The sequence below is a fragment of the Aquarana catesbeiana genome, linkage group LG07, assembly GCF_042186555.1.
Source record: "Aquarana catesbeiana isolate 2022-GZ linkage group LG07, ASM4218655v1, whole genome shotgun sequence".
NCBI classification, from domain to species: Eukaryota; Metazoa; Chordata; class Amphibia; order Anura; family Ranidae; genus Aquarana; species Aquarana catesbeiana.
This window is the reverse complement of record NC_133330.1, coordinates 316,718,426-316,779,875: the sequence shown is the minus strand read 5'-3', so window position 1 is coordinate 316,779,875 and position 61,450 is coordinate 316,718,426. Positions and strand designations below refer to the sequence as shown.

The following is a 61,450-nucleotide window of genomic DNA, read 5'->3' as shown; positions in this document are numbered from 1 at the left end:
GCATGCAGCTGCAGTAGAGAGCAGAGCCGATGCTTCCTGTCACAGGCAGAGTACAATTGGTATGACTCCGCCGGTGAAGGAGCTGGCGGTATACAGGAAGCATCGGCTCTGCTTCCTCTAGTGGCGGCTCCATTCTTCGCACTAATGCTCGAAGATGGCGGGTCGGGAACCTGCGATCTGGGCTTGCTGACCCGCCATCTCAGAGCAAGACATGGCGGGCCACATCGGAGGGCGCCGCGGGCCAGCGGTTGGGCACCCCTGATCTAGAGTTTAATAGACCCCAAAGTTTTCAGAAAAGAGTACCTGTCACTGCCTATTGCTATCACAGGGAATATTTACATTCCCTGTGATTACAATGAAAGTGAGAAAAAAATGAAAGGGACAGTGTAAAAATAAAATAAAAAAGCAAAATAAATAAAAATAAAAATTAAACCACTCCTGTCCCCCTGTGCTCGCATGCAAAGGTGAATGCAAGCATCAGTCTCGTGTCATATGTAAACAGCAATTGCATGTGAGGTATCACTGCAAACATCAGATCGAGGGCAGTAATTCTAGCACTGGACCTCCTGTGTAAACTTAAAGTGATAACCTGTAAAGACTTTTAAAAATGTACATAGTTTGTCGCCGCTGCAATTTTAAAGCATGTCATGTTTGGTATCTATTTACTCAGCGTAAGATCACCTTTTATATTTTACCAAACAATTGAGCAATATATTGTGTTTTGTGCATTAAAATGTTGTACATTAAAAGATTATAAAAAAAAAATTTGGGGAATTTTTCAAAAACTTTGACACAAAAAAATGTAATCTTCCATGGACTCAACATGACAAATTGGGGGGGGGGGAAGTTTGTATTGCCCTGACATTTTAGCACCTCAAGAAATGCGATAGGCAGTAAAAGCTGCGTAAAATCCAGTATATGTCCCATAGTTTGTAGACGCTGTAACTTTTGTGCAAACCAATCAATATTGGGAATTTTTTATCAAAGACATGTAGCTGAAAACATTTTGGCCCAAGATTCGTGATTTCAAATTTTTCGGTCTTTTATTGTTTATATCGCAAATAAAAATCCCAGTGGTGATCAAATACCACCAAAAGAAAACTCTATTTGTGTGAAAAAAAGGACATACGCTTTGGGTACAGTGTTGCATGATTGCGCAACTACCAGTTAAATTAGCGTAGTGCCAAATAGCAAAAAAAGGCTTTCTGGAGGTCAACTGGTTAAATAGCTAAGGGGTGTGGCCACCCGCCAACGTCACTGGGTGGCCCTGCCTTCTTGCGATGCCATCAACCTAGGCATGCTGGGTCGTTAATGTCACAAGGGGGCAGGGTCACCAAATGACATCATCAGGTGACTCCGGCCCTTACTTATTTAAGAAAACGTCAGACGGAGGAGAAGGCAGATGCTAGGAGCCTTCGGAGAGACCAGAGGTTTTTTCTTTGTTCGGGTCCTGCAGTGCGGCGGGCGGCATAATTAACGATGGATCTACATCGGGGACATTGTTTTTTATTTTTTAATGAAGGACTTGTCAAAAACTTATTTTGTGTCTTTACCCACTTTTTTGGTGAATGGGTAGGCCATACTCATTCACATGGGGGGGGGGGGAATCTGGGGGCCCCCCGCCTGCCAACACCCACAACCACCGCCCAGGGTTGCGGGAAAGAGGCCCTTGTCCCCATCAACATGGGGACAAGGCGCTTTGGGGTGGGGAGGAGCCCCCCTGCCCTAAAGCACCCCCCCCCCATGTTGAGGGCATGTGGCCTGGTATGGTTCAGGAGGGGCACTTTCTTTACTTTAAAATTGTAAACTTTTTTTTTCTTTTTATTTCTTCAGTAACTTGATTTTCGGGCCTAGGCAAGTTGTCATACATCCCAGGAGTCTTCAGCGTGGGGGGTTTTAAGCTAAGCACACCTCCTGCATGCACGCCTCAGCTAAGAGCAGATGGATTCCAGGAAGTAAATGCTACATGAATTAATCATCTGCCCTTACTCAATATGGCCACTGCTAGAAATCCTTGGGGTTTTTTTCAAAGTGATTTCTCAGCAAAATAAAGCATGGAGTCATGGATAAATGGGTGAGCTTGTTTTTAACATTAACCACTTGCCGATTGCGCTATAGCCAAATGACGGCTACAGCACGGCCGGCTAGTTCTGGGAGGGCGTCATATGACGGGCTCCTGTGATTGCGCCCTCCGGACACTGTTGATCACAGATTGAGGGAAACAGACAATACAGATACTACTGATCACAGGTTAAGGTAAAGAGCCAAACAGGGGCTCTTTACCATGTGATCAGCTGTGTCCAATCACAGCTGATCACGGATGTAAACAGAAGGCGGTTATTGGCACTCCTTTCCTCACGCTGACAGCATAAAGGAGAGGAGAAGAGAGCCGATAACCACCTTGTGTAAAAGGGACGTGTATACCGATAATCAGGGCACTGATTATCAGTGCAGTCCCAAGAGTGCCCACCAGTGCTTGCCAATCAGTGCTCACCAGTGCCTCCTCATCAGTGTCACCTATCAGTGCAGCCTCATCAGCGCACATCAATGAAGGAGAAAACGTATCCGTTTGCAAAATTTTAAAAAAGCATGAAAAAGTTTTTTTTTTTTGTCAAAATTTTTGGGATTAGTTTATTTAGCAAAAAATGAAAAACCCATTGGTGATTAAATACCGCCAAAAGAAATATCTGTGTGAAATAAAATGATAAACATTTCATACGGATGCAGTGTTGCATGACCGTGCAATTGTCATTCAAAGTTCAACAGCACCAAAAGCTGAATATTGGCCTAGGCAGGAAGGGGGTAAGAGTGCCTAGCAGGCAAGTGGTTAAAAATGAATGAGATAGTGTTTTTGGTTTGTGGTGCTCAGATGCAGTATAGTTCTTCTTTAAAAGATGGAACCTGATTGGCCGTGATGACTAGTTGTTCAGATTTTGGAAATCACCCCGATAGTTGGCTGGTGTCTGCCTCCTGGGCACAGCTCCTTGCAGTGTGATCTCTGCCGTGCCCGCAGTATCGACACTCCTCATACTGAGAACCCATATAATAAGCCACTTCGGTTTGAAGCAAAATTCCATTTAATTCTACCTTTTCAAGTGAACTAATAATCCCCAAAATGTTAAAAGTTTTCCAACAAGATTAACTTTAATACATAAGTGCTCATTGTTCTTATTTTAATACCGGTAAATCAGTTTACAAAATTATTGGTGTTCTTTGGTCTGAGGGTGAAAACTCCACTTAGATAACAAAGACCATCTTTCCGGTGGCTCCGCTGCTCTGTATGATGTCTTCATGAGCTTGGGGGGCTTTCTCCAGGGGGTATTCAGGACCGATGAGGGGCTTCACCCAACCAGCCTCCATTCCTCCAAAGAGCGCTGCACCAGCCTCCTTCCAGTCCTCCTAAATCCCCCCCAAAAATAAGAAAAATAAAATAAAAGGTTTTGTGGAACCAGTTTGGAAGCCTTCTAGGAAAAATGTCACTTTTTGGTTAAGAAAAATTATTAATAATTAATACACAATCTAACTGGAGGGACTTCTACTTAAAGCAGAACAATACTCACCTTCGCTCCAGTGATACAACATCCAATAATGACATCTTCTACCCACTTGACGGCTGGTCCATAGTAAAAATACGTCATTAGTTTGACGTTAAATACCGGTGTTGTGGCAGCAGCTAGCTGCCATAATCCCGGTATTTTTTATCTTTTTACTATGGCCAATTCTCTTTCACATAAAAGTGGTCCTGTGGGTGGATTCGCCGTGGGATCACTTTTAGAAGGTTCCCGGTCGTTCCAGGGCTTACCTGACGGATCGGTGAATCCCGGGAACGAGCCAATGTGGCCGTTAGCTGAGTATAGAGACAAGTGAGGGCAAGATGGCCCTAATGTCACTTCTGGGCCCCAGAGCATAGTAAATAATTAATTTTTTTTTTTTTTTAAATGAAAAGTTGGAAAAAAAATGTTTTTTTTGCTTTTAAATGAGAGAATTAGGGTCTTTTTGTCCCCATATCGCTCAATAACGAGGACCTGTCATCTTAATTTCTAATACAAGGGATGTTTAAATCCCTTTGCATAAATTATCGCATGCGGTAAATAAAGTCCAATTCATTAAAAAAATAAAGATTTTGCAGGAAACAAAAAAAAAAAAAAATGTAAATATTGTCGGTAAATTTTGAAAAAAAATGTGCGGAGATCTGTTAAATCCAATTCACAAACAAAACAGGAACTAAAAAAAAGGTGCGGTATTTAATATCACCCTTTTGGTGGCGGTAACCAGTGTGGTATCGGTACCTATTCAAACCCTCAGAAAGGGGCCTAAGCCCACCCACAGAACGCCCAAAGGAAGGGCACCCCAGACGACGTCATTATATGACGAAACGCGCGTCGGGAGGAGCTGACGTGCTGATGTCTCGCGTGTGCCGTTCGAGGGACGGGTGTTTGTACGAGCCGGCCGGCTAATCTGCTTTTAAATGACTACAATTCTGTAAGTGGCTTTCTTATTTCTTAATAAATATGTCATCAGTATTACGCTATGGTACCATTCTTTCATTTTGGGATACATCTGAATGGTATCTACATCTACCTACACTTGGTATCTGTGAACCACGAGTTTGGCGGTCCCTGCCTGGTATATAGATCAGCCTGAGGGTTCTTCCTGGTATCCATCTGTTTGGAACCTGACCGGATAAAGGCCCTGGCCGGGTATAGGTCGCAAGCTCTTACTGCTTGCTGTCTGGTAAGCGAGCATTTTGGGTGTTTTAGCACTGGTGGTGCGGTGGAGGATAAAATTGAACTTTCTGAACACACTACAAGTTTGGTTCTACTATAAACACTGAAATTAAGAAGATGGACTTTTTAGTTTAATTGAAATTCATTTTTTACACTGATTCCTTTTTATATTGGTCTTTACTGTACAATTTAAATTTTGGTGGGTTTAGCGCTGCTCTTTTTTTGGTTTATATACACCATTACAACAAGTTAAACGTGGATAGGAACATGAAAAATAAATAAAAATGTTAAAAAAAAAAAAAGAATAAAAAAAAAAAAAAAAAAGTTGTCAAGTTTTCTTTAGTTTCCACAATATAAACATAGGCAGCAGCACAGAATTGGTCCAAAAACATAGAACAATCTAGTAAAGACACTTTCAACAGCTCTAGTAGGCCATACATTTACAAAAAAAAACACTAAATTTTTATGAATGAATGGCATGATTGATATAGTGAAGGAGTGCAACACAGCTTAAATCCACAGCATTCTCCTTCAGCAACAACATTTGGAAAAAAATGTTTTTTTTTTTTACTCATTGTTGCTATGGGGTCCCTTCTATTCTGCCACTTCCTCTCCACGGCGATTGATGTCATTTCCCTCGGCGCCTGTGCTCGCCAGTGCCCCTTGGAGAAGTGTGTCACCCTATCCTAGGAGTCAGTGGGCAGCGCCGAGGGCTAGTGGTGCGTTTTTTAGAAACCGGAAATGGCGCCATGAAATCATAACAATGGGGCGGGCACCTCCTCCTTCGCCGACCGTTGTTATGGCAACACGATAATAATCCTTTCCTTGAGCCCAGTGTAAACGGAGCAGGCGCGAGAAGGGTAGGTGCATGCTGGTTATCCAGCATCACCATATCCAGGAAGAGAATGCCAGTGGGCCTCACATGCCCACACTAGAGAGGGAAGCGCTCTGCAGAGCACAAATAAAAAACTAAGTACTATAAAAAAAAAAAAAAAAACTGGAATTAAGTGGCGATTTCAGCAATAACATTGATTATTAGTGTTTAAATAGTTTAACCAATTCCGACCGCAGCACGCCAATGTACGTCGGCAGAATGGCACGGGTGAGCAAATGGACGTACCTGTAAGTACGCCCCCCCCACCGTGCCCATGGCAGTCGAGTTCGTTAGAGGACCAATGAGGCCTGATTCCTGCAAGCACTAACAGTTTTATTGGTAGCGTTTGAATCAGTCGCTGACAGTCAGGAGCTCTTTTTCCTGTTAGTCTCACTAGTGTACCACTAAATTTAGAGACCAAAATGTCAAATCGAAGGTACACTAGTGAAGAGGCCTACACGTTTCTGAGCATGATAGTGAAGAGGAAGTCACCCATCTGTCAGATTAAGGCTCAGAATACGAACCAGTAGACAGCAGTGGCACCCTGACAGATAGCTCTGACGACGGAGTAGTGGTCCCTGCCAAGGTCAGACGTACCAGACCCCGTTCTTCTGCTGTCGTTGAGGTGCAAGAACCGCAGGGCTCTCGTATGGAGCAGAGAGCCAGTACTAGTGCCACTCATCCTTCTGGTGAACTGGCAAGCACCAGCGGCCTAGTATATCCTGGTCGTAGTCAAACCAAGCACTGCAGTAACACTTGGTGGCGTGGCGAGTCCCATAAGTGCAGATCAAGCACAACTAGTGTCCCACAGCCACCAAGAAGACAAAGACAGGCTCATCGAGCACCATAGTGCCCTTCCTGCTGTATCTGCCAATCCTAATTGGGAGCCCACCACTTCTGCAGCACCCGTACTTTCCTCATTCACTGGCCAACCCGGAATTCAGGTGGAAACCGTTGATTTTACGTCACTTGATTTTTATTCGCTGTTTTTCACCAAAGGTCTCTATAGATCTATTGTGGAACAAAGCAATTTATATGCTGTTCAATTCATCTCCGCTAATCCCCAGCTGACCCTTGCCAGAGAATGGAAACCTATTACGATTTCCGAATTTAAGACCTTTCTGGGCCTATCCCTCCTCATGGGCATAACCAAAAAGTGAGTTCCACTGACCCAATTCACCATATGCCCGTGTTCTCTGCCTCCATGACCAGGGCACGATATGAGCAGATCTTGCGGTTCATGCACTTCAATGACAATGAACTTTGTCATCCTCAGGGTGACCCTGGCTCTACAAAATTCGGCCCCTCGTAAACCACTTAAACCAACATTTTGCAGCCTTGTTTACTCCCCATCAAGTTGTCTGCGTTGATGAGTCCCTGATTAAGTTTTCTGGCCGCTTGTCTTTCAAACAATACCTTCCCAGCAAGTGTGCCAGATACGGGGTCAAGATGTATAAGCTCTGTGACAGGGCCACAGGCTATACAGTTTTATGGTTTACGAGGGAAGAGATAGTCACGTAGAGCCGGAGAACTGCCCAGACTGCATAAGGAGTCTCTGTTAAGATTGTGTGGGACTTGGTGTCACCCTTATTCGGAAAGGGGTACCACTTGTACGTGGACAATTATTACACGAGCGTGCCACTTTTTAGTCACTTGTTTGATCATCAGATTGGAGCATGTGGCACCGTGCGATCTAATCGCCGGGGCTTTCCCCAGCGTCTTGTAGAGTCCCGTCTTAGGATGGGGGAGAGAGCCTGCTTCAAGTGTAATAATTTGCTCGCTGTGAAGTGAGGGAATATCGGAATGTTTTCGTTCTGTCCTCCCTTCACGCAGACACGACGGTCCAAATTACTACGGCATCTGGTGTTGTGGAGAAACCCCTCTGTGTCCACGAATATAACCTTAATATGAGAGGGGTGGACCTCAACGACCAGTTGTTGGCGCCATGCCTAATTACCCGTAAGGCCAAATGCTGGTACAAAAAAGTGTCTGTATACTTATTTCAATTGGCTCTGCTGAATGCTTAATGTGCTATACATATACATACGAACTGGATCCTTCCTTAAATTCCAGGAAGAGATCATCACAGCCCTTCTGTTTCCAGACGGTGCTGTGGCCCAACTTCCCAATCCAAATGCAGTAAGCCAGCTGCATGAGAGGCATTTTCCGTATGTCCTCCCGAGTACCCCTACCCAACGAGCCCCCCAAAAAATGTTGTGTCTGTAGAAAGCGTGGATATAGGCGTGACACCCGCTATTATTGTCCCTCCTGCAGTGGCGTAGCGTGGGGGGTGCAAGGGGGGCGTAGGCCCCGGGCGCAACATTTGGGGGGGCGAAATCCTGCTCCAGTATGTGTCACCCTCTCTCCATACATCTAAATTCTATGTTCTGTGACCCCGCGTTCCGGCCGCCATGTTAATTCTCAGGCCGGCCACTGGCGCCCTGTGATTGGGCGAAAGGGATCATGTGCGGCAGGGGGGCTGGCCTCTCCTCAATCGCGGGGGAGCGGGGCTGGCCTTCGTTGTGGCCGCCGTCTTCTCCTGCTCCTCCTCTCCGGCCCGGGTCACCAATCAAGTCCCCGTCGGCTGTCGCGGCAGGCAGTCTGTGGCCGCTGTCTTCTCCTCCTCTCCGGCCCGGGTCACTGATCATCATGTCCCCGCCGGGGCAGGCAGTGTGACAGTCGCCAGCGCAGAGGCAGAGCAGATGGAAGAAAAAAAAGGTAAGAGACTCACTCGGCCCGGGGGAGTAGATATGGTCTGGGGAGAGGGAGCAGCCAGAAAGGTAGTGTATAGTGTAATGTATAGTGTTGTGGGTAGTGTATAGTGTATTGTGTGTAGTGTATTGGTCTGTGGGTAGAGTGTTGTGTAGCAGTCAGTATGTAGTGTATTGAGTAGTAGTGGTCTGTGGGTAGTGTATTGTGTAGTGGTCAGTGTGTAGTGTAGTGGTCAGTGTGGTGTGTAGTGTAGTGTGGTCAGTGTGTAGTGTGGTCAATGTGTAGTGTAGTGGAGTGTAGTGGTCAGTGTGGTGTGTAGTGGTCAGTGTGGTGTGTAGTGGTTAGTGGTGTGTAGTGGTTAGTGGTGGTCAGTGTGTGGTGTAGTGTAGTGGTCAGTGTGTAGTGTAGTGGTCAGTGTGTAGTGTAGTAGTCAGTGTGTAGTGGTGTGTAGTGGTGGTCAGTGTGTAGTGATCAGTGTGTGGTGTAGTGGTCAGTGTGTGGTGTAGTGGTCAGTGTGTAGTGTAGTGGCCAGTGTGTAGTGTAGTGGTCAGTGTGTAGTGTAGTGGTCAGTGTGTGGGCAGTGTGGTGTGTAGTATAGTGGTCAGTGTGGTGTGTAGTGTGGTCAGTGTGTAGTGTAGTGTGGTCAATGTGTAGTGGTGTGTAGTGGTCAATGTGGTGTGTAGTGGTTAGTGGTGTGTAGTGGTTAGTGGTGTGTAGTGATTAGTGGTGTGTAGTGGTTAGTGGTGTGTAGTGGTCAGTGTGTAGTGGTTAGTGGTGTATAGTGGTCATAGTGTAGTGGTTCATGGTGTGTAGTGGTCAGTGTGTGGTGGTTATTGGTTAGTGGTGTGTGGTGTGTAGTGTAGTGGTCAGTGGATAGTGTAGTGTATTGTGTAGCAGTATAGTGTAGTGGTCAGTATAGGAATCAGGTAGGTTGGTGTGGTGTGTAGTGTAGTGGTCAGTGTATAGTGGATTGTGTAGTGGATTGTATAGTGGATTGTATAGTGTAGTGGTCAGTGTGTAGTGTAGTGGTCGATGTAGGAATCGGGTAGGTTGGTGGGGTGTGTAGTGGTCAGTATAGGAATCAGGTAGGTCAGTGTGTAGTGGTCGATGTAGGAATCGGGTAGGTCAGTGTAAGGGTCAATATAGGAATGAGATAGGTCAGTGTATTGTATAGTGTAATAGTATAGTGTAGTGGTCAGTATAGGAATCAGATTAGTGGTCAGGTAGGTCAGTATTATTGTAGGAAGGAAAGGGACTCAGGGAGTGCGAATTGTCCGCAGGTTAGGGGGCGCAAATTACTTGCCTTGCCCCGGGCGCTGACAACCCACGCTACGCCACTGCCCTCCTGTCCTGACCATCCTGGTCTTTGCATTAGTGAATGTTTTGAATGTTACCATATACTAGTGGAGTATTAGCGCAGGGTACAGCACTGCACAGACTAGGATACACTTTCACAGGGTCTCCAAAGATGCCATTGCATTTTGGGAGACCCAAACCTGAAACTGAACCATTACAGTTACAAATAAAAGTGTAAAAAAAAAAAAAAAAAAAAAAAAAAAAAAAGTACACCCCCGTTCCCCCCCAAAAAATATTTTTTTTAAATAGTTGTTTTATTGTTTGCTCTCTCTCTATTCTCTCTCTATTGTTCTGCTCTTTTTACTGTATTCTACAATGCAATGTTTTATTGTAACTATGTTTTATCATGTTTGCTTTTCACGTATGTAATTCTTTTATACGTTACAGTTTACCGTGTTTTATTGTTAACCATTTTTTTGTTTTCAGGTACGCTATTCAGCTGCAGCACCAATTTATTTATCTTGACAGCAACAGCGTTTGCTTCCACGATACGTAAATCAGCAACTCCAGCACTGTAGAAGGTGACTTCACCATCACAGTTAAAAAAAAAAAAAAAGAAGAGCATATATGCTGAAGCATGGGGGCAGGGGTGAAGGGGCGATTTGCCCCTAACATTAGGGGCGGATTGCCCCCATGCTTCGGCATGTATTTTTTAGGCACAGATTGCGTTAAAAATGTTTTATTTTTACTATATTTTATTGTATTTGCTTTGCAGGTATGGTAAGTCTTACTGTTATACTGTAATGTTACTTTGTTTTGTTAACCATCATTTTCTTAGCAGGTACGCCATTCAGCTGCAGCACGGGTTTATTTATCTTGACAGCAACAGCGTTTGTGCCCACGATATGTAAAGCCGTGACTCCAGCGCTGTCGGAGGTGATTTCACCACCACATTTAAAAAAAGAGCATATATGCCGAAGCATGGGGGCAGCAGGGGTGGAGGAGCGATTTGCTCCTAACATTAGGGGCGGATTGCCCCCATGCTTCGACATATATTTTTTAGACACAGATTGCGTTAAAAAATGTTTTATTTTTACAATGTTTTATTGTATTTGCTTTGCAGGTATGGTAAGTCTTATGCTGTGTACACACGACCGGACTTTTCAACCGAACAAATCCGTCGGACAATTCGATCATGTGTGGGCTACATCGGACCTTTTCTGTCAAAAAATCTGTCAGACTTTAGAAATAGAACATGTTTCAAATCTTTCTGACGGACTCGAGTCCGATCGAAAAATCCGTTCGTCTGTATGCTAGTCCGACGGACAAAAAAGGAGGCAAGGGCAGCTATTGGCTACTGGCTATGAACTTCCTTATTCTAGTCTAGTCGTACATCATCACGTTCAAAATGATCGGACTTTGGTGTGATCATGTGCAGGCAAGTCCGTTTCGTTGGAACTCCGTCGGAAAGTCCTTCGGAGTTCAGTCCGACGAAAAGTTCGGTCGTGTGTAAACGGCATGACTGTTATATTGTAATGTTACTTTGTTTTATTGTTAACCATCATTTGCTTAGCAGGTACGCCATTCAGCTGCAGCACGGATTTATTTATCTTGACAGCAACAGCGTTTGCTCCCACGATACGTAAATCAGTGACTCCAGCGAAGTAGGAGGTGCTAAAAAGTTAACACCTCCTACAAAAAAAATGGTGCATGTATGCCCATCATTAGAAGTGGGTGGATGAAGGGCGGTATTCTAATGGTGGGCATACCCACCGATCAATATCTTTTTCGTTCAGCCCACAGGCTGCATGAAAAAAAGAACATTACAATATATGCCCAACAAGGACCAGCAACGTACTGGTATGTTGCTGGATTTTGAGTGGTTATGCCAGAATGTATTGTTTCAGCAACGCACCAACACCTTTGCAGCCATTGTGCTATTTGCTGGCTGCTTGGTGTGCTCCTGTACCTTTAAGGGGTGGCTCTTCTTCTGTCCACCTGCCCTCATTTATCCATCAGAATGCATGTGACTCCACTGTGGGGACACTTATATTTTAGTGTTAGGACCACAGATACCAGGGTGCCGTGACGTGGCTCTGTGGCTTACACATGCGTTTGCAAATGCGTGCGGACTAAACTCCTGTTTTTAATGCATACTGTTAAACAGGTTAATTCAGTTGTCTGCGAGCTGGTTGGCAAGTAGGCTTGGGTTTTTTCCTGGGCATTCCCCAGGCTTTGTTGTTACTTGTTTATACCAGAATGATGCCTGCAGGTTTAGGTATCATCTTAGTATCATTCTTTTCAGCCAGTGGTCGGCTTTCATGTAAAAGTAATCCTAGCAGCTAGTTAGCCTCTAGACTGCTTTTACAAGCAGTGGGAGGGAACTCTCCCCCCCCTCCCACTGTCTTCCATGGTTTTCTCTGGCTCTCCTGTCCCAACAGGGAACCCGAGAATTCAGCCGGTGGTTCCACTAGCTGACCATAGAGCTGATCAGAGACCAGAACGGCTCCAATCATCTCTATGGCCTAAGAAACCGGAAGCAGAGATAACAATAAAAATGATTAAAAAAAAAAAAATGAAAGGCACAATTTAAAAATATAATAAAAAAGGAAAATAAATAATAAAACATTTTTTTTAAAAAAAAGCACCCCTGTCTCAGGGAGTCGGTCTGTTGTCATATGTAAACAGCAATTGCCCCATGCATGTGAGGTATCACCGCAAAGGTCAGATCGAGGGCAGTCATTTTAGCAGTAGACCTCCTCTGCAAATCTAAAATGGTAACCTGTAAAGGCTTTTAAAAATGAATGTAGTTTGTCGCCGCTTTTTAAATTTTTTAAATTTTAAATCATGTTGTGTTTGGTATCCATGTACTTGGCATAAGATCATCTTTTTTATTTCATCAAACATTTGGGCAATATAGTGTATTTTAGTGCATTAAAATTTAAAAAAGTGTGTTTTTTCCAAAAAAATTGTGTATGAAAAATCGCTGCGCAAATATTGTGTGAAAAAAAAAAATGCAACACCCACCATTTTAATCTGTAGGGCCTTTGCTTTAAAATATATATAAATATAATGTTTTGCGGTTCAAAGTTATTTTCTTGCAAAAAAATAATATTTTTTCATGTAAACAAAAAAAGTGTCAGAAAGGGCTTTGTCTTCAAGTGGTTAGAAGAGTGGGTGATGTGTGACATAAGCTTCTAAATGTTGTGCATAAAATGCCAGGACAGTTCAACCCCCCCCCCCAAATGACCCCATTTTGGAAAGTAGACACCCCAAGCTATTTGCTGCTACTGACCAACTGGTATGTTGAGTCCATGGAGTATTTTATATTTTGCAAAAAGTTGTGGGAATATTACACTTTTTTTATTTTTTGCACAAAGTTTGTCACTAAATGAGAAATTGCTCACATATGGCATGGTTATATGTGGAATTATACCCCAAAATACATTCTGCTGCTTCTCCTGAGTACGGGGATACCACATGTGTGGGACTATTTATTAAATGTATTTATTACATTTATTAAAAAAGAAAAACTGAAATATCTCATGGCCTAAGTATTCAGACCCTTTGCTGTGACACTTATATATTTAACTCAGGTGCTATCCATTTCTTCTGATCATCCTTGAGATGGTTCTACACCTTCATTTGAGTCCAGCTGTGTTTGATTAAACTGATTGGACTTGATTAGGAAAGCCACACACCTGTCTATATAAGACCTCACAGCTCACAGTGCATGTCAGAGCAAATGAGAATCATGAGGTCAAAAGGAACTGCCTGAAGAGCTCAGAGACAGAATTGTGGCAAGGCACAGATCTGGCCAAGGTTACAAAAAAATTTCTGCTGCACTTAAAGTGGATGTAAACCCGAACATTTTTTTTTTTTATCATACTGTAGATTATACGATTTCCTATCATTTGAGCCCAGTCTTGCCTCACAGAGTTAATCCATCTCTGAGCAATCCTCTTTTATTGTTCAGTGAGAAAAATCTTGACAAACCGAGAAAAACTTTGTCAAATCCTCCCCCTTGCTGTGAGTGACAGGTGATTTACATATCTCGTGCACTAGCCTAAGACATGCATGATTTTTTAATTCCCTCCCCCACTCCTTTCTTCAGCAGCTCTGCAAGGATTGGCTGTTCCACACCTCAGCATGATTTGGCATGCTGAAGTCATGTGGTTACTTTCCTGTCTTTTCATTGGATGTTAGAGATCATAGCAGAAAGTTCAGTGTAAGAAATACACAGGAGAAAATGCGTATTGACAAGGGGAGTGTAGAGGTGGGCGGGGAGTCTACTGACATCACAACTCCACCCACCGAGCTCCAGACAACAGACCCGCCCACAGAATCTGCAGTTTTTCGGGTCTCATAAAAGACAGAGGGGAGACATTTGACAGGTAAAGATACATGCAGGAGGCGTGTATATCCTTATAGATAACCCCTATGGCAGTAGTTTAGAAAGGATGACATTGGGTTTACATCCACTTTAAGGTTCCTAAGAGCACATTGGCCTCCATAATCCTTAAATGGAAGACGTTTGGGACGACCAGAACCCTTCCTAGAGCTGGCTATTTTTTAGCCTAAAGAATAAAATGGTGGGTGTTGCATATTTTTTATGTCATATGATATTTGTGCAGCGGTTTATCAAATGCAAACTTTTGGGGGAAAAAATACACTTTAATGAATTGTAATGCACAAAAACACAATATAAAACTCAATTGCTTGGTTAGTGGCTAAAACAGCACCATCGTTTTTTCCTACTTACATTTGTGTATGACCTTTTTATCGCCCATTGCTTTAACATACTTCCCATTACTGCAACCTGGCTTTAAGATTCTGACTCTGCTTCTCCTGCTGCCTTCCCCCATAGGGGCCTGGACTGGATTCACTCACCCAGACCCAGTGGACAGAAAGGAGGTGGAGTTGGATTTCTTTTATGCCCACTAAACATCTTACAAGTCCTTCCTACCCCTCCCTCTCTATATCTCTCATCTTTTAAGACCCACTGTATTCCGCAGTTTTCTCTTAATTTCTCGGTGGATTGCAGTTTTTATCAGTCTCCTGGACCAGTATCATGTTTTTTTGATGACTTCTCTGCCTGGTTACCCTACTTTCTGTCCTCTAAAATACCCACTGCCATTCTTAGCGACTTCAGCATCTCTGTTAACATTAACAGCCTGGCTACTTCTCAACTTAACCTCATCTTTTGACCTAACACAATGGACACACACTTTCACTCACTCCGATGGCAATACCCTCGTCCTTGTATTCTCCCATCTCTGCACTCCCGGCAACCTCATCAACACCCTCTTTCCTCTCTTTGATCACAACCTCATCAGTTTCACAGTATCCCGGTCTTCAAACACCTATCCCTCCAAGCAGCAAATGATTACTTGTAGAAACCGTCGCCATATTAACCCTTCACTTCCCTATTGTGCTACTGACCACCTCTATGACAAAGTTTCTCCCCTCCCCTGTCCTGTCCTAACCTGGCCAGCTTTGCCTACAACAAATTCACTCCCATCCTCACTGGAAGAATTTGCTCCTCTAGCTACAGGCAGAGTCGGTTCACATCTGTGCAGGTGGTGCTACTGCGGGACCAGCACTTGGTTGTCTTCAAACCTTGCTTTGAATATTAAAAATTAATTGAATAGCGTTTTCGTTCATTTAAGACAGTTATCAATTTTAGGCTCCAATGCCATCCCCCAGTACCCACTTCCAAGTCTCATAATTAGGTGTTCCCATGCAACTGAAATTTTTGTTGTGTGGCACGCTTAAATTTGCCAATGTCTTCTTAAAAACTCTTCTAGCTAGGTTCCACCTTACAGTCTCCTTTCATCCCTATGGATGCTGCTTTGTGGTAATGAATGGAGTTTGCAATGTGTTCTACATTCCCTTTGGATATATTTAGAATTGTGACCACCGTGTCGTGTCCATTCTTAATCAGTTACCTTAGTGGAGCTGAAGAGTGACACTCCGATGATGCTGGACTCCTTGACCATGGTGTCTCTGGGGTTTATTTCAATAGGTCCTCTGCAGCCGATAATCTGGTGTGAAAGAACATAGTACAGCAGAAGTCTCATTTATGTATATATATATACTGAATATTGTTGTATTATTCCATTCTATTACTCTAATAGTAAAATCAACACTCCTAGTATTGTTCTTGAAACTAAAGCCAGCCATAGATGGATCAAATCTTGGATGGTTCAGCAGGGACTGGGATGAGATTTGATCCATCTATGGGCAGGCTGGTTGTACTAAAGTCGATTCATTGATTGACTTCAGTACAACCAGCCCGTCAGATTTTTTTAAAATGTGATCACTGCTGGCAGCAGTGATCATTGCGTTCTGCCTGCAGGAAAGGCTCCCCGCCGGCAGAACACAATAGCACAGCAGGAGGGATTCCCCCATCAACACGGACTTCGTTCATGAGGGAATTGAGCAATCGCTTCATTTATGGCTTGCCTTAGCTCACCACAATGGTTACAATCCGATTGCACAATCTCCTTTGGACCTACCAACAAATCTGTAGTGCATGGGCCTACTTAATAGGAGAGAAATTTGTTGATTAGATTACATATTTTGGTAAATCTACAGTTAACTGTACAAAGATTGTATGGGCAGATTGTAACATGTATAATGACCCTTAGACTTGTTGCTTTAAAAAGGAGAAGTATGCCAAAGCTCTTTTGGGCATACTTTTCCTGTTGGTCACAGGAATGCACTTAGCTCTGCTCTCCCGTGACCCAGATTCAGCCGACAGCAGGCTAAAGTCCGCTGTTGGCTGACGTCACAGAGCTGCTCCAGGCTCTTGAATGGAACCCAACCATATTGTCGGGACCCACCCAGATGCCTGAAGCGGCAGCTGGCTCAACCTCTCAGCACCGCTGACAGCCCGAGCCAGCTGCTCCCGCCCCCTCCACAGACCGGAGTTCCAGTGAGCGCTGGAGGGGCCGAGCAGAGAGCGGGCGTAGAGCTGGCAGGGCACAAATGTAGCATTGGATTGATGCTGCATCCACATAAGTGAGTATGAGTGTTTGTTTGTTTTTTTTTGTAATCCCAAACTTCTCTTTTAAAGTGGCTCTACACAATCCTATTGGTCCATGAGGCAACGGATTATAGTGATGGACCAATAGAATTGTATAGGGATAGGAGGATGTGGGGGAGCTCAAACACCAAATATTTCCAATCAGGAAAAATGATCAAGTGCTGATAACTGCACCATCTCAGGATAAAAATAGAGCCACATTAAGGCACTTCTGAAAAGTAGAATCCTTAAGGATTCATTCACATAGGTGCAAAGGCCCATACAGTGTGCAAGAGCCATTTGTTTTGGCATCAGGAGCAGTGTGGCACTGCATGCAGGCAGCCTATGTTAGTCAAAGGACACACAGCAGGCCGTACGTCCTCCCCTGGACATCTGAGCTTGACAGGTGTGCAGAGACAGGTCCACAGCTTCGAACGTACACTGTCTGCATTCAGGGTCATATATATATATATATATATATATATATATATATATATATATATATATATATATATATATATATATATATATATATATATATATATATATATATATAGTGATGCATACATTCAGAACAGGCTCACCCGGAGGCAGAAATCTCATGTAGTTGGTATACTCAGAAATTTTGGAGTTTGTAAAACTGTATACACGGTATATATATATTTGGTTCAGATGGTGTCAAGCGTGTGTGGCGGCAACCAGGTGAGGAGTACATTGTTATAATATATTATATATATATATATATATATATAGAAAGGGGGCTCACACAATAAACTGACAATGCTGCTTCTGATTGAGAGGCAGTGGCTCAGCATTTTCAGCCTGCAACAGGAAGTGCTGTTACTGGCAGGATCTCCAGGTAAAAAACATTGTAAGACAGGGGTACCCAACCTTTTGAAGAGCGAGGGCCACTTAAGTGACTTGGTAGCCGGTCAAGGGCCACAATGAGCGAAACGGCAGATGACAGGTCCCTGTCAACTTTGCATATGCAGATCGGACACGGACACAGCCTGCTCTACACTATAAGCCCTCCGGTCCGCCCAGACGGATCCCCTTCTGTTTTTTTTTAGCGGATCGGATTGGAGGTAGGCGGGTGTAAACGGACACAAGTCCACCATAGAGGTGAATAGAGGATCCAGTTGGGTCCCCCTGACCCTATCAGATGGATCATGTGAAAGAGGCCTAAGGCTGCCTTCACGCTGATGTGCTGCGGTATACTCGCACTTTCCTGTGGGTTAGCTGCACTTTGCCATAAAATTCCATTATATCTTGCAGGTGTGATGCACTTTCTGAAAGCACACCAAACCCGCAGGTAGTAACAGAAGTCTATGGCTCAGTGCAAGTAACCAGCAGGGGCACTGCACCTGCAGATCAGTTTGAAAGCAGCCCAGAGTAACCAGTGCAGAACTAGAACAGATATGTCCAATGCTATGCGATTTTAATAAAAAACAAAAAACTGACCTTTAAACATAATCTTCAGGAATGCCCCTGCAGGTATCGCCAGCTCTTTCTGTCCCAGGCGGAGTACATTTGTTATCACTCCGCCTGTGACAGGAGTCGGCGTTATACAGGAAGCATCAGCTCTGCTCTCTATTGCAGCCGCTTGCTTCCTCTACCGCTGGCTCCTTTCTCAACACTGATGCTCTGGGATGGCTTGTCGGGAACCCGCGATCTGGGCTTGCCGACCCGCCATCCCAGACCAGGAAGTGACAGCCCACACCAGAGGGCTCCACGGGCCAGCGGTTGGGCACCCCTGTTGTAAGAGATTCACAAAGAATGATTTGCAGCATTGTTGTCAAAAATACTGAAAAAATTGATTTAAAGCTGAACTCGAGGTATGGATTGTATTACATAGTTACATTGGGCCAGCTTGGACCAATATAAGTATGTATATGCCATACCCGTAGGACCACCGTAGGTGGAAAAATCACTGTAGCAGCTGCCACTCCTACAGTGATCTCCACTGTCATCCAGGTGCCATTTACAGAACGGCTTGCATTTTTTTTCAATGAATGCAAGGCGTTCTCAGGTTGGACAAGGTGGAGAGGTGGGTTGGTGATGTCACAATCTCCACCTCGTCCAATCAGAGAATGCTTTGCATTCATTGAAAAAAAATTCAAGGTGTTCTGTGAATGGTGCCAGTGCCAAGCGAGCAACTCCTTGTGGTTACTATGCAGCATGACAGCTGCAGCAGCCATGACTGTATAACTACAACTACTGTAGGGATCCTCCGCTTCCAAAACAATCACACAGGTATGGCGTACGTATACTTATATTGGTCCAAACTTACCTTAGAACAACATTTATGAGTGTAGACGCTGGAAAGACGATTGTACTTACAATGACTCTGCCTCCAACAGACAGAAGTTTCAGGTCATTACTCAGGTTTACATTAGAGAGCATCTCCAGGATGACATTAATTCCTTCTCCTCCAGCTGCTTCCTATGTAACAAAACACAGAAAAAATAAAAAGGCGCCATCCCTCAATGAAGGTTTATTCCTTAAGTTATTGTAACTACGTTCAGTTTTTTCTATCATAGTGGACTCTGAAAATAAGACTAATGACCAAGTTTCTGATGCTATCATATGAACTCAAGAAATTCTAAAGCTTTCTGATACCAAAATACAAATGAAGACATTTCCAGCTAGCTGCAGTCTGCCGGAGACTTCCCTCCAAATGAACCTGTCTGTAAATCAGCGGAGGGTTTGTCGGACTGCTCCAGGCAGATCCCCGTTCTCACAGAGTACAGCAGTCCTTCTGTAAAGCCTACAGCCTGGGGGAGAGGAGCTACAACTGCCACTGGGGGAGAGGAGCTACGACTGCCACTGGGGGAGAGGAGCTACGACTGCCACTGGGGGAAGAGGAGCTACGACTGCCACTGGGGGAAGAGGAGCTACGACTGCCACTGGGGGAAGAGGAGCTACGACTGCCACTGGGGGAAGAGGAGCTACGACTGCCACTGGGGGAAGAGGAGCTACGACTGCCACTGGGGGAAGAGGAGCTACGACTGCCACTGGGGGAGAGGAGCTACGACTGCCACTGGGGGAGAGGAGCTACGACTGCCACTGGGGGAGAGGAGCTACGACTGCCACTGGGGGAGAGGAGCTACGACTGCCACTGGGGGAGAGGAGCTACGACTGCCACTGGGGGAGAGGAGCTACGACTGCCACTGGGGGAGAGGAGCTACGACTGCCACTGGGGGAAGAGGAGCTACGACTGCCACTGGGGGAAGAGGAGCTACGACTGCCACTGGGGGAAGAGGAGCTACGACTGCCACTGGGGGAAGAGGAGCTACGACTACCACTGGGGGAAGAGGAGCTACGACTACCACTGGGGGAAGAGGAGCTACGACTACCACTGGGGGAAGAGGAGCTACGACTACCACTGGGGGAAGAGGAGCTACGACTACCACTGGGGGAAGAGGAGCTACGACTACCACTGGGGGAAGAGGAGCTACGACTACCACTGGGGGAAGAGGAGCTACGACTACCACTGGGGGAAGAGGAGCTACGATTACCACTGGGGGAAGAGGAGCTACGACTGCCACTGGGGGAAGAGGAGCTACGACTGCCACTGGGGGAAGAGGAGCTACGACTGCCACTGGGGGAAGAGGAGCTACGACTGCCACTGGGGGAAGAGGAGCTACGACTGCCACTGGGGGAGAGGAGCTACGACTGCCACTGGGGGAGAGGAGCTACGACTGCCACTGGGGGAGAGGAGCTACGACTGCCACTGGGGGAGAGGAGCTACGACTGCCACTGGGGGAGAGGGAGATTTGGGGGAAAATTTTGGTCATGCCTGAATACTCTCAGTTTATTGCCCCATCCATGTAGACAATAAAGCAGAACTTCAGCCATTTTTTTAAAACTTTCTGCCCTTGTTGTTTTAACTATGGATAGTAAAAAATTTTTTTTCTGCCAGTAAATACCTTATACAAGTCCCGTTTCTTGTCTGGTAAAAAAGCCTAAGCTTATGACATCATGCACAGCTCTCCCTCTCACTCTTCTGAGAGCTTGATTGAAGAGGGGGGAGTCATAAGAGGGCCAATGAGAGCTGCAGAGCTGGAGGTATGCCTGTGTAAATCCAGGAAGTGAACAGGCAGCAGCTTCAGCTGCCCACAGTAAAAATGGTTGCCGCCAGAATCAGTGGAGGGAGATTTCTGCAGCATATTTGGCAAGTACAGAAACACAGTATACAGTGAAACCTTGGTTTACGAGTAACGCGGTTAACGAGCGTTTTGAAAGACGAGCAACTTTTTTTTTTTTTAATTCTGGCTCCGTTTGCGAGTGTTTGTCTCGCAAAACGAGCAGAATTCAAGCTAATGGGCGGTGCAGCACCGCATTTGGCCAGAGGTGCGGGGGCGCCGGGGACACGGAACGGTTCGGAAATACTCGGAAATACTCCGTTCCCGAGTGTTTCCGAGGCTCTCTCGTGCCCCCCCCCCCCCCAACCTCTGGCCACATGGGGTATTGCATGTAATAGAAGTCAATGTGGAACGAGTTATCTTCATTTCCATTAACTTATAGGGAAACTCGCTCTGATATGCGAGTGCTTTGGATTACAAGCATTCTCCTGGTACGGATTATGCTCATAATCCAAGATTCCACTGTATATAAAATAAGATGCAAAGTGGTTGGAGGGAAGCTTCAGAATGGCAAAGATGTTTTTATTACAAATTATGTGAGCAGACTGCAGTTCCTCTTTAACTTTGCTTTGGAGTGCAAACATAACAGGCAGGAATATCTTGAATTTTTTAATGTCCAATTTGTATGACCATCTTAATAAAAGTAGTACTCCATTCAAATGCTAACTAAGCTTAAACCTCCTCCCACCCCCATTCTAAGCCTTATACTACCTACCCTATAAAAGGAAAGGATGTGTATACAGTACTTACCCATTCTAAAGGCCACTTAGGTTCTGGTCAGATGATCGGCTTCCAGCGCTGGCTACAGGGGAGAGGAGGGACAACCGACAACGGATGCCCCATAGTAAGCCAATGGGTGTTGTCACAGCATAGACATTGCAGCCGTTGTCTGTGATTTCTCCTCTTTACCGAAGCCAGCCGCTGGGGAGATCATGTAAGTAGACCGGAATGCCCAGGGAATAGATAAGTATACACATCTTTCCTCTACAGGGTAGCTAGTATAAGGCTTAGAATTGGGGTGGGAGCAGGATTATTATTCATTATTTTTACCTACAGGTAAGCTTATAATAAAGCTTACCTGTAGGAAATATGAATGTCTCCTAAAACGTACACCGTTTAGGAGATATTCTAACCAGCAGCAGCGGTGAGGTCACCAGCGCATGCATTCTGAAGGAATGGCATACCCATGCCTTTCCTTTAGAGCTGTGAGCCACGGCCAAAAATCCCATGGCGCATGCACGGGAGTGATGTCATGGCGGCAAGGGCCAGTCAAGTGGCCGCAGCGGATGAACCCAGAGGGGAGACCGGGTGAAGATGGAAGCACCTACAGTGGTGACAGCACGCCACTGGAGGGTTTCGTTTTCAGGCAACTCCTTCCTAATGTGCTAGTATGTGATGCATGATGAAGTTTAGGCTGGGTTCACACCATTGCGAATTGGATGAGGGATCTCCACATCCAATTCGCAATAGCAGGAGATTTTGACCGGCTCTCTATGGAGCCGGTTCACATATCTCCGCAGCAGGTCCGGTGTGCTTTGCAGAAAAACGCTGTGCGTCTTTTGGTCTGTTTCAGGTCTGAATTCAGGCCAAAATTCAGGCTGAAATTGGACCTGAAACTGTGAACCAGCACGCACCGGACCCCTGCTGGGAGCCGCATGCGGCTCATATGTGAACCCAGCCTAAAGCTTAGATAGTATTTGACTGGGCTTCTACTTTAAACTGAATCGCTTTGGTGAAGCTGCACCCATGCAACAAGGAACCCCCAAATGAAGGGGAAATGCTGAAGGAAATATCTAGTAGCTAGCAAGGCACCCCATCAATGAGGATAGAGTCCAGAGTAGTTTTTTTATTACTGAAAATCAACAAGATAAGTACAGTGGAACCTTGGATTACGAGCATAATCCGTTCCAGGAGAATGCTTGTAAGCCAAAGCACTCGCATATCAAAGCGAGTTTCCCCATAGAAGTCAATGGAAACGTAGATAATTCGTTCCGCATTGACTTCTATTGCATGCAATACCGCATGTGGCCAGAGGTGGGGGGGGCGCCGGAGAGCCTGGGAAATAGTCGGGAATAGCTCGGCTGAACTCGGAAAGACTCAGGAATGGAGTAATTCCGAGCGTTTCCGGGCATTTCCGAACGGCTCCAAACCGTTCCGAGTGTCACAGGCGCCCCCACACCTCTGGCCAAATGCGGTACTGCACACCCCATTAGCTTGTATTCTGCTCGTTTTGCCAGACAATACTCGCAAACCGAGTCGGAATTAAAAAAAAAAAAAAAAAGTTGCTCGTCTTTCAAAATGCTCGTTAACCGTGTTACTGGTTAACTAAGGTTCCACTGTAGAACAATGCATTTCTGGGGTTCACAAACACCCCCTTCATCAGGGTTTGTATGTCATATCACATCAGGAATGCCTGTGCTCAGAAAGGGCGGAAAGAATTTGTAGATTTCACATCCAATATTAGCACCAGCAGGAAATGCAGTGTGAAGCATAATGTTGCATTACCAGGTGCTGCTAATATTGGATGTGAAGTCTACAAACACTTTCAAACCTTTTCGAGCCCAGGTATTCCTCGAGTGACAAAACATACAAGCCCTGATGAAGGGGGGGAGGGGGAACTATGTGAACCCCCGAAACGTGTTGGTTTGAGCATCTTGTTGTTCTTTCAGTGATAAGGATTTCTGGGTTCATCTCCAATAGTGTGGCATTGTATTTTGCTTTCATAGATAACAGACTGACAGATGGAAAGCCAATAACAGATCTGCACACGTTTCTAATCACTTGCTGCAGTGAGGACATAAAGAGACTACTCCTCCATATTAGTATACAGATTAAAGCGGGGTTCCACCCAAATTTTGAACATTATCTCTATGTATTCTCTCCTTGCCTAGATCCTGACATGCTGTGTAAAAAAATTTAAATTGCCGTAATTACCTTTTTTTTTCTAATCTTCTTAGCACTTCCTGGTTTTCCTCCCATGGGAGTAGGTGTGTTTCTAGCCTCTCCCAGACCTCCCACAGTCCCCTGGGAGCTAGTCTCAGGCTTCCCAGCATGCATTGTGCAACAGCGTCATCACAACATCTCGGTGAATGCTGGGAGCACAGCATTCACCGCATCCAGGAAATACATGCTTGTGGGCTTCAAATGCCCACAATGAAGATGGAAACCGCCTTCAGTGAATTTTATAAGTTATTCTTTACAATGAAATCGGACACAGACGGACTTATTACACAGAACATGTGAGTAGATAATCATGAGAAGAAAAGTTTGTGAATGAACTCCAAAAAAAAACAACGATAGATAGGTGGACCCCCGCTTTAAAGTGTAATAGGACCTTACTTGGATCTTCTCTATATAATCCTTGTCTCTGTGGTTGAAGACTTGGTGAGCACCGTTTTGTAGGACTAAATTTAATCCCTCAGGGCTGCCGGCTGTCCCAAATACCCGGAACCCGTAGGCTCTGGCAATCTGGCACGCAGCTATCCCCACCTGTCAGATAAAAAAAAAAAAAAACACAAGATGAGTCCAATATTTTTCTAAAGTTCAAATACTGATGGCCCAAAATAAATTCAGCCATATTGTTAGCTTAAACATTGCTTAAAGTAGGGCTTGACAGAATTTGCTTTGAATCTAGGAGCCAGCTAAAAAAAAAAGTTAGGAGCCATTTTTTTTAACTAACAAAAGCTTTTTTTGCCATGTGGCTCTGCACTTCTTTAACTGACAATTACGCAGTGATGCAACGCTGCACACAAATGGTGGTATTTGATCACCTCTGGGTTTGTATTTTTTTGTCACTATAAAAGAAAATAGACCCAAAATTTTGAAGAAAAATAAAAAACTTTTTTCTTCTTTTTGCTATAAAACATATACCATAAAAATGTCTTCATACATTTTGCCCAAAATGTATTCTGCCATGTGTCTTTGGTAAAAAAAAAAAAAAATCCCAATAAGTGTATATTGATTGGTTTGCGTGAAAATTATAGCATCTACAAATGACAAATTATATATATATATATATATATATATATATATATATATATATATATATATATATATATATATATATATATATATATATATATATATATATATATATATATATATATATATATATATACACACACACACATACATACATACATACACACACACACACATACACACAAACATACATATATGTATATATACATGTGTGTGTGTGTGTATATATGTATGTATAGGCCTACAAGCTCTTAAAACAGCATATTTGCCGTGGACTCCGCTCACTGGTAGGCTCAACACTAAGCTAAATATATATATATATATATATATATATATATATATATATATATATACACATACACACACACACACACACATATATATACACACACACACACACACACACTTGGAATTTTTTTTTTATTTCATTTTTTTTTATACTATTAATGGCAGTGATCAATGACTTATAGCAGGACTGTGATAGTACGGAGGGCACTCTGACACTGACATCACCAGTGACAGTGATCAGTGCTAATAAAATGCACTGTCGCTGTACTAATGACTCTGGGTAGGAAGGGTTTAACATCTGGCCAAAGGAATTAACTGTATGCATTGTGTACTGTTTTTATTAAGGGATGTGCCGGTTTTTGTCTCCCTGCTCTTGCAGGGAGACAAAAACAAAAAGGCACATCCCTGCTGCCAGTAGAGAGATCTCTCTTCTCTCACTCACTCTGACGATCGGCGGGTCCCAGCCGTGAATCATAGCCCAGGACCCAGTGATCGGCATGTGAGGGAGACAGTAAGACCACAACCAGTGAGGTAGCGCCCCCTACCCGGAAATGCAGAATCACAAATTGCTCACAGTAAAACGGCTGACAAAAGCCAAGGACGCAATTTCTAGTCGCCATGGCGACCTGGCTCCTAGGAATTGTCGAGCCCTGGCAAAGGCGGATATTTTTTTTTTGTTTAAAAATAACAAACATGTCATACTTACCTGCTCTGTGCAGTCATTTTGCACAGAGCAGCCCAGATCCTCCTCTTCTCTTCGTGTCCCCCACAGGCTCTCCTGGTCCCTCCCTCTTGCCTGGTGTCCCCATAGCAAGCAGCTTACAATGAGGGTGCCCACATGCTCGCTCCTGAACTGCTGCTCTATGTGTCTATTTACAGAGCGTGGCTTGGCTCCGCCCCCGCTCTCTCCTCATTGGATCACTTGCTGTGATTGAGAGTAGTGGGAGCCAATGGCTACTGCTGCTGTCTCAGCCATTGAGGGGGGAGAGACCCAGGAGAGCCGAGGGTCTCATTCACATCGCTGGATCGAGTCGAGGCTCAGCTAAGTAATTGGGGGGGGGGGGGGCTGCTGCACACAGAAAGTAAAAAACCTTGAGCCTTTACAACCACTTTAAACAATATATACATGCTCTTCAGAAATAAAGTAGTGCATACTATATATCAGACCATACGTTCATACTTAGATTTTAGTGTTAGGACCACAGATATCAGGGTGCCGTGACGTGCTCTGTGGCTTACGCATGCGTTTGCAAATGCGTGTGGACTAAACACCTGTTTTTAAACACATACTGTTAGACAGGTTCATTCGGTTGCCTGCAAGATGGTTGGTAAGTAGGCTTGGGTATTTTCCTGGGCATTCCGCAGGCTTTGTTGTCATACGTTCATACTGCCAAACCTGTTAAGGTAAACTCAAGCTCAAAACTTTTATAAAGTAGCAACAGTGCTGAAGCGCAGGAACCTTGAGGTATCTGTACATGCTTGTGATAGAATTCAAATCAATCCCTGTGTCCCATTAAAGCACCCGGGGTCCTAGGCCCGACTTTTGCCAAAGTCAAGATTAATCCCACCCCCTTCCCAACATGAATCCCACCCCTTTAATTGAAATGTAACATTCCAGATCATCGATAGCAGGAAAAGTTCAGACTTTGGGAATGTAAAAGGCCAAGGGTGGGTCTTAGCCCCAGAAGAGGCCAGGCTTAATCTTGACGTGGGCAGGAGCCAGGGGGGTCCCTACAATCTGGGCCAACTATCCAAGGGGGTTCCTTACAGAAAACTGGGAACAATTTGAATAATTACATTTGCAAAAACCACACGGTCCCTTACCCGTTACTACCTTATAAACTTTTTGGGCCATGAAGGGTTTACTTCATCCAATCCAGGATTGATCTTATTGTATGACTGCCCTGAGATATATATATTCACTACTTACCCCTCCACTTGCACCATGTACTAAGACCAGCTCTCCAGATCTTCCATGTGCTCTACAGGGGAAAAAAAAAAACATGACACAAAGAACACAGATGACTTTAGAAACTACTATAAAGTCAAAAAGCGTGACAGGTGAGCTCATCAGTCCGAAGCTTCTTCTTCACTGTCCAGTCCACAGGCTGGGAATGAATACAAGACCCGATTGTATTACCGAACGGCAAAGGTGAAAAGTCAAGTCAGAGGGGGACTACTGTCTGGCAGTGCTGTGGAAATCTTAGGATTGTATTGACAGATAAAACAGCTCTTGTATGTGTCTTTCTTTGGTGTATTCAGCTGTTTAGCTTTAAAGCGGAGTTCCACCCAAAAGTGGAACTTCCGCCCATTTGTCTCCTCTCCCCCTCCGGTGCCACAATTGGCACCTTTCGGGGGGACAGGATACCTGTCCTAGACAGGCATCCTGTTCCCACTTCCGGGAGTCCGGGCCGCGGCCACGTGACATCACCGCGGGGCTCCCTCCTTCTCCTCTCCCTGTGGCCGGGCCAGAAGGAGAGAGGAGCGGGGCCTCATACATGCGCAATAGGGTTTCCAGCATGAAGCTGTAAGGCTAAACTGCCGGGCACCCTTACCCGCAATGGCGGTGGCAGCACCCAAAAGCTGATGAAAACATTGCTGGACTCCAGGACAGGTAAGTGTCCTATTGTTAAAAGCCAGCAGCTGCAGTATGTGTAGCTGCTGGCTTTTAATTTTTTTTTTTTTTTTTGCCGGAGCACCGCTTTAACTTAAAGGGTTATTTCACCTTTCAAATTTCAAAAACTGAAACTAACGCTAACACATTTGTGCTCCCTACAGCTGCCTTAAAGGGGAACTAAAGTTCCGCTGTAACATACAGCAAAATAAAGAGAGAGACTTCCACCATGTCAAATGTGGAGTACGGTGGTCCCATCCCTAGCACAAGAACAACGAAAGGTAACCCCCTGAATGGGACTTTAACAGACCAACAACTCAATGATAAAAATATCTTTAATGATATAGAATAAAAAAACATGTGTTGTCTATACAAAGCCAAAATACATAAAGTACATCATATAGAAAACAAATAGAACATATACAGATATAAATCATCCTATATACTCTCCAAGGGATTGTATACCCTGATGCCCGACGCGTTTCCAGTATTCAATGTTCAGATACCTTCATCACGGGATGAGAGTTGGATAAATTTACAGAAATATTGATTCCAATGGAATGATTACATGTTAAAGAGGCACCAAAGGCAATTGGATCCAATCAAATGTTGCAAGGGCACCAGACTATAATAATGGACGCGTTTTTTTTTTTTTTAGGTACATTGCGTTTGCGACATCAGTAAATAATGAACAAGGTGCATGGGACGGGTTGTCCTTGGAGCCTAGAATATGGGCTCAGTGACAGGCGGAAAAGTATCCAAGTGTCCCTGGGTAGGTGTATCTTGAGGGTGTCCCGGTCCGGTATGTGGTGTGCTGCCTTCATTATAGTCTGGTGCCCTTGCAACATTCGATTGGATCCAATTGCCTTTGGTGCCTCTTTAACATGTAATCATTCCATTGGAATCAATATTTCTGTAAATTTATCCAACTCTCAGGCTCTAATGAAGTTATCTGAACATTGAATACTGGAAACGCGTCGGGCATCAGGGCATACAATCCCTTGGAGAGTATATAGGATGATTTATATCTGTATATGTTCTATTTTGTTTTCTATATGATATACTTTATGTATTTTGGCTTTGTATAGACGAAACATGTTTTTTATTCTATATCATTAAAGATATTTTTTATCATTGAGTTGGTGGTCTGTTAAAGTCCCATTCAGGGGGTTACCTTTCGTTGTTCCTGTAACATGCAGCGAGCAGGCAAGCTCTAATTGCACAAGACACATGCGATCTCTCTTCTGCCTGCTTGCTGTCTTCTCTGGTGCTGTGCATGCGCAGCACAGCTTACAGTGTTGTGCCAGTCTCTGAGTGCCAGGATTACCAGCTGCTGCGCATGCACAGGAGTGAGGTCATCCCACGCCGGCCAATGAAGAGGCTTGAAGACCGGCATTTAGAAGAAGATGCCAGTGTCGGCAAGGGACAATTGGACCCTTGCATTGACCCTTTAGTTCAGCTTTAATGGTAATTGTGCCATTATTTGATATTTCTCTGGCAGGATCCATTATATAAAAGATCAGGGGAAAAAAAGAAAGCATAAAAAAAAAAAAAAAAAAAAAAAAAAAAAAGAGAGGGTAAAGGAAATGGACAGCAGAGAAAAAGTAAGATAACTCGAAGGAAATAAAAACAAGCCATTTAATTGCTGGTACTCGATCAAAAGAATATTCTCCGTCACCAATGTAAGCACTTAGATAAGAAAAAAAATCACAGACCACATAATAAGTGCCCAAAGGCCACATGCGGACAGGTTTAAGGACAGGTTTCACTATTTTTAATTCCTATGCTGCTGTCATTAGTAAATAGATAGGAAAGTTTAATATATGTACCGGTTTTAAACTTTTTTTTTTTACATTTCTTACATTTGCTTCCTGGTTTCTGGCCTAGGCAAAGGATGTCATACATCCCAGGAGTCTTCAGGAGGGCCTTTCTCAGCTAAGCACACCCTGCTGCCGGCATGCCTGAGCTAAGGGCAGATGGATTACAGGAAGTAAATGCTACATGAATCATCTGTCCTTGCTCAAATGGCCGCAGCTAGAAATGCTAGGGAGGGTGTTTTTGAAAATGATTTCTCTGCTTTGAGCATCAGGGACTCAAACCCTTGCTGATTGAATTAGACTGTGCTTTTAATGTACTTACTTCTGGAAGAGTGCCCTGTAGGCAGTGAAGTAGGGGACAGATATGGCGGCTCCTTGCTTAAAGTTTAAGTTTTCCGGAAGGTGGTAAGCGGTGCATTCAGAGGCCAGTGCGTACTCCGCATAACCCCCTGTAATGGTCGATCTGGTAAACACACGATCACCTTTCTGAAATAAGTGATATAAGAATACATTTGTTTTAATATAAGAATGTCTCAGATTTGACATTTTTACCACTGACACTAATTTCTCTCTCCAGATTTAATTTTTATTCTGGGTGCAATGAAAAAAAATGTGGTTGGAATTGGAACTGTGAAAGCTGCGCCCCAAAAAAAGGCAAGCAGAGGGCAATGGGCAGTCATCAGGGCAAAGGACTGGCTTGGAATCTGTACTGCATCTGTGTGTGGAGGCAGCCATATTTGTAGAGGAGCAGGGCTTTGTTTCCCCATGTCAGAGCTGCAAGCACGGATCCACAGTTTAAAAAGAAGCACATGCAGGGGGATCCTAGCACTGTAGGTCCTCAGGTACAACTTCCTCTCCAGCAAGGAGAACAGTAAGAACAGTAAAGAACACAGTTATGTCTCTTTGAGGAAATTACCATACTGGTAGATTGAATTTAAGAGTATAGCCTCATATACATTTTTTTTTTCAAGAATTAGAAAAGTACCATCATCCGGATTTAATATGGAGCAAACAGTGGGACGAGAATGGGAAGATAGAGCAGTTGCTGAAGCTGACCATAAATCTAATCCCAGACTCAATAGATTGTAATTAATACCGAGACAGTCCATCACAAACAAGATAAGTAATATAAAAGACTATTTATTACATAAAAATGACATACAGGGTACATTAAAAACAACAATTAGGAAGAAATTGTATTTCAAAAAGCAAATACCCAGTGTGTTCCTGAAAAGTATCTGCTATTGCTATCCCCCCCCCCTTTCTTCTTCTTTTTTTGTCTTTCCACCTCCTGTTTTTCTTCCCTTGGGCTTCCCCCTCTTCCCCCCCTCCATCTTTTTTCCTCTCCCCCCCCCCCCCTTCCTTCCCCACCCTTGTCCTCCCCCTTCTCCATCTTTCCCCCCCCCCATTCTATTTTCTTCCCTCCCCCCCCACCCCCCTTTCCCCCTGACTATGCCTATGTTTTGATTTATTTTTCCCCCTTTCTTCACATCCCCCTTGTCTCTTTTTTTCTTCCCCTTCTTTCCCTTCCCTTTCCCACTTTTTGCCCCTTTTTTCCTCTTCTTTCCTTGCACCGAGTGGACTGTGACACTTTTTAAACTTTCTTTATTATTTTTTGTGTACGACTATTATTTATTACTTTTTCATTCAGACTCATACCCGCATTCCCCCTTGTCCACAGCGGTGGGGGAGCCTCTAGTTCGGGCTAGTGGTTTCACATATAGGCCATCTCTGGTATCATCCAATTACCTTGTATAAACCTGCTGAACCCTACTGTTTGCAATTTTGAATATGTTGTATTCAATCTATGCCTTACTCCATTATCTATTTTATAGATTAGTTCTCCTGAAGAAGCGATCACCCGCAAAACTAGTAGAGAACCAAATCAATTTCGAGAATTGCCTCAATAGCAGATACTTTTCTGGAGCACCCTGAGTATTTGCTTTTTGAAATACAATTTCTTCCTAATTGTTGTTTTAATGTACCCTGTATGTCATTTTTATGTAATAAATAGTCTTTTATATTACTTATCTTGTTTGTTATTAGTACTCAGACAGTCCATCACAATCTATTGGGTCTGGGATTAGATTTATGGTCAGCTTCAGCAACTGCTCTATCTTCCCATTCTCATCCCCCTTTTTGCACCATACTGGTAGAGAAGAAGGGCTTTGCTTCCTCATGTCAGAGCTGCTCCCTCATGCCTGGGTACCTTAATGACTGGCACAGACACAGGGGCACTTCACAGTAATAAACAGAGGATGATGTGAAAAATAAACAGTAACTTAAACAGCAGGACAGTAGGGGGCGGCGCGGACATGGAGCTGACAGCCAGAGAGGGGAGGGGGGAGGAGCACACAGGAGACAGAGAGCAGGGCTGCGGATGACGGAGGCACGTATGCTGACAACGGTGTCAGGGCTCAGCAGCCGTGACATACCGTGGTCAGCTTACAAAAGGGAGGGTAGAAACTGGCAGAATCAGCCAGGTATTTCCGGTGATACAGGGGCCCAAATGACACAGCCAGCACAAACACTGCTTTAAAAAGGGACAGGATCCAGTTTTTTATTTTTTTTATCATTTTTAGGTTAACAAACGCGATAACATCTGATAAAAGAATGTTAAAAAGGAGAATTTCTTTAGGGCATGACCCTCACCTTAAATAACCTTACGCTTGTTCCTACTTCTTCCACTATCCCAGAAACGTCTGAGCCTGGGGTGTACGGCAAATCTGGCCTCCGAGCGTAAGCACCAGCCCTGATATAAGTCTCCACTGGATTTATCCCACACGCATGAACTCGGATTAGAATCTGCAAAGAATAAGCAACAACAGTAAAAATTAAAATTAAAAAAAAAAAAAAAAAAAAAAGTTTCAAGCATTAGCAAAAGAATTAAATCTGGTTTATATATTTTAAAAGCTGGAAATTGTTTTTTTGGAACATTTAGTCAGTTTATAGTTTAGGATAGACACTTAGAATAAAGTTGAGCTTTAGCCCTTGTTCACGCCGCCACGACTTTGAATCCAACATCCCTGCGTGACTTCATCACGGCTTGTATACATCTTCTTTACCAGAAGTCAATGCAAATGGTGTTGAAGTTACATCAAAGTAGTGCAGGAAACTTTTTCTAAGTCGGAGCCACTTAAGTCGCACCGATTAGAACAGTTCCATTGCCGTTAATGGGATGCGACTTAGAACTCTCAAGTCACATGACAATTCGTGGCAGTGTGAACTCTAAACAACCAGCTAAATACACAAATGGTAGAAGTGGTTTACCTATAAATGATGTGTTATTCTGTCCAGCCAGTCTTGTGACCCAGACAGCACTGTCGGATCCTTGACCTCCACAACTTGGTCCACAACAGACACCAAGTCTACCGATTGGACAATAAAGAAGCAGAAGAGCACACTCATAAGTTCTTCTCTCTTCTTTTTTTTTCTTTTTTCTTTTTTTTACCATTTACACATGTGTTCTTCATGCTGGCTCTCGTGTTTCCAGACTAAGTGCTGCTGTACAGGGGATCATAAGAGGCCAATTCAAACACTGGCTAAAGTAAAAGATAATAAAGTGTCCATGTTTATTGCTGAATGCACAGCAATAAAGGCTGGATGAGGGTTTTAACCCCTTACATACACACACAAAAAAACATAGCTTTTCACTCACCCTGAGCTTAGTCATAGAATTGTGGTGAAATGCGTCAGCACCAGGGACACAGGCAGGAAGTGCTTTCCAGCTGTATATTAACCACTTGATCCCCAGGCCTTTATTTGACACTTTTATTTACATGTAACAATCAGTATTTTTTGCTAGAAAATTAGTTAGAACCCTCAAAACATTATATATATTTTTTTTAAAGCAGAGGCCCTAGAGAATAAAATGGTGCATTTTGCAACTTTTTATGTCACACGGTATTTGCGCAGCGGTTTTTGAAAAAAAAAAAAAATTTGCGGGAAAAAAAATAATTTTTTTTAAAATTTTAATGCAAGAAAAAAAAACACGTAAAACAATTTTTGGGAAAAATATAAAAGATGATGTTACACCGAGTAAATAGACACCAAACATGTCACGCTTTAAAATTGTGCACGCCCAACAACAAAGACATAAATTTTACTATCCATAGGTGACGCTTTAAAAATATTTACAGGTTACCACTTTAGATTTACAGAGGAGGTCTGGTGCTAGAATTACTGCCCATGATCTGACATTCGTGGTGATACACCTCATATGTGTGGGATGATCGCTGTTTGCGTGTATGTGTTCGCCTTTGTGCATGACCACGGAAGGGGTGGGGGGGAGCGCAATTTATTTTTTTGTATTATTATTTATTCAATTTTACATTGTCGCTTTACTTTTTTTTTTTTAATCACTTTCATTGCTGTCACAAGGAATGTAAAAGTCTCTTGTGACAGCAATAGACATGTGTCAGGTACTCTTTATAAAGAGATCTGAGGTCTAGAGGACCCCAAATCCCTCCTCTAACCTTATAAGCATTAAAAACACCAAGATCGATAAAATCAAATGCTTCCAACTTTTTAAAATGGCGCAGTTTAAATCCGGGTAAGTGATGTGACGTCATCAATACAGGAGATTGTACAAACAAGGTTGTCTACTTGGTCCTCGCCTGGTGATGATCGGAGCTCCTCTCTATACCTGGTGTGAGTAATGATCGGAGCTCCTTTATACCTGGTGTGTGGAATGATCGGAGCTCCTCTCTATACCTGGTGTGTGGAATGATCGGAGCTCCTTTATACCTGGTGTGTGGAATGATCGGAGCTCCTCTCTATACCTGGTGTGTGGAATGATCGGAGCTCCTCTCTATACCTGGTGTGTGGAATGATCGGAGCTCCTCTCTATACCTGGTGTGTGGAATGATCGGAGCTCCTCTCTATACCTGGTGTGTGGAATGATCGGAGCTCCTTTATACCTGGTGTGTGGAATGATCGGAGCTCCTTTATACCTGGTGTGTGGAATGATCGGAGCTCCTCTCTATACCTGGTGTGAGGAATGATCGGAGCTCCTCTATACCTGGTGTGTGGAATGATCGGAGCTCCTCTCTATACCTGGTGTGAGGAATGATCGGAGCTCCTCTATACCTGGTGTGTGGAATGATCGGAGCTCCTCTATACCTGGTGTGTGGAATGATCGGAGCTCCTCTCTATACCTGGTGTGTGGAATGATCGGAGCTCCTCTCTATACCTGGTGTGTGGAATGATCGGAGCTCCTCTCTATACCTGGTGTGTGGAATGATCGGAGCTCCTCTCTATACCTGGTGTGTGGAATGATAGGAGCTCCTCTCTATACCTGGTGTGTGGAATGATCGGAGCTCCTCTATACCCGGTGTGTGGAATGATCGGAGCTCCTCTATACCCGGTGTGTGGAATGATCGGAGCTCCTCTATACCTGGTGTGTGGAATGATCGGAGCTCCTCTATACCTGGTGTGTGGAATGATCGGAGCTCCTCTATAGCTGGTGTGTGGAATGATCGGAGCTCCTCTCTATACATGGTGTGTGGAATGATCGGAGCTCCTCTCTACCTGGTGTGAGGAATTTTCAGAGCTCCTCTCTATACCTGGTGTGTGGAATGATCGGAGCTCCTCTCTATACCCGGTGTGTGGAATGATCGGAGCTCCTCTATACCCGGTGTGTGGAATGATCGGAGCTCCTCTATACCCGGTGTGTGGAATGATCGGAGCTCCTCTATACCCAGTGTGTGGAATGATCGGAGCTCCTCTATACCCGGTGTGTGGAATGATCGGAGCTCCTCTATACCTGGTGTGTGGAATGATCGGAGCTCCTCTATAGCTGGTGTGTGGAATGATCGGAGCTCCTCTCTACCTGGTGTGAGGAATGATCAGAGCTCCTCTCTATACCTGGTGTGTGGAATGATCGGAGCTCCTCTCTCTACCTGGTGTGAGGAATTTTCAGAGCTCCTCTCAATACCTGGTGTGTGGAATGATCGGAGCTCCTCTCTATACCTGGTTTGTAGATGGAATTTTCGGAGCTCCTCTCTATACCTGGTATGTGGAATGCTCAGCATTTAGTACATATGACCTTTGTTCTGCCCCTGGGATGCCCACTTCTACCCACCTCCTCCTCTATGAGTCGGGTGAGCTCGCTGACCTAATACTGGCACTAAACTCTGCAGTCAGCTCCATGGTGTAAATAATTGCAGAAAAACCTCTATGGCTCAATAAACACCAGGAATGTAGAACTGTGAAGCACGCGCTTGTAGTGATTTAAATGCTGAATATAATTATAAAGTATGATAAATAATAATATAGAACAGAATACATTTAAGAGGCAGGATCTGCAGGGACTCCATAATCCCACAACCTGCACAGGCTGGGAAGCCATGCTGAGACTTGTAGTTCTATAACAGCTGGAATGACAGAAGCAGCACAGAATGTTCTCTGCCCTCTCCAGTAATGTCTGTAGAACATACTGCTCAGAGAACACACAGAACTCTATCTTACCTTCAGACTTTTTTTTTTTATCACTTTTATTGCTGTCACAAGGAATGTAAAAGTCCCTTGTGACAGGTACTCTTTATAAAGAGATCTGAGGTCTAGAGGACCCCAAATCCCTCCTCTAACCTTATAAGCATTAAAAACACCAAGATCGATAAAATCAAATGCTTCCAACTTTTTAAAATGGCGCAGTTTAAATCCGGGTAAGTGATGTGACGTCATCAATACAGGAGATTGTACAGTACAAACAAGGTTGTCTACCTGGTCCTCGCCTGGTGATGGTACAGCGACATCTGTTAGAAGTTTTAGTACTTCTGGCTTCCCGAATTCATGCACCCGAATAGCGCGCATTAGTCTCCCCACTGACGCCATGCTGGGCTCTCTCTGAAACACAAAAATAAATAATGTTCATTGATTGACATTAGATGTGTGTTTGAGGGCTCAAAGAAAGAGACACCACGGATGATCATGGAGATCTGGATGATGATGATGGAGATCTGGATGATGATGATGGAGATCTGGATGATGATGATGGAGATCTGGACGTATGAAAGGTGGAGAAGTCCTAAATGCCAGAACAAAAAGGTCATATCTGTAATAGGACCAGCTTGTGTCCCAGGTCCCATAGTGCAGTCTCCATAAGAGTATCAAAAATGCATTCAAGAGAAACACCAAAGGAAACTTAAAGTGTATCAACCCACAACGATAACTGATATGCAACACAGCATACTTGTCCTTAGATGTGGTGACTGTATTCGTTTTCCTTGTTTTAGCCTTCTTTTCACCTGGTAATTCCTGCTATAGGTTGGCAACGCTCATTCCTCCACTGTATCTATGGAGGATCAATGGAGCTGTATTAAGGCAGCAGCATTTTCAACCCATGCAGAGGGTAGTGCTGGATGGACTGGTAGATTTAGATGAACTTTACATAAGTAATTCACAAATTAAAGCCAAACTCGGGCTAACACTTTTTAAGCAGTTACAAAACATTTTTAATTTTTCCTTTCAGGATAAATGTTTTACATAAACGAGTAAGCGTCGACTATTGTAAGCACTCCAGTCAGTGTTAAATAGTTATACCTGGCATGCAGAATGATCGGAGCTCCTCTATACCTCGTGTGTGGAATGATCAGAGCTCCTCTCTATACCTGGTTTGTAGATAGAGTTTTCGGAGCTCCTTTCTATACCTGGTATGTGGAATGATCGGAGCTCCTCTCTATACCTGGTTTGTAGATGGAGTTTTCGGAGCTCCTCTCTATACCTGGTATGTGGAATGATCGGAGCTCCTCTCTATACCTGGTGTGAGGAATGATCAGAGCTCCTCTCTATACCTGGTGTGTGGAATGATCAGAGCTCCTCTCTATACCTGGTGTGTGGAATGATCGGAGCTCCTCTCTATACCTGGTGTGAGGAATGATCAGAGCTCCTCTCTATACCTGGTGTGAGGAATGATCGGAGCTCCTCTCTATACCTGGTGTGTGGAATGATCGGAGCTCCTCTCTATACCTGGTGTGTGGAATGATCGGAGCTCCTCTCTATACCTGGTGTGTGGAATGATCGGAGCTCCTCTCTATACCTGGTGTGAGGAATGATCGGAGCTCCTCTCTATACCTGGTGTGAGGAATGATCGGAGCTCCTCTCTATACCTGGTGTGTGGAATGATCGGAGCTCCTCTCTATACCTGGTGTGAGGAATGATCAGAGCTCCTCTCTATACCTGGTGTGTGGAATGATCAGAGCTCCTCTCTATACCTGGTGTGTGGAATGATCGGAGCTCCTCTCTATACCTGGTGTGAGGAATGATCAGAGCTCCTCTCTATACCTGGTGTGTGGAATGATCAGAGCTCCTCTCTATACCTGGTGTGTGGAATGATCAGAGCTCCTCTCTATACCTGGTATGTGGAATGATCGGAGCTCCTCTCTATACCCGGTTTGTAGATGGAGTTTTCGGAGCTCCTCTCTATACCTGGTTTGTAGATGAGTTTTCGGAGCTCCTCTCTATACCTGGTGTGTGGAATGATCGGAGCTCCTCTCTATACCTGGTGTGTGGAATGATCGGAGCTCCTCTCTATACCTGGTGTGTGGAATGATCAAAGCTTCTCTCTATACCTGGTTTGTAGATGAGTTTGCAGAGCTCCTCTCTATACCTGGTATGTGGAATGCTCAGCATTTAGTACATATGACCTTTGCTCTGCCCCTGGGACGCCCACTTCTACCCACCTCCTCCTCTATGAGTCGGGTGAGCTCGCTGACCTAATACTGGCACTAAACTCTGCAGTCAGCTCCATGGTGTGAATAATTGCCGAAAAGCCTCTATGGCTCAATAAACACCAGGAATGTAGAACTGTGAAGCACGCGCTTGTGGTGATTTAAATGCTGAATATAATTATGAAGTATAATAAATAATAATAATATAGAACAGAATACATTTAAGAGGCAGGATCTGCAGGGACTCCATAATCCCACAACCTGCACAGGCTGGGAAGTCATGCTGAGACTTGTAGTTCTATAACAGCTGGAATGACAGAAGCAGCACAGAATGTTCTCTGCCCTCTTCCAGTTATGTCTGTAGAACATTCTTCTCTTAGATCTTCTATACAGAGAATACACAGAGCTCTTACCTCCAGACTCAGCACTGACCAGTCCTAGCAGAAGCACTGTTCACCTTTCAGCAGCAGCAGTACACTGGACCGGAGGGGGCGTGTCAGTGCGTGGCGAGCACAGCGGCCGCCATCTTTATTGTGGGCAAATGTAAGGGACTATTTTGTAGTTTAAAGTTGTGTTAGGAATACCGCTGCTGGGTGATAAAACAGAGCATACTGGCACTTGTAGTTACCCCTCAGCTGTAAGGTCGCTTTAGGAGTATCACTGCCTGGGCTTGCCAGAAGTAAATATGGCGGCTGGTTAGTAAACTGAAGGAAGGATGTTTGTCCCTTTTCTTCCGCCGTAGAAAGCATGGAGGTGTCCTAACAGCGTGCAGAGTAAATAGAGGAGTCTTCAGTCCATACACGGGGGATAGTGAGGAGGGGGAGTCAGAGGTGTCGTGTACAGCAAGGTGGCGGGGAGAAGAGCTTCCATTATGGATCATAGAGCAGTTGAAGGACACACCTCAGAAATGCATTCTATTTTTCCATATTAAAACTCCCCTACAGGCTGGAGACCCAGAGATCCTCTACTCTGCTGGACTGTCAGACCCATAGAGATCTTACAACCATTGGAACCTCCTGACCATTACCTTTCCCTGGTGACCTAAAGACCCCTATTCCGGTGACACTGCGGACCCACAGATCTCTCCACACCTCGGTGACCCCGCAGACACAGAGATCCACTAATCTTCTGATCTGCTAGATCAGGGGACCGTACAACCTAGGAAACCCAAACCCAAGACCCTCTTACCCTGGTGACTCTGGGATCCCCAACCTCGGTATACTGATCTGCCAGACCCAGGAATCCTACAACCTAAGGAACCCAAACGAGGGACCCCTCGACCTTTCTCTGTTGACCTGCAGACCCAGATATCCTCTACGCTGCTGGACTGTCAGAGCCATAGAGATCCTACAACCTGCGGAACCTCCAGATTCAGATCCTTACCTTACCCTGGTGACCTAAAGACCCAGAGACCACCCCCATCTGGTGACCCGCAGACCCAGAGATCTGCCTGAACCAGGGATCCTACACCCTAAGGAACCCAAAAGTGGAGACTCCTCAACCCTTCTCTGGTGACCCGCAGACCCAGGGATCCACTACTCCACAGATCTGCTAGATCCAGAGATATTACAACCTAGGAAACCCAAAACAGAGACCCCCTCAACTTTACCCTGGTGACCCAGAGATCCCCTACAATACTGCCAGACCCAGGGTGCCTGCAACCTAAGGAACCCAAAACGGAGACTCTCAACCTTACCCTGGTCACCCAGGGATCCTTTCTTTACTGATCTGCCAGACCTAGGAATCCTACAATTTAAGGAACCAAAAACAGAGACCCCCTCAACCCCACTTTGGTGACCCAGAGATCCACTACTCTACTGATCTGCTAGATCTAGGAACCCTGCAACCTAGGAAGTCCAAAACAGGGACCCCTCAACCTTACCCTGGTGACTTGGTGACCTGGGATCCCCCACTATACTGATCTGCCAGACCCAGGGATCCTAAAACCTAAAGAACCCAAAACAGAGACACCTCCATCTTACCCTGGTGACCCTCAGACCCATTGATCCACTATTCTACTGGTCTGCTAAATCCAGGGATCCTACAAACTTTACACCGGTGACACAGAAACCACCCCTGTCTGATGACCCAGGGATTCCCTATAATACTGATCTGTCAAATCCAGAGATCCTACAGCCTACCTCTGGTTACCTTCAGACCGCAGGACCCCCATTCTGTTGAGACTACATACCCAGAGACCACCCCATATGGCAACCCACAGACTGAGGGAACCTCTGATCTGCTAAACCCAGAGGTCTTCAAGTTTGCTGAGTTTTCTATGAATCCTATTCATCTTGAGTGACTGTTCGATCTACAGATCCTTCCTAATCTGGTGATGTCTCAGACAGAGGCCCTCCTCAGCTAGCTGAACGTTCAGAACCAGAATCCCTCTTGATTCTGGTGAATTCTGGACCCTGAGGACATCTTCAGTCTGGTGATCCCTTGGACTTAGGTCTTTTTTTTTTAGATGTGAGGAGCACCTGACTCGGGTGCTTTATTTATTTTGATGACCCTCCTGACCCAGCTTGGTGAACTCCTAGAGTGAACTGCATTTTGCCAGGTGAGAGTCAAAGTCCTGAGAACCCCAACCCTAGGAGCTGTCTTCAACTTGGAGAAGTTTCAAACATGGAGGTCATTAATTAATTTGTTGAAACCCACTTTGGTTGCATCAACATGGAAATGGAATCTTCTACAAGCGGTCAACAGTGCCAGAACCAGAGTGGCCCCTGCAGTCTGGTGAACCCAAAGACTCATTCCAATTCACACAGACAACAAACTCGGCCCTCTGTTGGACCTTTCTCCCACTGGAAACTCCAAGCTTCCCTCAAAACGGACCTCAGTAAGAAAGGCAGTGTGGACAAAGACATCGAGGAGATCGTGCGGCATATTAACCTCCAGGACTGTTACTTCACCACCAGCTCCTGTTCTGGCAGGATTATCATCATTGATGAGGTGAGAGTTCAGTGACACGGTCTTGAGGGATATCTATGATTAATCAATTCCTGTTTATCATTAATACAATGCAGCAAAGTTACTGCAGCCTCCTAAATGTCTCAATACAAGCACCTCTATTCTTGCGTGAATGTTGACAGCATTATTTTAAGTTTACATATGAAACATAATTGAACAGTTATTGCTTTGCATTTTCTTTAAAGTGAACCTGTGCTTTACCTTTGTAGAGCAAAGCAACACATTTAATTTAACCTGACTGGCCCCACCAGGTGCTTATCCTTACCTTTCCTCTGTTCCCATGGAGCAGTGAAGTGTCTTATGGGGCATCTCTAGGTATGAGGGAGCATGTGGCTCACTCCCTTCACTTGGAACTTATATAGGAAGGCTTCTCATTTCCTTAGGCAAACAGAGTGGAAGTGTAAGCAGATGCTGAGGCTGGTATAAAGGTGGACTGTCGCATTGCCCTGCATGGGAGCCACACAAGATCACTTTAGGTTTTATTGCAAAATATCAAGGCTATGATATTGGAATTAGAAGGCCTTTATTGACATTGTAAGAGTAAACTTTGCAACAAAAATTATCTCTTTGCGTATGGAGATCCTACAGGCTGAGGAACCTCTAGACCATTTCCTTACCCTAGAGACCTTCAGATCCAAAGATCCCAATTCTGGTGAGGCTATGGATCCAGAGACCATCTCTGTCTGGTGACCCATAGGCGCAGAAATCCAGTACACTACTAATCTGCCAGACCCATAGATCCTACAACCTAATAAAACCCAAAACAGAGACCCTTTGACCTTATCCTGGTGACCCACAAACCCAATGAACACCCATGTCTGGTGACCCTTAGACCCAGAAATCCTCAACTCTACTGATCTGCTAGATCCTTAGATTCAGAAATCCTACAGCCTGAGGAACCTTTAAACCCAGACCATTACCTTACCCTTTGGACCTTCAGACCCAAAGATTCCTGTTCTGGTGAGGCTATGGACCTAGAGGCTACCTCTGTCGTGTGACCCATGGGCCCACAAATCGATTACTCTACTGATCTGGCAGGCCTTGGGATCCTACAACCTAAGAAACCAAAAACAAAGACCCTTTGACCTTCCCCTGGTGACCCACAAAGCCAATCAACACTCCTGTCTGGTAACCTATAGACCCAGAAATCCTCAACTCTATTGGTCTGCTAGATTCAGAGATCCTACAGCCCAGGGAACCTCTGCACCCAGACCCTTACCTTACCCCGGTGACCTGCATCTCTTTCAAATGATTTCTTTTGCAAACACCAGCTCTGTATACACAGTAATATCCCATTTATTAAAAACCGTACTTTGCAATTATACATTTAATCGGACTCGGTTGTTGTTGATAATGCTTCACTACGTAGTCCTCAAGGACCACACCAACAGAAGACCGACTTGTGAGATGGTCTGTCGATCGCATGACATTGATTTTTGCTATGACCCAAATGCAAAATTTATAGGTGCCGGTCAGGTGAGAGGTGCAGCCCAGGCTAAAGCGCTTTGAGTGCTGGCTAGGAAAGAGAGTTCGTCCAGGCTCCAAGCTGTAGGAGTGTCGGGAAGAGGATCCGTGAGCCGCATATACGAAAGCGGACCCGTATGGGGAAGTGAATGGCAGCCTCAACCTGGTCGTTCGCCCAGGCCACACCCCAACGCATTTTGTTCCACCCCTCGGAGCTTAATCATGGGGAATATTGATTTTTGCTATCTGCACTCTGCTCCTGGCATTGAAATGGTAGATGTACTCTAGAAAAAAAAAATGGCAGACTTTCATGGTGCTTTGGCAGACTGCATATGCTGCATGTGCCTAAAATTTCTCTTTTCTGATTAAGTATTTTTACCCATTATCTTCTCTTTTTCCTTTTCAGAATTCTGATCTCTCCATAGTGCAGAAGGAAAACTGCTCGTGGCTTTTTGTGACCCATGACCTCTGTAGCATAGATGATGTGGTGAGTACATGCGAGGCACATCTATTTATTGCTGATCAGATTAGAAAATGTGTTAAATGCAGCAAAGAGCCCAATTCCAGGAAAGCTGGGTTAGCAGCTCATTTTATTCTAGGGGAGAGTAAAAATACTTCAACTGACCTGATCCTCCACTCCCCCGGCAAACGGCGTTCCCCTATGCTCAGACAGTGGACTGTTCCTCAGCGTCATTACGTCCAGTGGAGGGCTGTTGACCCTGCACTGGTCTTGATAATGTCAGGACTTTAGACCACCAGAGCATTCGTTTCTATGTCTCCTAGACCTAATTTTCAAGTTTAGCAGAGCTGAGCTCTTAAAGGTAAATGTGCCCCAAACTGTTATCTTAGTCCTTGGTAGATCCTGAAGATCTTCTCAGGTTATCTGATATCTGTCGCAGCTGAGGGATTCCATACTTCGCCAAAAGCTAATGTTTCCCAGGTCCTGAAAGCAGTCCTAATTCCTGGTCGGTCATGTCGCTATGTGCGGGTTGGGTTGTCCTCTGTCCCTGAGCTGGCAGGACTGCTGAGATTCAGGATTTGATTGGACATCTCAGCTGTGCCAGATAACTGCCAGCCTGATGGATATCCCTAAAAGTTTTTTGTTGTATATATTGAGGAAGAACTTGATTCTCTGACCTAATTCTGCTGTCTGTGCTCTTGTTGGGGAGGCTTCAGCTCGCTTTTTGTACCAGTGACCAACTGCCACTAGGATAATTGCCACTAGGATAGGAAGTGAGGACATTTCTCAACAGACAACAATACAGACATGACAGAGGATCTAACCCAGCTTTTTATTACATAGTAGGCGAGGTTGATAAAAGGCACAAGTCCATCAAGTCCAACCTATGTGTGTGATTATATGTCAGTATTACATTGTATATCCCTGTATATTGTGGTCGTTCAGGTGCTTATCTAATAGTTTTTTGAAATTATCGATGCCCCCCTCTGAAACCGCTGCCTGTGGAAGAGAATTCCACATCCTAACCGCTCTTACAGTAAAGAACCCTCCAAGCAGTTTAAGGTTAAACTGCTTTTCTTCTATTTTAGTAAAATATTGTGGAGGAACCCTTGAAATATTTTGTGGGTGTCTAGGAAACCTTGCTAATTATACATTTTTAAGCGCACAATATATTATCATGATCGGTAATTTGTGGATATAATATAAAGTGATAAGAAATGGCAGCGTCCCTAAGCATATTTGATACTCGGAGCAAATCATTTATAATACCCCCCTTCACTAGGTAACAACTTTATTTTTTTTTAGAAAGAATCCTGAAATAAAACAAATGATGATAATGGTCAGAAAAGACAATAAAAAACTGCAGTGTACAGTGCCTTGGAAAAGTATTCATACCCCTTGAAATTCTCCACATTTTGTCATGTTACATGCACCCACCCTCCATTCAAAGCAGCTGCGCCTCCCAGTCATTTAGCCTGCCTCTCCGCTCTGATACCCACAGCAGTGACGGCGGCTGATTCCAAAAACCGGCTCATAAATGGCGGAACCGCGACGGGCCGGATGGAACAGTGACGTGGGCTGGACCTGGACCGTGGCCGCCATTTAGGGATGCTTTGATCTAAACCATTCCATTGTAGCTCTGGCTGTATGTTTAGGGCCGTTGTGCTGCTGGAAGGTGAACCTCCGCCCCAGTCTCAAGTCTTTTGCAGACTCTAAAATGTTTTCTTCTAAGATTGCCCTGCATTTGGCTCCATCCATCTTCCCATCAACTCTGACCAGCTCCCCTGTCCTTGCTGAAGAAAAGCATCCCCACAACATGATGCTGCCACCACCGTGTTTCACGGTGGGGATGGGGTGTTCAGGGTGATGTGCAGTCCTAGTTTTCCACCACACACAGCATTTTGCTTTTAGGCCAAAAAATTTGATTTTGGTCTCATCTGACCAGAGCACCTTCTTCCACATGTTTGCTGTGTCCCCCACATGGCTTCTCGCAAACTGCGAACGAGACTTCTTATGGCTTTCTTTCAACAATGTCTTTCTTCTGATCACTCTTCCATAAAGACCAGATTTGTGGAGTGCATGACTAATAGTTGTCCTGTGGACAGATTCTCCCACCTGAGCTGTGGATCTCTGCAGCTCCTCCAGAGGTACCATGGGCCTCTCTGATGAATGCTCTCCTTGCCCGACCTGTCAGTTTAGGTGGACGGCCATGTCTTGGTAGGTTTGCAGTTGTGCCATACTCTTTCCATTTTCAGATGATGGATTGATCAGTGCTCCGTGTGAGGTTCAAAGCTTGGGATATTTTTTTATAACTTAACCCTGCTTTAAACTTCTCCACAACTTTATCCCTGACCTGTCTGGTGTGTTCCTTGGCCTTCATGATACTGTTTGTTCACTAAGCTTCTCTAACAAACCTCTGAGGGCTTCACTGAGATTTATACTGAGATTAAATTACACACAGGTGGACTCAATTTACTAATTGGGTGACTTCTGAGGGCAATTGGTTCCACTGGATTTTAGTTAGGGGTATCAGAGTAAAGGGGGCTGAATACAAATGCACCCCACACTTTTCAGATATTATTTGTAAAAAAAAAAAAATTGAAAACCATTTTCCTTCCACTTCACAATTGTGTGCCACTTTGTTGGTCTATCACATAAAATACATTTGTTTTTGGTCATAACATGACAAAATGTGGAAAATTTCAAGGGGTATGAATACTTTTTCAAGGCACTGTACCATTAAATTGTTGTTCAGTGGAGAAATGCTCCTTAACTTTGGTGGGCAAGTGTTCCTCTTACACTGGAAGTCTATAGAATATTGCTTCTATACCTTGGTGGTAGCATAATGGTGACCTCTTACATAGGAAATCAGGGGAATAGTTTTCCTTTTTATTGGTAAGACAGGTGCTCCCTTACATTGTTTGTCAGTGTGAGAATGCCCCCATATGTTCATGGTCAGTGGGGGATGCTCTCCCATACATTGGTGGTCAGTGAGAGATGTGCCTCCATACATTGATGGTCAATGAAAGATGTCTCCATACATTGATGGTCAGTGGGAGATGTCTCCATACATTGATGGTCAGTGGGAGATGTGCCTCCATACATTGACGGTCAGTGGGAGATGTGCCTCCATACATTGACGGTCAGTGGGAGATGTGCCTCCATACATTGACGGTCAGTGGGAGATGTGCCTCCATACATTGACGGTCAGTGGGAGATGTGCCTCCATACATTGACGGTCAGTGGGAGATGTGCCTCCATACATTGACGGTCAGTGGGAGATGTGCCTCCATACATTGACGGTCAGTGGGAGATGTGCCTCCATACATTGACGGTCAGTGGGAGATGTGCCTCCATACATTGACGGTCAGTGGGAGATGTGCCTCCATACATTGACGGTCAGTGGGAGATGTGCCTCCATACATTGATGGTCAGTGAAAGATGTCTCCATACATTGATGGTCAGTTGGAGATGTCTCCATACATTGATGGTCAGTTGGAGATGTGCCTCCATACATTGATGGTCAGTGGGAGATGTCTCCATACATTAATGGTCAGTTGGAGATGTGCCTCCATACATTGATGGTCAGTGAGAGATGTGCCTCCATACATTGATGGTCAGTGAGAGATGTGCCTCCATACATTGATGGTCAGTGGGAGATGTGCCTCCATACATTGATGGTCAGTGGGAGATGTGCCTCCATACATTGATGGTCAGTGGGAGATGTGCCTCCGTACATTGATGGTCAGTGGGAGATGTGCCTCCGTACATTGATGGTCAGTGGGAGATGTGCCTCCATACATTGATGGTCAGTGAGAGATGTGCCTCCATACATTGATGGTCAGTTGGAGATGCGCCTCCATACATTGATGGTCAGTTGGAGATGTGTCTCTATACATTGGTGGTCAATGAAAGATGTGTCTCCATACATTGGTGGTCAGTGGGAGATGTGCCTCCATACATTGATGGTCAGTGGGAGATGTGCCTCCGTACATTGATGGTCAGTGGGAGATGTGCCTCCGTACATTGATGGTCAGTGGGAGATGTGCCTCCATACATTGATGGTCAGTGAGAGATGTGCCTCCATACATTGATGGTCAGTTGGAGATGTGTCTCTATACATTGGTGGTCAATGAAAGATGTGTCTCCATACATTGATGGTCAGTGGGAGATGTGCCTCCATACATTGATGGTCAGTGGGAGATGTGCCTCCGTACATTGATGGTCAGTGGGAGATGTGCCTCCGTACATTGATGGTCAGTGGGAGATGTGCCTCCGTACATTGATGGTCAGTGGGAGATGTGCCTCCGTACATTGATGGTCAGTGGGAGATGTGCCTCCGTACATTGATGGTCAGTGGGAGATGTGCCTCCGTACATTGATGGTCAGTGAGAGATGTGCCTCCATACATTGATGGTCAGTTGGAGATGTGTCTCTATACATTGGTGGTCAATGAAAGATGTGTCTCCATACATTGATGGTCAGTGGGAGATGTGCCTCCATACATTGATGGTCAGTGGGAGATGTGCCTCCGTACATTGATGGTCAGTGGGAGATGTGCCTCCGTACATTGATGGTCAGTGGGAGATGTGCCTCCGTACATTGATGGTCAGTGGGAGATGTGCCTCCGTACATTGATGGTCAGTGGGAGATGTGCCTCCGTACATTGATGGTCAGTGGGAGATGTGCCTCCATACATTGATGGTCAGTGAGAGATGTGCCTCCATACATTGATGGTCAGTTGGAGATGTGTCTCTATACATTGGTGGTCAATGAAAGATGTGTCTCCATACATTGGTGGTCAATGGGAGATGTGCCTCCATACATTGATGATCAGTGAAATATTACTTTCATACAATGATGGACAGTGGAAGATGTGACCTTTGCATTGGTGGTTAGTGGTAGATGTGACTCCATACATTGGTGATCAGTCGAGGATGTGCTCCTTACATTGGTTGTCTGTGAAAGGAATGCCATGTTACATTACTCAATTCCTGAGGAACCCCTAGCAATTTCTGGAGGAACCTTGTCTAAGAATGGCTGCCCTTTCCCACTCTTAAATTAAGAAACATGTTTTAGTTTTGTTTGTATTACCATTGTGTAGATTTCCTGCCCCATTGACCACATGCCAGGATGTGATCGAAAATCTAACCAGACACATAGACTGAAAATTAATCCAGACAGATATATATCCCTTTGACTTTGGCCTTATCTTAGGAAAATTAATTTACCGGTAATTTGATGAATGAACTGAAACCCCCAAGATTAGTCCAGAGCAACATGTCTAACTAGCCCAGTCATCCTTTCCTATTATACTCTTTTGTTCCCATTGATGTCTCTAGGTTACCGCCGTCCAGAAAGCTTTGGGAGACGCGGTCCTGAAATTCGAACCCTTTGTTATGCACGTCCAGTGTCGCACATTAGAGGACGCACAACTTCTGGTAAGATTTTAGGGCCCGTTTAACTCATATTGACCATCAGATTCCTTGTTTTGTTTTCCAGTCTGAGAAAGTTGTTATACACACAGAATAAAATAAATATATTGACCTCTTCCTGCCGGTCGTGCGCAAATATGCGGCCTCTCAGTGGGTGGGGTTTAGCTCTGAGAAGCTGCATATATGCAACCCTATGTAAACATGTTACTGTGAGGAGTGTGCGCCCCCGGCACAGTAACCATCATCTGATTGGAATGCCTGCCTTCCGGTATTTAGAACCTCTTAAAGGGCTGGGAGGTGGCGGCGAGAAGGGGTTAAAGTGGTTGCAAACCCTCACATATAGCCAGTGAAGTGATTGGCCTCAGCTGATACATAGAGATGATGCAAATCCTCCTACATATAGTTGTGCCTGTTTATCTACAGCCCTCTCTCCTAACAGCCATTCTAACTAAAGAACTTACACAGGATTTATGAGCTTCAGAAGGCAGGGAGCAGGGATCTGATGGCGCAAACTGCAAAGCATACAGCAGGGCAGGGTGGATAAAAATCAATGATTTATTTATTTTTTATCCGTGTTTTATTTGACTGTTTTTGAGCATTTTTAGAAGCGTTTTACAGCTTTAGGCGTTTTTGTTTAGCCGATAGAAAGCACTAGAGGTAGAAAATTGGGGACGGAGAGCTGCTGTTTGAGCAGAAAACGTGTGATTAAAATGCTCATAAAACACTCAGTTCAGGCGTTTCTATTGAAGTCTATGGGGCCAAAAACTGCTTGTAATCTGCCAAAAAGAAGCTCCTGTACTCTTTTGAGGTAGTTTTGCTTATGCGATAGAACGCTCATGTGAACAGGGGCCATTGAAATGAATGGGGTTTGGCTTGTTGAGCATTTCAAGAGCTGCAAGCTTCAAGCAGTAAATCGCACAGGTGTGAACGGGACCTTGGGCTCCATTCCCACCTCAGCGATTTGTATCACGGGGAGAATTGCTGCGGTGCGCCTTTGCGATGCCATTATTTCTCAATGGTACCCCAAATGTAGTGCGATTCATTTAATTTTTTTCCCCTTGCGCGACAAATCGTATCAAAATCGCGCAGACAAAATTGCGGGACGCGTGGCCTTTAAAAATGAGTGCCGGAATTTCTATTGGGCGATATGCATCCCGCGATTTTGTTTTCGTGATTTTGTTGCGATTTGTCGTGCGACAATCGTAGCAAGATCGCAGCACGTTCAGGGTGCCATTAAGAAATAATGGCATCACAAAAGCGTCCTGCGTTTTGCCACAATTCTGAATCCTGGGAGAATCTATACACCGCTCCTAAAGCGCCTCAAAGATGCTGCTTGCAGGACTTTTTGCAACGTCCCGCAAGCGCACCGCTCCAGTGCGAAAGCACTTGGGGTTTACACTGGAGTGACAGGAGAGGTGCTATTTTCAGCGCTATAGTGCCTGTAAATCGCCTCAGTGTGAAAGTAGCCTAAGGTACATTTACCTTTCTTCTGACCTGTAGCAGACCTCTTTTTAAGCTGCTTTTTCATTGACTAGTAAGGATGAGCTCCGGCGTGTTCACACAGCCCACGTGCAGAGCCCGCCAGGAAGTCGGCACTGCGCTAATCACAGGCAGTGAGACATTTCCTGATCTCTGCACATCGGGACAATGTCTCACTGCCTGCGATTAGCGCAGTGCCGACTTCCTGGCGGGCTCTGCACGTGGGCTGTGCGAAGAGCTCATCCTTATTGACTAGTTTAATAGAGAAGAAATTAGGCCTCCAACAAAGGTGATGGGACATCTTGTGGTGTGTGCTCCCAGGCAGGACTTTTACTTTTAAACTTAAAAATGGCTGACAGGTTCACTTTAACACTTTGTGTCTCCTTCAGCATAGTGTCGCCATAAACTCGGCATTCCGAAATTCTGGCATCACGGTAGGAAAGAAGGGGAAAATCATAATGGTGAGTATTTCTCCATGCTATGGAAATAAGTATTGTATGTAAAAATGTTTGTCTTTGTTTGACCTGTTTGTACCCCGTATATAGGTGTTGCAGGCTTGCATAAGGAATTACAATGTTCATGTCATTAAAAAGATAATTGTACTGCTGACATACAAGAGAAATTATTAGACCCCTTTCACACTGAGGCAGTTTTCAGGTGTTTTAGCGCTAGAAACAGCCTCTAAATAATGCCTGAAAACCGCTTCCCATTCATTTCGGTGTGTCTTTTCACACTGGGGCGGTGCTCTTGTGGGACGTTAGGAAAAGTCCTGCAAGCAGCATCTTTGGGGCAGTTTGGGAGCACTGTATTTAGCGCCTCCAAAACGCCCGGCCTATTGAAATGAATGGGCAGCGCCTCCAATGCGCCTGAAAAGTGATTCGGAAGCGCCGCAACACGGGCGCTTTTATCCCCGAAAAGCGCCGCTTTAACAGCGCCAAAGCGCCGTTAAAATGAACTGCGCATACGCGGCTGCGACCCCAGTGTGAAAGGGGTCTTAAAGTAGTACTAAAGCTAAAACATTTTTATATTTTGGTAGGAGTGGAGAGGGATTAGAACCCCATTCAGGTTTTTATTGCTGTCTGTGTCCCTTAGGGACTTTCACCCTCTCTGTATGTCCTGGTGACCATTATTATCGAGAGTGAAAGCAAACCCCAAATTTTGGGTTGTCACCAGAACAGGAATAGAAGAGAAATCCTCTGATGGAGGCACTAATTCTGGTGACTATGGAGGGATCTCCTCGGACTTGCTGCTGTGGCTATGGGACAGGAAGTGGAGGGAAATCACCCCAGTGGGACACACATGGCAAAAGTAAAACTGACAAAGATAGCAGAAAAAATGGACAGGGGCTATAACCATATCTTATTTGGTTCAAAAGTATGGCCTTCGTTTTACTTCAAGGTGCTCTTCATACCTGGTTGTTCCAGTACCAGGACACATAAAATGATAAACTGCGGCAGGAAGGCTTCCCCGGCGGCTCTGCGGCAGGAAGGCTTCCCCGGCGGCTCTGCGGCAGGAAGGCTTCCCCGGCGGCTCTGCGGCAGGAAGGCTTCCCCGGCGGCTCTGCGGAAGGAAAGGCTTCCCCGTGCGGCTCTGCGGAAGGAAAGGCTTCCCCGGCGGCTCTGCGGAAGGAAAGGCTTCCCCGACGGCTCTGCGGAAGGAAAGGCTTCCCCGGCGGCTCTGCAGAAGGAAGGCTTCCCCAGCGGCACTGTGGAAAATTTTCGTCAGCTGCATTTTTACAGTGATGAAAACGAAAAGTACACCACATTTTCGTCCACTGACAAACTGTGACGAAAATCAATTCTGTTTTCGTTAACAAGTGAAAACGAAACGAAAATGTGAGGTAGGGACGGTTACTCGTGAAATAACTTCCAGTTTCCACGGAGCTCCGCCTGCTTCTGCTCCCAGCAAGCAAGCGACTGTGCAGCCAGAATTTCAAAGCTCCGAGTCCTCAGACGACCGTCCAGAGCAGCACTGTGCATTACAGGCTTCCCGTCCCAACGAGAGTCCCACTCCCGGCGACGACTGTCCAGACCAGAGAGCACCCACTGTGAGTGTGTACATTACACAGGCCTTAGACCTCCCATCAGACCACCGCCCGTCCAGAGCACTGTGTGTGCATTACAGGCCTCCTCTGACCACTGGCATTCATGGCACTGTGCATTACAGGCCATCCTTCAGACCTGAGACCACCATCCAGCACTGTGCACCATTACAGGCCTCCTCCTGACTACTGATATCCAGAGCCCTGTGTGCATTACAGTGATAACAAAAAAAAAACCGCATACTGTTAGGTTAATTCGGTTGTCTGCAAGCTGGTTGGTAAGTAGGCTTTGTTTTTTTCCTGGGCATTCCCCAGACTTTGTTGTTACCTGTGTGCATTACAGGCCTCCTCTGACCACCAGCATCCAGAGCACTGTGTGTGCATTACAGGCCACCCCAGTCAGACCTGAGACCACCACCCAGCACTGTGCACTGGTAGCATTACAGGCCACCTCTGACCACTGGCATCCAGAGCACTGTGCATTACAGGCCATCCCTCAGACCTGAGACCACCATCCAGCACTATGCAGCATTACAGGCCTCCTCAGACCACCGTCCAGAGTGGCTACGTTTGTTCAAACCTTAATACCATAACTAATATGATATTAGATTTTTTTTTTTTTTTACTCCAGGAGTATATAATGAGTTTGGAAATTCTATTGAAATGCATTGCAATTTAACTAAACATATTATATTTTAGTTGACTAACATGTACTGGAGAATTTAGTAGACTAAAATATGATTATGACTAAAATGGGACTAAAACTAAAATGGCATATTAGTCAAACGACTAAGACTAAATCAAAATTCGATGCCAAAATTAACACTGATGGCAATGTGACGTCATTGGTTCCTGCTGCTGTCAATCAAAATGAGTGAGCCAATGAGGAGGGGGCAGGGGCTCGGTTTCGGAATGGTCACAGGGAGCTGTGACTCGGCTTGGGTGCCCCCAGATCAAACTGCTTGCTTGGGGGGGCACTCAACAGGAGGGAGGGGCCAGGAGCACCGAAGAGGGACCTGAGAAGAGGAGGATCCGGGCTGCTCTGTTTAAATGTAATATAAGTGTGAAGCCCTAGGGCTAACGCTGCGATATAACTAAAAACTTGTGAAATATCAAATAAGCTGCTGGCATCAAAAAGTCCAGTACAGAAACTCCAAATAAAGTGCAAATATCCAACAAAAGATGCAGCGCTAATTAAATCATACATATATGAATATAAATATACCTAAAAAATTGGTGAGAAAATACCAAAGTGAAAAAAGGAAAACTAAAGCAAGCTGCTAACTCAGTGCAGCAAGAGCAGAGCACAAGCTTGTGGAACCACAGGTGCCAGCAGACCTACAGCATCAAAAGCAGCAGTGGGAGTCTTGGATTTTCCACAAGGGTTGAGGGAGACCATACTTCCCTAAGGCTGGGTGAGACTGCTGTGGCGGTCATCGCTTTCTGGTAAGCAGGTAATCCATACACTTTGGGGTGGTGATCTGGATGCACTTCGTTTGTTTTGAAGACTTTGTCACAATCTTCTTTCTGCAATTAACTTTGCTCATCTAGATGGACACTGTTTTTTTAGGAATCTATAGACTTTTTTTTCTTGATGGGACCTTGCTTTAATTTTTCTTTTTTTTCACTTTGGTATTTTCTCACCAATTTTTTATGTATATGTATATTCAAATACAGTGGGGACGGAAAGTATTCAGACCCCCTTACATTTTTCACTCTTTGTTATATTGCAGCCATTTGCTAAAATCATTTAAGTTCATTTTTTTCCTCATTAATGTACACACAGCACCCCATATTGACAGAAAAATACAGAATTGTTGACATTTTTGCAGATTTATTAAAAAAAGAAAAACTGAAATATCACATGGTCCTAAGTATTCAGACCGTTTGCTGTGACACTCATATATTTAACTCAGGTGCTGTCCATTTCTTCTGATCATCCTTGAGATGGTTCTACACCTTCATTTGAGTCCAGCTGTGTTTGATTATACTGATTGGACTTGATTATGAAAGCCACACACCTGTCTATATAAGACCTTACAGCTCACAGTGCATGTCAGAGCAAATGAGAATCATGAGGTCAAAGGAACTGCCTGAAGAGCTCAGGGACAGAATTGTGGCAAGGCACAGATCTGACCAAGGTTACAAAAAAAAATCTGCTGCCCTTAAGGTTCCTAAGAGCACAGTGGCCTCCATAATCCTTAAATGGAAGACTTTTGGGACGATCAGAACCCTTCCTAGAGCCGGCCCTCCCGCCAAACTGAGTTATCGGGGGAGAAGAGCCTTGGTGAGAGAGTTAAAGAAGAACCCAAAGATCACTGTGGCTGAGCTCCAGCTATGCAGTCAGGAGATGGGAGAAAGTTGTAGAAAGTTAACCATCACTGCAGCCCTCCACCAGTCGGGGCTTTATGGCAGAGTGGCCCAACGGAAGCCTCTCCTCAGTGCAAGACACATGCTAAAAAAACACCTGAAGGACTCCAAGATGGTGAGAAATAAGATTCTCTTGTCTAATGAGACCAAGATAGAACTTTTTGGCCTTAAGTCTAAGCGGTATGTGTGGAGAAAACCAGGCACTGCTCATCATCTGTCCAATACAGTCCCAACATGGTGGTAGCAGTATCTTGCTGTGGGGGTGTTTTTCAGCTGCAGGGACAGGACGACTGGTTGCAATCGAGGGAAAGATGAATGCGGCCAAGTATAGGGATATCCTGGACGAAAACCTTCTCCAGAGTGCTCAGGACCTCAGACTGGGCCGAAGGTTTACCTTCTAACAAGACAATGACCCTAAGCACACAGCTAAAATAACGAAGGAGTGGCTTCACAACAACTCCGTGACTGTTCTTAAAAGGCCCAGCCAGAGCCCTGTCTTAAACCCAATTAAGCATCTCTGGAGAGACCTAAAAATGACTGCCCACCAACGTTTACCATCCAACCTGACAGAACTGGAGAGGATCTGCAAGGAGGAATGGCAGAGGATCCCCAAATCCAGGTGTGAAAAACTTGTTGCATCTTTCCCAAAAAGATTCATGGCTGTATTAGATCAAAAGGGGCTTCTACTAAATACTGAGCAAAGGGTCTGAATACTTAGGACCATGTGATATTTCAGTTTTTCTTTTTTAATAAACCTGCAAAAATGTCAACAATTCTGTGCTTTTCTGTCAATATGGGGTGCTGTGTGTACATTAATGAGGAAAAAAATGAGCATAAATGATTTTAGCAAATGACTGCAATATAACAGAGTGAAAAATGTAAGGGGGTCTGAATACTTTCTGTCCCCACTGTGTGTATGGTTTAATTAGTGCTGCTTCTTTTGTTGGATATTTGCTCTGTTTAAATCCACTTCACAGAGCAGGTAAATATAACATGAAAAAAACCAGAGACTTTACAATCACTTTAAGTTGGCATTGGATCTTGTGTTTCCTAGGCCAGTGTTTCTCAAATCCAGTCCTCAAGGCTCCCCAACAGGTCATGTTTTTCAGGCTTTCCATTATTTTGCACAGGTGATTTGATCAGTTTCACTGCCTTAGTAACTACCACAGCCGTTTCATCTGAGGGAAATCCTGAAAACATGACCGGTTGGGGGTACCTTGAGGACTGGAGTTGAGAAACACTCACATAAAGTACATATTTTATTACTCCCTGTGATAATGACCAGACGGTGTGTTGCTGTATTTCTAGGCGGTACGGAGTACTCATTGTATGGAGGTGCCATTGAGTCACAAGGGGAAGTGTTTAGTGAGCAACGAATATATTGAATACTTGGTACAGACGGCAAACCGAAAAATGGAAGAGAACAAGACAAGAATCGCCCGGTAGGTGAAATCCCCATACTTCAGATTTTAGTAGGGCATTGCCATGCTGGACAGGGAAACGCCAGTTTCTCTAATGTTTTTAGCATAGTAAACTTGTTGTGTATCGCATTTAGTGTTCAACCAATGCACTAATCGCTTCTGGAATGTCTGGTAATCCAAAATATCCATTGAAGTTGTCCTGCACCAGCCTTTGTTCTCCTGAAGGGGGCAGCGCTGGCTCTTCATGTGCATGATCAGGAGGACATATTGTATCCTAAAAGAAATATTCTGCTTTTCTTTTGTAGGTAACTCTAATTCAGATCATACTGGTTACTTCTCTGTCTTTAGTCTTGCAACTGTTAGAAGGAAGAATTAGTGTATCTGCAGAATCTGTTAAGTGCTGATAAATTAATCATGAAAAACATGTCTTTAGCTGATAATCAGCATGAAAGCAATGTGTCATTTACCCCATAGACACTTTACTGTCCTCTTGTTGATATCTAGAAAGATTTTAGCTTCGGGTGCTTAGATTTTAAACTGAATTCTGGGGAAAATCCAAAGTTACCCTTGCATTGTGCCTCCCTCTGCACTGCAAGGGTTAAATGCTGTTTTTGTCTGGGGCAGCGGTGTTCGACTTCTTGATATAGGGGGCCTCAAGTGTAGTCCCTAAAGGACTGCACATAATATTCAGTAATGTAATGCTACAAAGAGCTGTCAGAGACTGCAGCAGGAGACGGTCAGAGACTGCAGCGGTGCAGTGGGAGACGGTCAGAGGGTGCAGCGGGAGACGGTCAGAGGGTGCAGCGGGAGACGGTCAGAGGGTGCAGCGGGAGACGGTCAGAGACTGCAGCGGGAGACAGTCAGAGGGTGCAGCGGGAGACAGTCAGAGACTTCAGACAGAAGCGGTCAGAGACTGCAGCCGTGCAGCAGGAGATGGTCAGAGACTGCAGACATGCTATGTCGAGGACTTGTTGAAGACTGAACAGGAAACGGGGACATGCGTCAGGAAGTTGTCAGACTGGAGACACATTACATGGGATTAGAAATCACTACCCTTACAGGAAAATAGGAAAAACACAGATTAACATATGCAGGGTCCCTGAGAGCCACATAAAGTGTTAAAGGGCCGTAAGTGGGGCACCAGGGGTTTAGGGTAAAATTTAGCAGTTTTACTTACCTTATCCCTGTCCGCAGACTTCCTTTTCTCCGCTCGCCTGATCTCCCAAAGCCTCTTCTCTTTGGCGCCTCATCGGCTGCAGGCACTCGGCTACAATACAAGACCAGCAGTCTTGCATTGTAAATGAGTATGCAGAGGGCTTGCTGTTGAGGGAGAATAGAGCGTTCGCCGCCAGGGTTGCGAGGGATAAGGTAAGCTCTCCTGAAGAGGGCAGCACTGGCTCTGCTTTTTAATGGTATCCTAGACAAAAAAATCATTTAACTCTTGCAGTGTGGCGGTGGGGACACTGCAAGGACAACTTCCTTGCACATATCCTGAGTTCATTTTGAAATGTTCACTTAAAGCCCAGTTACCGTCAGACTTTTTTTTTTGTTCCCCTCTAAAAAAAAAACCCCACTGCTGCGATAGTTATATATTAATCCCCTGAAGAAGCCAATTTTGGTCAAACGTGTTGGGATTAGACACTACATCTCTACTGTACATGTACAATGAACGCCTACTGTGACCTCTCTTTGGATATGTGTAAAACAAAAATATCGTATTTTTTTTTTTTTATACCTTTTAATCATGTATAGAATAAACTTTTACGTTTTGTCTTGGTTTTTTGTTTATTGGCACTGTTATAATCCCATTAGTTACTTTCTGCGCTATTTACTGCTGCAATAGTCTTAGGTTATCTGATCCAATTTGGACATGTTGTAAATGTAGTCTTATTTTGTTATATAGTTTATGAAATGTACTCACAGTAACCTCTGTAACAAGAATGCTCCGTCTTTACTGTGGGCATCTAAAGCCCACTCTTAGCTTCTTCAAGGATATGTGCTGTTGGCTAACCAGCATGTGTGTACAAAGCGCGGCACACTCATTGAAGTGGTGGATGCCCAATGCCTCCTGGGATTGATGAAACTTGTATCCCAGGAGCCAATGGGCGGCTGGGTATTACGTACCTTGCCGCAGTGAGGTACAGTGGAAGTGGAGCTATTTAGTGACCAAAAAAAAGTTCATATGCTTTACAAAAAAAAAACATTCCGAACATGGATGGGACTGTGATCAGCAACGCAGGGGGCTGAATGTCTAAAATGGAGTGGAACTCAACTTTAAGGGCCACATTTTTACTATGTTTTGTCCTTTTTTATTTCTGCAGATTCTTTAGCTGCCTCCATACGGCTCTACAGAAAAGAGACAGAAAGAGTGAGAAGGACCAGAAGGAAAGGACGGACATCTCGGTGTACACTCGTCGGAGGAGAAGACCGGAGGTGACTGAGATAACTGTTGGCGGTCCTTGTGAATCCCCAGGTGACCCAGAGACTTTCATCTCCTTCCTACATGATACAGACTAAGGCAATGGACAGGAGACACAACTACTGGATATTATTTCTGAATAAAGATTTCACCTAGTCATCCAAACTTTTTATAAACCACCTAATAAAGAAAATCACAAGAGGGGTATAAGCCATGGATATACACCGTAAGCGCTGCTGGATCTCAGATACTTGTATGGACAAACTCATCTGCTCCAACAGACTGATCACAGGATAGAAGTGCCTTAAAGTACATGCAAACCCTCACCTTTGTAAAACAACCCAGTGAGATTAAAATAGAGATGAAAGGCAAAACATTTGTGTATAGATTTTTTAAAAATTACAAATATATTCCCCCCCCCCCTTTTTTTTTTTTTTTTTTTTTTTTTTTTTATAAGTGTTATAATTGGTCTCAGCAAAATCAGGAGCTGGGGGAGGAGAAACATCACACTGATCTTCCCAGTGACTGGCTGTGCAGAGGAAAGTGTGTTAGCACAACCCTGATCATTGGATTAGTTCACAGTGCAGCCAGAAAACTGACCACACTGTGCTCTCATGCCTAGTGTGGTCAGTTTTTATAGGAAAGAAGAGGGACTGGCATGAACCAGGGATTTCACACAAAGGAAGAAATACAAAGAGAACAGGATATTTTTTCATAAAGGTACATGGTATAGCATATTCTTTAATGCCTCTAATGACAAACGCTGGTCAATGGTCATGTTCGATAAAGAAGGTTTTGGCTCTGTACAGTGCCTTGAAAAAGTATTCATACCCCTTTGAAATTTTCCACATTGTGTCATGTTACAACCAAAAACTTAAATGTATTTTATGTGAGACCAACACAAAGTGGCAGGAAAATGATAAATGGTTTTCAAGTTTTTTTTTACAAATAAATCTGTGAAAAGTGTGGGGTGCATTTGTATTCAGTCCCCTTTACTCTGATACCTCTAACTAAAATCACTAAAAACGTGGAACCAATTGCCGTCAGAAGTCACCTGATTAGTAATTAGAGTCTACTTGTATGTAATTTTAATCTCAGTATAATTACAGCTGTTCTGTGAAGCTCTCGGAGGTTTGTTGGAGAACCTTTGTGAACAAACAGCATCATGGAAGACAAGGAACACACCAGGCAGGACAAGGTTAAAGTTGTGGAGAAGTTTAAAGCAGGGTTAGGTTATAAAAAAAAAATATCCCAAGCTTTGAACATCTCATGGAGCTCTGTTCCATCTATCACCTGAATATGGAAAGAATATGGCACAACTGCAAACCTACCAAGACATGGCCGTCCACCTAAACTGACAGGCCGGGCAAGAAGAGCATTCATCAGAGAAGCAGCCAAGAGGTCCATGGTAACTCTGGAGGAGCTGCAGAGATCCACAGCTCAGGTGGGAGAATCTGTCCACAGGACAACTATTAGTCGTGCTCTCCACAAATATGGAAGAGTGGCAAGAAGAAAGACATTGGTGAAAGAAAGCCATAAGAAGTCCTGTTTGCAGTTTGTGAGAAGCCATGTGGAGGACACAGCTAACATGTGGAAGAAGGTGCTCTGGTCAGATGAGACCAAAATTGAACTTTTTGACCTAAAAGCAAAAGGCTACGTATGGCAGGAAACTAACACTGCACATCACCCTGAACACACCATCCCCACTGTGAAACATGGTGGTGGCAGCATCATGTTGTGGGGATGCTTTTCTTCAGCAGGGACAGGGAAACTGGCCAGAGTTGATGGGAAGATGGATGGAGCCAAATACAGGGAAATCTTAGAAGAAAACCTGTTAGAGTCTGTAAAAGACTTGAGACTGGGGCGGAGGTTCACCTTCCAGCAGGACAACGACCCTAAACATACAGCCAGAGCTACAATAGAATGGTTTAGCTCAAAGCATATTCATGTGTTCACAAAAAAAAGAGGAAAGTGCACCAAAAATAAGCCACGTCCATAAATCACTGAGGATACAAAATAAGGTAGTACTGAGTATTACCAGGGAGGCGGACTTTTTAGGCTAAGGAACAGTGGAGAAGATATAGCAGTATAAAAAATATAAATTTATTGAAAAATACAATATCTAAAAAACAATGACAATTGTAACATATAGCATCTATGATTATTGTGCAGTGAGCCCTTGTATGTCCTACAAAAAAAAAACATGAACCTTTACAACCCCTTTAACAATTGCTGTTCACAGATGCTCTCCATCCAATCTGACAGAGCTTGAGCTATTTTGCAAAGAAAAATGGGCAAAAATGTCCCTCTCTAGATGTGCAAAGCTGCTAGAGACATCCCCAAAAAGACTTGCAGCTGTAATTGCAGAGAAAGGAGGTTCTACAAAGTATTGACTCAGGGGGGCTGAATACAAATGTACACCACACTTTTCACATATTTATTTGTAGAAACTTTTTGAAAACCATTTATTTTCCTTCCACTTCACAATTATGTGCCACTTTGTGTTGGTCTATCACATAAAATCCCAATAAAATACATTTATGTTTTTGGCTGTAACATGACAAAATGTGGAAAATGTCAAGGGGTGTGAATACTTTTCCAAGGCACTGTATATATCTTGAGACTGAAAATTATATTCTTCCCTTTTCAGGAATCCTTCCTTTTACATCTTCATGATTGGTTCAGTAGTTTTGAGGGGCGTGTCTATGATCTTCAAAATTTTTTTCCTGGTTTGTAAGATCTTGAATCCCTACATCTGTTAGAAAAAGTTGTTCCGTCCGAGGACTGTTTATGGTGCCTTTTGTCTTCTTGGCCCAAATGTACTATTTAAAGTGCATTGTAACCGGAAATGCTACTTTATAAAGCAGGGCTATGCAATGAGCGAACCTCCAGCTGTTGCAGAACTACAAGTCCCATGAGGCATAGCAAGACTTTGACAGCCACAAGCATGACACCCAGAGGCAGAGGCATGATGGGACTTGTAGTATTGCAACAGCTGAGGGTCCGCCAATTGCATATCCATGTTATAAAGGGTCATTCCAGGCTAGATCTTACTAAGCTTAAAATTGCTCCCACCCTCCTAATAACTGTTATACTACCGTATATACTCGAGTATAAGTCGATCCGAGTATAAGTCGAGGCCCTAATTTACCACAAAAAAATGGGAAAAACTTATTGACCTGAGTATAAGACGAGGGGGAGAAATGCACAGCTACTGTAAGTGGAAAAGAGGGTCAACAAT

At 44.4% G+C, this 61,450-nt stretch overlaps 2 protein-coding genes across 4 annotated transcripts; one reads left to right on the top strand and one right to left on the bottom strand.

Annotated features, from left to right (window-relative positions):
- Positions 1 to 3,059: 3,059 nt before the first annotated feature.
- LOC141103760 (quinone oxidoreductase-like) lies at positions 3,060 to 38,713 on the bottom strand. Of its 3 annotated transcripts, none has more exons than XM_073593730.1 (9): positions 38,564 to 38,713; positions 36,205 to 36,327; positions 32,134 to 32,286; positions 29,804 to 29,967; positions 26,981 to 27,032; positions 24,121 to 24,270; positions 18,977 to 19,078; positions 15,558 to 15,653; positions 3,060 to 3,399 (listed from the first exon to the last, which is right to left on the bottom strand). In XM_073593730.1, the coding sequence occupies exons 2-9, from the start codon at positions 36,313 to 36,315 to the stop codon at positions 3,238 to 3,240; spliced, it is 990 nt and encodes a 329-aa protein (XP_073449831.1). In that variant the 5' UTR covers positions 36,316 to 36,327; positions 38,564 to 38,713; the 3' UTR covers positions 3,060 to 3,237. The 3 variants fall into 3 exon arrangements, with proteins under 3 accessions (XP_073449831.1, XP_073449832.1, XP_073449833.1); XM_073593731.1 differs by lacking the exon at positions 38,564 to 38,713 and adding an exon at positions 38,052 to 38,159; XM_073593732.1 differs by lacking the exon at positions 38,564 to 38,713 and adding an exon at positions 37,909 to 37,981.
- A 141-nt stretch (positions 38,714 to 38,854) lies between these two features.
- Positions 38,855 to 58,583, top strand: TYW3 (tRNA-yW synthesizing protein 3 homolog). The gene is made up of 6 exons (XM_073593733.1): positions 38,855 to 41,102; positions 42,991 to 43,071; positions 48,387 to 48,485; positions 50,348 to 50,419; positions 55,678 to 55,811; positions 58,112 to 58,583. Exons 1-6 carry the CDS (start codon positions 40,824 to 40,826, stop codon positions 58,305 to 58,307), a joined length of 861 nt encoding a protein of 286 aa, XP_073449834.1. The 5' UTR covers positions 38,855 to 40,823; the 3' UTR covers positions 58,308 to 58,583.
- Positions 58,584 to 61,450: the final 2,867 nt, after the last annotated feature.

Bases quoted from the DNA above. Each gene is read 5' to 3' on its own strand.
- LOC141103760 (XM_073593730.1), bottom strand. From the start codon at position 36,315: ATGGCGTCAGTGGGGAGACTAATGCGCGCTATTCGGGTGCATGAATTC. The intron at 32,287-36,204 runs GTAGACAACCTT...TATTCTTTGCAG, and splicing joins CATCACCAGGCGAGGACCAG to ATTCTAATCCGAGTTCATGC. The intron at 19,079-24,120 runs GTAAGGTCCTAT...TTTGTTACATAG, and splicing joins ATTATATAGAGAAGATCCAA to GAAGCAGCTGGAGGAGAAGG.
- TYW3 (XM_073593733.1), top strand. From the start codon at position 40,824: ATGGAAATGGAATCTTCTACAAGCGGTCAACAGTGCCAGAACCAGAGT. The intron at 41,103-42,990 runs GTGAGAGTTCAG...TTTCCTTTTCAG, and splicing joins GGATTATCATCATTGATGAG to AATTCTGATCTCTCCATAGT. The intron at 48,486-50,347 runs GTAAGATTTTAG...TGTCTCCTTCAG, and splicing joins TAGAGGACGCACAACTTCTG to CATAGTGTCGCCATAAACTC.